Here is a 64,848-nt window from a genome sequence, read left to right on the forward strand (position 1 = left end):
TCTATCCAGCCCTACTCCCTCAAGAATCCTTGACCACCTGTAAGAGTTTGCTTCGATTAGGAGAGAAACACTAATTTTTGCTTATATGACTTGACTTATCTTTTTGATTTCAGATTCTAGATTTCCACCAAGAAGACATTTCCTCTGGTGCTGACGACAAGGGGAATATACCAACTGGTTAAGAGGCTGAAGGGTCTCTTTGATCCAAGAGATCTTCTTCACCATCTGACCAACCTCCCCTCAAATGCACGCGGGGAAAAAGTCCATTGGTACTGATATTGAGACTACTTGTTCACCTACATTTCTGATTATCGAGCAAATGATTATTAACGCCTGGTCCGTATAGGTAGTCTTCTTTCAAGGAACAACAAGTGTAACCCCTCAATCACCTCCTTGAGAGACCTCCATGCTTGATGACTTGGCCAAAAAGATAACTCACCTCGAGTTATCGCCCTTTCATCAGTCATTTTTTTTAGTATTCACTCGATAAATCTAGGATGATGAATTACTATTGGCTGATTTTAGCAAGTGATGGCTCCCTTGACTTTATCTAATTCCTAGGTTATCCCTTCGACAAAACTAGCTCCAGATGAAGGGCCTGGGTTACGATCCCAGGGATCAAACCCAGACGAGCTCGGCAGACAGCCTCGCTCCAAACCACCCGAGCTATGCACAGTCTTCATGACCAAAGCTACTTTGATAGTTTTCATGCAGCACCCAATATCACAATTAAGCGCTTAAGAGCTTGTTGTCTTCTGAATATCCCATGTATTCATTTAGATGATAATAAACAACTGGGACATCCAAACACGTGTGAGATTAATCATTTGGCATTCTTGACACTGCTAATTTACTTTATTGAATATAGCATCCCACTTATGGTTAGGCTACTGTAGACAGAATTCACAACTTGCATTTGCATCCTGAACTCACGCTCTTCCATGCATTGACTATCATCACAATTTCTTTACGTCAAAATCTGCAAAAAACGCAATAGCCCCAAGAAGTCAAATAATCACTCTCATGAGTACACCTACACTTATCATCACCAGGATACCATTTTTTTCAAAGCGTTTTGCAGCAACTTCTAACATCGCCATTTGAATTTTTGCCGTTCTCTATCACGCAATTTTTGGTAGGATCTTCTAAAATCATCATTCCATAGTTATTATGATGGTGTGGCGATGCGCGGTGACTCACCACCCTCATAACTTTACAGCGCCTATGGCGCGCAATGTGGCGACACCATAAACACATCGGCGTGAATAATACATATATTTCAATACTTTTTTTCTCATACACATTATCTCTCAAAGTATATAAAAGAGAAAAAAAGAGAAGAAAAATATAATACACAAATAAAATGGGTTGCTAGCCAACCTGGCCCACTAATTCGGCCCATGTAAGCTAGCCCAATCACCCTTCTACTCCGCATCCACATCCACACTCATGCAGCCCTAGCCTTCAATCTGCATGTGCATGTGTGCAGCCCTCCCAGAACCGCCGCTACCTCCGCACCCGCCTGCTCCTCCACCATCCCCGTGTCGTCACTTCGCCCTCCCCGTGCTGCCTGCTCTCACTGGATCTACACCGAGCATGGGCAATGGTCGGGGGCGACTTCTCGGGAGATCCAGGCAAGAGGCCATGGCGGATGCCAGACGGACAGGTACCTTTCTCCCTCTCCCTTTATTGCACCCGCCATAATGCACAAAGCCGTGATATCCCTGTGGTGAGATGCCATCTCCGCTACACCGATATATCGACGTTACGACGACGATATGCCGACACCTTAACAACTATGCACCATTCAAAAACCAAAGACTTTTCTATCGCGACAATTTTTGTCATGGCAATATGTGTTACTTTAAACCATGTATGCAAATCCTTCAGTCTACACTGTGTTTAAGGATTAGGCCTTTGACTGAGCTCACGCGGTGAGCAGCTTCATCCACCTTAGCTATATGGATTCAACTGGGAGGGTGGCTTGTTTTTGTCAGCCTAAGTTTTCTTTCTATTGGTTCATTCTCCGTTGCCTACTTCCTATTTAGCCTTAAGTTGCTAGAGCCATCTCTCCATATCAAACCTCCATAGTACATGTGCCATCACTCGTAGATTTCATCATTTCCTTATATTCCTCATTGACGCCACCACCTCAAATTGCCGCCTGCACAACCACTCCTCTCTAGCCATGTCTACCTTCCCGCCGCCTCACCTCAAGTCACCACCTACATTGTTGCGCCACCCAGACCATGCCTACCTCACCATCAGTCCGATGCCTATCTCCGCAATGCTAGCAAATATGTAATTAGAGGGCCAAATTACATATAGGATGTTGACTTTTTGGATGGTCGGTGGTATCATAAACTCTATATCATCCCACGCGATATGGAGAGGTAGCTCTAGCAACTTCGACCAAAGAGAAAGTAGACAACGAAGAATAAACCGATAGGAAGAAAACTTGATTTAGAACTGCTCGTTATGTGAGTATGATCAAATATTGATTCCTTAAACACGATGCAAATTGAGATATTAACATATAATATGTATAGTTCGCAGTGGAAGTTATTGTTAAAAGTAGTTGAAAGTGCACCAAGTATAATAATACATGGTCTAAAATGAAATTTACTCAAATTCCTTTTATATTTTGGAATTTTTTTCCAGGACCTTCTAACACATTATTCAATTAAAGCGCTGCCAATCTGCGGCAATTATTGTCAGGATCTTGTAAGTCCAACGTTACCAACCCACAAATGGTTGCTTTTCTTTTCTGGCAATTCTTACCGAGATATTCTGACTTTCTGGCAATTCTTACCGAGATATTCTGACCTATCAATAAATCATTCCCTTTTCTTACACAAGAAATTTCACTGGGATTTTCTAATATCAGTATATCATCATTTGAAAAAGCGTTGCCTTCTCGCCTTTGTGGTATATTTTTGTTGAGGCGCCTTCTAAAATGACCATTCAATAAATGTCAACTCGGGAACTAACATCTGTGAAACAATATTTTTCGCAGACATAAAGACCAAATAGGACCGACATCTCACATTGTTGCATACTTGTATGGCAAGATGGAACAGATATGAATATCCAAATGCTTGAAAAGGAAATACTAAACGCTCCCATCAGCGGCAGCGATTAAGAAAATGGTTTCCTAATTCCCACAAAGAGATGAAAATGGTATGTTCACTAGAGTTCTCGAGACAATCCAAAAAGAGAAGACACCACCGCTTAATCCTTTATTCACTACGTGAAAAATAGACAAACGAGATATGAAATTAATGACGGGTCGTAATATGACCGTCACTTATGATAATAATGACGGGTCGTAGTTGTAACTCATCACTTATTACTAGTCATAATTGACAGGTCATCATAGGCCAATCATAAATGATGAATCAAGTTGTGATCCATCACTTATTACCAGTCATCCTTGACGAGTCATAAGTGATGGGTTAAATTATGATCCATCACTAATGATCAATTCATCAGTGACAGGTCATCCTAGAGAGTCATTACTAACAGATCAAGTTACGATCCTTCACTAATGACAAATTTGTTGAAACAGAGCAGGTGAAGAAATTTTAATTAATCAATCATTAGATGTATTAATCAATCAGTTTTCTGTCATAACTTATTTTTTAATATAGTAAATATGAACATAGCATGATGTTATATTTTTATTTTCTCTTTTTTTTTTTACCTCAATAGCACTAGAAGATGAACTATTGTACATTTTTACTTAAGTTTGATGAAGGGGTGGCCTATGGACACAAATACGCATTCTGAAAATAGTGTAGAGATTTCAGAGGGCGAGAACTCAATCTTTCATGTCATTGTTTTCTTTGAAAAATTCACCGAACCTAATGAAGTAGTGGAGAAACGAATGTAACTTCTTCTATAGATGTTCGTAGAGTAAAAAAAATCTTAAAATCAGAGTCCGTATACAAAAAGTATACCTAGTTTACGGATGGCCACTCTAAGTCACCTATCAAATTATAATTCAACAAAAAAATCAGTTATAAGTGATATATCATACCTATGACTGTAATATCCTGATTTTCAGAATTTACAACTATTTAAAATTTTCTAAGATTATTGAATAGCTTCACTAGTAGTATAGGTTTAAAACCTATTTTCTTAATCAATCAATCAATATAGGTTATTATTTTCTGTGCATTGAGTTTTATTAGGAGCCACGTAAATGCATTAGAGTTCTTTTTCCTTTTCTTTCTCTTTGGTGTTTTGAATGAAAAAGATTTTGAAAAGATTTTTACAAAACTCAGTAGTGAATAAGTTAATGATCTTAATGGTTGGAATTCAAAAATTTAAATTCATCATTTATTCAATCCTTGATCATATCTGATTCTTCTCCAATTCAATTCAAATCTTATCCAAATCCTTGTTTAAATTCAATCTCTCCTCATTCTCAAATTCTACCCAAATCCAAATTCAAATTCCTTATCTACTCCTACTCTTGTTCAACCTCATCTTTTTCGTTTCTCTTAAATTCACTCCAAACTCAATTCAAATTCAAATTCTATTCAAATTTCTCTGCAAAAGTTTCTTTTTTAAACCCTAGATATACCTAAAGTGTCTTTGGACTCAATCTTGCTCAAGTTTAAACCCTTAGCCAAGTCTTCTAGATGGCCCAACAAAGGATCCACGAAATCTGTAAATTTTCGCGGGGTCCTGGACAGCCTCATCTTCGCATGATGTTTTAGAGTTCAAAACGGCCTCCAATGCAAATCTTAACAATACTAAAGTTGTAGGTGCCGTCGAGAGCTTTGATTTGAACCTATTGAAGTCCTCTTTTGGATAATGGAGCTAGGAGTTATGGCCCCCGAAATCAGTGCTGCGCAGAGAAGTCCGAGTTCAAACAGTTTATATTGTGGCCCATTTTTGGAAATCAAGATGGCGTTTTCAGAAGTTCCAATGACTAGAAATATTGTAGATCTTTTCTATTACTATAATTTAGAATCAAGAAACGTCCAATTTGGAGTCCAGACGATAGAGATATCATCGTCGGAATAAAGAGCTGCGAAAAAGGAAATCGTAACCGACTCGAACTCGAATCCGATTCATGTTCGGTTTGGACTCCACCTCAACCAGCCGGCCCTAGCCCTATAAATATGAGTTGCACGCTCTCTCCTACCTCTATTCCATGCCTCCAAGCCCTAGAAGTCGCTGCTGCCCTGTCCGTACATCGCCGGAGCGCCGCCGTTCGCCGGAGCCGTCACCGCCGCCGCCCGTGATGCGCTACGTCGTCTTCTCCGCGAATCCTCCTTCCTCGATCATCAAAGCAATGTGAGGACCCCTTCTTCTCCTCCCTTAATACTGTTTTACCATCATATTAAGTCTCTAGCAAAGCCCTAGCCCCGGCCAAAGCCCGATCTACGTCGCCACGGTCGTCGCCGTCGCGGACAGCCTCGAGACAGCAGCGCTGTAGCTAATTGGCATCGATGTTCCCGGCCAACTAGTGCACCGTTTGCCATGCCCTTTTGCCAGCACATGTCCCATGATGTTCCCCACGCCCTCACCAACCGGTTCGGCCATTAGAGCAGCCAAACCGTCGAAATCAAGGTCGACATATCCGTTGTCCGGTTTTTGGACGTGTTCTGCACGCGCACCGGATTTGCATTCGCGTCCCCCATCAAGATTTTATCAACACTGAGCAGCATTGGGTAAAAGGCAAGTGTCCTTGATCATCTTGAACCTATGCTTTTAAATGTTTTGTTTTACAAAATTGCATGAAGTGTCTGTCAACATGATGGATAGTCACCTATGTTAGGGTTTTCCCTAGATTTTCCCTTATCATCCCTTGGAACCTAGATGGTTTATGGTTAGGTATCTTTTATGGGTAGATTGCTTAGCCATGCTTTTGGGATATTGAGAAGTGTCATATACTTGATTAATAAACTTATGTAACAATGGTCGTTAATGTGTTAATGGTCTAGCAACATGGAACCTTAGGCCTTGAGCAAAGTGGTTTTGATGGTTATCATGGTTATGATGTTGGTTTAGTGCTTGCTCAAGTAACCTAAGTAAGGACCGGTTCGTGGAGCGACAACCTAAGATATATCGTACCAACCACAAGACCTGGTATGGGACAGGCCTAGCCTATTAATTAGTGGATTCTAGTTTTTGTGCGTACCAAACGGAAGAGTGGATGTATGGGGACGGCAAAGGCCAGAACCATTTGGTTAGTGGTATGAGATGTGTAGTGGAAGGGAAGGGTGAAAACTTTCTGGAGCTACAAGGCGCAAAAGGGGGCTTCTAGGTGGTGTGATGCCACTTTGACGGCGGTGAAACCTAGCGGGCATGCACATACTGGATGAAACTTTGTAACGGCTTTGAAGTGACTTTCCGAGCGACACACCACTGACGTGTGTTAAGTGTCTAGCTAACACGGCAACATAAAAATCATGACTTGTGGGGAAAGCTGGACAACCTCTGCAGAGTGTAAAAACTGTTATAACAGACGTGCTCACGGTTATAAGAATTGGATCCTCACATGATTAGTGGATTGCGGTTATGAGTTTGGTTGTGGTTGTGGTTATGGTTCTGGTACATGGAGTACTAGATGGTTGTGGTTATGGTTCTGGTATAGGGAGTACTAGATGGTTGTGGTTTTAGTTATAGTACAGGGAGTACTAGATGGTTATGGTATGCAAGGTGGGGAGTCTTGTATGCTGCGTGCTGGACTGTGTGGGTTACATTCACTTTTAATAATTGTTTAATGCTTTTGAGTCTAAATATCTTTTCATTACTCGTATTTACGTAAATATACCATGTGTTAGCTTATTCTTGATATAAGCCTGCATATCATTACTTTCCCACACTTGCTGAGCGCATCATGCGCTCACACTTGCTATTTTTCCTATACCATGCGACATGTGTGCTGCTGCTCAGTGAGTGAAGATGTTGAAGACTATCAAGACGAGGTTGTGACGTTCTAGGCGCGTGTCTCCCGGTCGGTTGCCTGCGGTGTTGTTGGGCACCAGTGCTTCTGTTCCGCAAGACAATATATGTCAATTGTTGTAAGAGTTTAACGTTTATTTAATAAAAGTATTGCTTTTGTTACTTCACCTGTGATGTCCTTATGTGTGTTGAACATCCTGGGCACACATAAGCCGTATCTGTTTTTGACCGTTAAAACCGGGTGTGACAATGACCCATCACTTAATGACCTTCGACAAAAAAATATTAAAAGGATAAAATATCCGGTTTTCTTCAGAACGCGCGTGAGGATGAGGTGATAAAGGACAACACACACGAGCGGAGGTCGCGAGTTCTATTCCTACGAAACACAAAGTATAAATATAGTGTTAAAAATAGCATGTGACATGTAACGAGTGGTGATAGCCCCTGCGTTAGGATGGCTCGGATAAAAAATTATTTTTTTGACTTTTTTACTTTCAAAAAACACAAAAAATATTCATCGAATATAAATGACGGGTCATAGTTATTATGATCCGTCACCAATAATCTTATTGGTCTTATCCGTCACTTATGACTAATTATCAGTGGCATGTTTAGGGTGACAGGTGTAAGACTCGTCACCATAATAATTATCATCCGTCACTTATGATCTTTTTTCAATGAGTGATTGTGTAAAATTATATGTACTGTTCAATAACATTTGAGTAATCAACCATTTCATTTAAACTTTTTTAAGAAAGGAGTTCACAACAGCCTATACAAATCCACCTACCAGAGCATGAACAACCTACATGCTTATGGTTAGGTACTTAAGGAAAGAGAGTATTAAGTATTTATATAAAAATTATAGTGTCCAATGTAAACAAATGCTACAGGTATTTAAACATAGTTAATTGTCTTATTAGCACTAATATAAGTAGTAGTACTTAAGTAAATAGCTTACCCTTCGTCTAAGCACATGTACTAGTACAGTTGAGAAAAAAAAAACTGATTTTTTCTATAAACACCTCCTCTGAGCATCACATTGTCCATGCTCTAAGGGCACCTAAAAACAGAAGGAAAAAGTCTACATAACTCTCTAAACTATCAACTGGTGTATACTTAAACTCCAAACTATAAAATCAGATATTATAGACCTTCAACTTTGCAAAATCGTTTACTTAACTCCATAGCCTGGCTTTTGAGGTAGTTTTTGCCTTGCTGGCGTCCACGCTACCAATCACTTTGCAAAGCACGTTGATGTGTTTGCCACATCGGACCACCCAGGGAAGAAGAAGAACAAGGTCAATCGAACGGCCGGCGGAGCTTGACTTCGTCCGGCGAATAAAGGACATATCGGATGTTGATTCGATAAGGAGCGAGAGGAGAGGAAGGGAAAGAGATTAAGCGAGCTAGATTGATTCAGGAGGCGACAAAAAGGGCCAACAACGGTAGCGGAGAGCGTCGAGGCGCCGCCATGGCCATGGTGGCTAGAAGCATCTCGAGCCAATTGGGCTGGGGTGGAGCTTCTAGGCGCTATTGCGGCGTGAGGGAAAGAGTCACTCGGGGCTAGGGCATTGCCTACAGCGTCGACGCTGACGAGCAGTGGCGGCCGATCGAGACGCAAGGCGCGAGAGCGACTCGAAGGTTTTCAGGCCAAATTGATGCTTCAGAGAACTAGTGTATGCTCTCTAGATGGTGAAGGAGAAAGGGATTAGGGAGACAGGGTATCGGGACAAGGAATTGGCAGTGGCAATAGCGGCCGCCCAAAATTGGGCGTTTCGGCCACAGGATGATTCTAGCTCAAGGGCAGCCCAAAATGGATCCATGGTAATCTTAGGAATCCAACGGTGGCTCTCGCTTGAGAATTGGTGCACTGTGGAGGGAGGGTTGAAGCTGCATGACTTGGAGAAGAAATCGGCAACCTTGGTGCTTTGAGCAAAGGAGAGACGAGGGAAGAACCAGTGCCCAGCTCCGACGGAATCTCACTGGAGAGCCCGTAGTTCGTCGCCTCAAGACGAACGAGCTCCGTCATGTTCCCGAGCTCCGTAGGCACGCAAGGTGGCTAAGGCGGGATAGCGTGGCGGGCATGGCACCAAAGAGGTTGCAGCCAGAGAGGTCAAGGTCGATGACCGCGGCGCGTTGTACATCACGTCAGTCCACGCGCAAGGGCTCACGCTCATGCTGGCGTTCCTAGACACCAGTATGCTGGTCGGGTATGCTAGCATCACCTTCGCCGCCAACGCGGTGTCCGCTTCGCCCACATCACCCTTGGTCACTTTGCACACTGACATGCTGTCCCTGTGCCTATACCCACTTGTGTGGCAAAATCAGTGTCAGCATGGATGCGAATGAGGCGAAAACCATCTCGGAAACCAGGCTACAGGGTTAAGTAATCAGTTTTGTACCGTACCTAGTTTTATAGTTTAGGATTTTAAGTATACAACATTGATAGTTTAGAGTTATGTAGATTTTTTCCAAAACAGAATATGGCGCCCAAACCCAAACTCGCCATCCACGCAAAAATCTCCACCATCACCATATGAATAACTGCCACCGTGTAGCAACTCAGCAACCATCCAGGGAAAGAGACCATTTCCTCCAACTGGCACAAATATAGGTTGGCTATCCCGTCCACTATCAAGAACGGCAATTGTACAGCTACACTATACATACATTGACATCCGTACGACGAAAGAGATTTAAAAACCACGAACGAAAATAGAAAGCAAGACATGCGAGATCTCGCAAAGCGGGCTGACCTGCGAACGCGCCGCCGGGATCCCGTCGGCCCCGCACTGTCGCCGTGGCTGGCGAAGGGCGGTAGCCAGAAGAGCGCGGAGAGCACCACGGCGGCGCTGAGCAGCAGCGCGGCCACGCATTACAGCCGCACAGGTCCACGGCAGTCGCTATGCCTCCCAGACCGATCCTGATATTTTGATGGCCTGAAGCGAAATTAAAAATAGAACTCATTATTAAATATAAATCGTCCAGATCTAATTTTTTCAGTTTGCTTTTGAACCCATATACACAAGATATATATACATATGAGGCATCTGGGTTTTGGGGCTCGGGGCGGCCGCCCCGCTAGCCCCCCCCCCCTCAGGGTCGGCCCTGATGCTTCCCTCCTCCTTCTCCGCCGCCTCTTCTGTTTCCTCTTCGTCCCTCCGCCGCGGCCCGGTGGCTGTGGTCCCCCGCCCTCCTGCTCCCCATGCCACACGCCCTCATGCATCGCCGCCCGCTGCCATTGTCGCCGACGGGGCTGAGCAGACTAGGGTTGGTGCCTCGAGGCCAGGCGCTGCTGCCGCCACCACGCATAGGTGTGGTGCTGATGAAGTGGTAGAGGGGGAGTGCTACTGCTACCGAGGACAAGTAGCGTAGTGATGGCCGCTTTGCCTTTTTATCCGAGCCCGTGAGCAAACGTGTCTTTGAAATTGCGTTTATTAGTGGCAAGCAACCACCATTTTTTTCTACAATTATAGGATGATGTACATGTATATCATACCTACATATGCGAGCATATTTCTATCATACATCTATAGTACCATTAAAAACACTGGTGCGTGTGTAAATCATAGAAGCCATGATTTGAATCTGGTGAGAGAAGTCGTATCCTCACACTTCCACTAACATCTAGAGTTGGTTCACAAGCATCCACCATTTAAATTGTTGCCATTTTGCATAGCCCAAGATTTGATAAGATTCTTGCAAAGTTTTGGGTGACCAAATTGGCTTTGCTGGGAAATTCTGCTCCTTTCTATATGAGACCATTCAGAAGCCAAAATTCCCATGATTATGCTATTGTTTGGTTTTGGATGATGGTTAGTTGTTCACGCTTAAATCGGTAGAAATATGTGAAACACTCAGAGGGATTTAGGTATAGATTTTGCACAAAAGTTTTAAAGATTCTTGAGGAAATTTACTATAATTTTTTAATACCTTTTTTTCTGTATTTTTCAATGGTCAGCTCCTAACAGGAGCACTAACGTAAGAGGAAAAACAGAAACTAGCACTTTTTAATGATGGAAGAGAGGATAATTATACATATGGTAAAAAAATGAGTTTTCCAATAAAAATGCACGGGGTTTTTTTGAAATGGGGTCCAATTTGAGGTCCAATCCGCTTTTGTATTTTTTTAAATAGGGTCCAATCCGTTCGTTCAATTGGGCCTCGAGCCCATTGGGTCCAAGTCAGGCCTGAAAATGAACTGTCTACCACGGCCCGGCCCGGCCCGGCCCATTGTGGCTCGGAATAAAACCCACGAGTCCGCGCCGCCGCCGCCCCCCCCCCCCCCCCCCCGCAGCGACGCTTCTTCCGCAGCAAGGCAACGCGCCTCCATTCCCTGCTAGGGTTCTAGCGCTTCGCTCCCCTCCCGCCGCCGGCTCCCCGATCCCCAACACCCACCATGACGGCCGAGACCCAGACGCAAGAGGAGCAGCTCCGCGCCCTGCTCGAGGAGCAGAAGATCGAGGAGGTGAGCGATGACTTAGCTGGACCTTTTCCAACCCGTGCCTCCTCCTCAGGCTCGACTCGGCGCGCGCCTCAGGGCCCCCGAGCGTGGACGGATTGCGCTGCGGGGGGTGTGAAGATGCGAATTTTGTGTGTGTCTGTGTGCTAGGCGTGGAGTTTCTTGCTAGATCTTGCGTGTTTTAGGCTGTGTCAGCTTGGTAGTGACTTAGTGAGTGAATAGTTTTAGGTTGGTGGCGCTGGATTGGGCCGACAGGTGGTTGGGATTTGTCTTCGTCGCTGTTGAGCTGCTAGAACGCAAGAAACTTGTGCGGTCCACAGCTTTAACGTGCGTTTCTTGCCTTGCGGATTATGCGATCGTTTGATCTTGTGATACTCGAGTCTGTGATTTACTTATTTTGATGTGCTATTGTCTCTCATATGCTTGAAATGTTGTAAGTCCTGATAGTTCTCGCACCCCCACTTCATAGAGAGCTGATATGTTTGTCATGTCGTAGTCTTGGTAGTTCTTGCCTCCCGTTATACAGAGCACCAAAAAGTAAGCAGTGAAAGAAAAAAAAGTAGATGTGTTAGAGCTTCCTACAGAACTTGCTTGATCCTGGGATGCCTCTAGTTCGTACTACAGATTGTAGCATCCGTATGAGTAACTTGATTCCTCAAACATCAATGCGATAATTTGCAAAAATCCTCATGGTGGTAACATGGACCGACAATAATTAATAGTGTTCTATTGACCATGTTGTGCTATTTGGTGAGGCATAAACTGAATTATGGTTTTTCACTATTGTGTATTGTTGTGCATATACTGAAATAGATCATACTTTTGTGTATGATGTTCTGAACTGGTGACATTCCTTTGTACGTAGCAAGATGAGCCAATCGTTGAGGACGACGATGACGAGGAAGACGATGATGATGAGGATGACAAGGATGAGGATGATGCTGAGGGTATGTGAAACTGTTATCATTCATATCTACTGTTACCTACTGGCATTATTGTGGAACTGGACACGTTTATAAAATGGATTCATGAGCACTATACACATGTTCCAACATCAAATATGCAAAGTACGTTGTTATTATGTTTTATTTTTATGAAAAATTTGACCCTGTCTACAAATAGAAATCTGATAAATAGTTGGAATTTGTGCTTTCATTGACGAATGATGTCAGCACTGTGTATTTGTCAAGTACAAAATTTTAAATTGTTGCATATTTTTATGTCGTTTCTGTGTATAAAATTGCATATTGGATCATTTTAGTGCTATCCATATTTTCATTGTCTTTCTTTTGCTTGATGCATATTCCTTAATTTATTGGACTTATTTGTTGAATTGCTAGTATTAGTTTCTAGGTGAAATAGTTTTCCTATGACATCTGGTGAGATGAAACATATTTTACCAAGGTTTCAAAAAGCGCTAGGCGCTAGGTGGGCGGTGAACCTCTGCCTAGTGCCTTGTCTGCTTAGGTGTCGCCTAGGCATGGTGTACTGTAGCATGTCAAATGTCAATTTCAGTTAGCCTGAAGCCCAAGAAGATGGTGCATCCAAGGCCAAAATAGCATGAATAAATAGGCCAAAATAGCAGATTGTAATATTAATTGAAGAGTAGCAGTTTCAAGTGTGTAACCTTGCATGTAGACTAATTATGTGTATAACTTATAACACATTAATACCATAATAAACAATTAAACAGCAGCTTACCTGGTCTGTTCTTCATCTCTTGAGCTGTCGAGCTTACCTGGTCTGTTTCAGTTCCATAGAGTTTCCACCAAGATGCTAAGAATAGGAAATGACAACACATAATTAATTTCAATCATTGCAGAAATATATGAGGGCAGAGAATTAATTTACAATGCATTTCAGAAATTAGAAGGGCAGAACATTAGTTTACCTGGGTTATAATCGAAGTTTTGACAAGTCCTCGCTAGCTTCTTTGCAAAGGAGCCTTCTTTATTCTGGAATTTCCTCAATTCAACATTTACAGCTTGATCTTGCTTCTCCTTATCATCATGATAAAAGGTCTCCACACAATTAATAAACCCTTCCGTTATTGTGCCATCATCAAAGATTGAAGTGTCAGCATAACTATAATATGGATTCAGCAAGTATGCACTTAAGTGCAATGGAGAATCAAGTCATCCTTTCATCTTCTTCTCAACAGCAGCCATGACATCTTTGTAGCGGGACTCCACATTTCCATAGGACTCCTTGATCTCTCTCATTGCCTTAATTATTTCTCCAGAAACAAAACCCATAGATGGCTTGACATCCCCATCAACCAAACGAAGAACTTTTACCAAAGGCTCAAAGACATTTGAGCAAACCTTCACATCTTTCCAAAAAGTCATATTCATCATCGTAGCTGTTGCCTCCTTTCCCTTTTTTTTATTTCACTTCTCTCAATTTGTCCCACCTACCATCAACCACTATCTTCCTTAGTTGATCCTTGTCCAGAATGCTTTGCAAAGTAAGATAAGAAGCAGCAAATCTAGTCACCCTTGGCCTTATGATTTCTTTCCCTGAAGAGAAGTGCCTCATGCATTCCAATGTCCGTGTGTGCTTTTGCTTGGTCAAGTACCTTCTTGAACCTTGGCAGGTTGCCATTTCCTTGGAGCATCAAGTTAATGGTGTGGGTTGCACAAGAGCTCCAAAAGACGTTTGGCCTCTTGTCAAACAAGAGTTTCTTTGCTCCCATGTTAGAAGTATTGTCTGTCACTACTTGCACTACATGTTCAGGACCTACTTCCTCAATTGCTTCATCCACTAGTTCAAAGATGACTTCACTTGTGTGTGATACATCTGACATCTCCTTTGATTTCATAAAACTTGATCCATCAGCACAATGTGTGCACAAGTTCATTATGCTTCTCTTCCTATCTGACCAAGCATTGGTCATAACGAAGCAGCCATTCTTTATCTTTTCAGCATCACGTTCCTGCAGCAAATTCTTCGTTCTTGCATGTTCCTCAGCAAAGCCTCTTGAAAATCATGTTTAGAAGGCGGTTCAAATCCAAGGCCAAACCTCCCAATTGCTTCACACATTAATCTGAACTCATCATTATCACAAGCATTGAATGGTATAGCTACAAAACAATACAAAAACGTGGTTATGAACTATGAAGGCAGCAAACACTGCTAGTTAGTGAATAATGAATGGCAGCGAGGATAAAAATAATTATCATGTGTATACACTCATGTAGCAACATATTGTTGCACCTCATGTGTTCGCTTTTTCCAAAGTTCATTGTTTATCTTTTGTTGCTTCAAGGCTTCAGCTTGGGTTAATTTATGATCAATAGGATGTGTCCACTTATCAATGGGGCCTAACTTGTGAGGCTCTGAGCTTGCAACACAAGTAACTTCATCTTCCTCTCCTCCAACCCGAGAAACATTCACACTATCTCTCGTCCCTAGCTCACGGGCAGTCTTTTCCCTCCTCTTCCGTGTTGCCTCAAGAGATTTCTTGCACTTGTCTTTAGCTTCCTGTGAGCTTTTCTTGCATTTCACCATGGCATTACCAACATGAGCCACATGTTGCTTGAGACGATAAATCCCTCCTCTGCTCACATGGTTACAAAACAAGCACTTCACTTTATCCTTGTTGGAAGCATCAACTAGAGTCCAATACTCCCATCCTACATCATCTGACTTCCTCTTAAGGACACTCTTCTTGCACTAGCACTGCTGCTGTCACATTCGTTCTGAGCGTTGACATCCTACAAATACAAAACAAGCAATAGTTCAATAATCAATATACCTACTGCATAAAAGCAATGAAGCAAAACTATACGCAAAACTATACAAGTCCAGACTACAAGTAGCCATAATGCCATATCATAATCAGAGCAATAATGCAATACAGTATGTGTGTGTCCAGATCCTAGCAATATATTACAGGCAGAAGTACACGATTCCCATAGGCGGAGCAATATAATACATGCAGAGCCATATAGTATAGGCAGGACACTGCAGATCGAGGCATTGGCCATTGCAATTTGCAAGCAATATATTACATGCAGATCAATATAGTATAGGGCAGCACACTGCTGATCGAGGCATGGAGCAGCATCCAAGTACCAATCCAGAGGCAGAGCAATATTGTATACTATATGAAAGAAGCATTCTGCAGTCCAGAGGTAGCACACATGAACAAATTAATTCTACTCTACAACTACAAGCATATCCAGAGGCAGAGCACATCTCAATCAAGCTTTTTGACAGAAGCAGTCAAGCAAAGCAGAGTAGGGGTGGAGGCACGGAGCCGAGAAGGGGAGGGACCGAGGAGGGAATGGGAAGAGGCGAGAAGGCAACGCACATCTCACCTCACCTAGTGCAGGAGGTTTGGCGCTGGCAAGAGGACGAGGAGTAGAGAGGAGGGGCGCAGGGGCTAGGTGGCGCCGGCGAGGTGAAGAGGAGGAACTCGGGCCTCAGGTCGTGGTTGCGCAGAGATCATGGCAGTGTGGTGAGAAGACAGGGAGGAGCTCTTCGATCCGGCAGCCCGAGGACGAGACGAGGGCGAAGGACCTCGAGCCGCCACCCCCTCTCTACCTTGCTAAAAAACCTAGCCCGAGCCTCCTTAGTCCTTTCCCTATCTCTATTGCCTGCCCATACCATCTCCCGCCATCCACTCCCGCTCTCTCCAGCGCGCCTCGCTCCGCCTCCACGCCGCTTTTCTCCGCTTCTGCACACCTAGGCGCACACGTTCCTCTGCTTAGGCGCTGTGGCTGCCTAGCACTTTAGCGCACTGCGGCGGATGCCGTTCAACGCTTTTTCCAACCTTGTATTTTACAGAACTGAATCTCTGCTACCAATCACTGCATGATGGTAGATGAGTGCACCATTAATAGTCACTGCAGTTGTCAATATAACATACTATCTTAGCAGATTGAAAAAATATGGTCTGGTGGTGCTCATTATGCATTGTTGGCCCAATCCCATAGTATATTTGGTCTAAGAAATGTTAATCTATCCCATTCTCTGCTGATACTTTTACAATGAAGCAAATGATTCTATTTTTGTTCGCAATCTCAATTGCCTAATTTTTCAATGACCAGGAGGTGATGCCAGTGGGAGATCTAAGCAGAGCCGGAGTGAGAAAAAGAGCAGGAAGGCCATGCTGAAGCTTGGCATGAAGACCATCACTGGTGTGAGCCGTGTAACTGTCAAGAAGAGCAAGAATGTAAGCTTCTGACTGAGCTTTCTACTCTGCGTTCTTGTTTAACTTCCTGTTGCTATATCCAACTCCTGTTCCATTTCCAGATCCTCTTTGTCATCTCCAAGCCGGATGTCTTCAAGAGCCCTGCGTCGGACACGTATGTGATCTTCGGGGAGGCCAAGATTGAGGACCTGAGCTCACAGCTGCAGACACAGGCTGCGGAGCAGTTCAAGGCGCCAGACGTTAGCAGCCTCACGTCAAAGGCCGAGGCTTCAACAGCTGCTCAGGATGACGACGAGGTTATCGACGAGACTGGCGTCGAGCCGAAGGACATCGAGCTGGTGATGACCCAGGCCTCTGTGTCAAGGGCCAAGGCGGTCAAGGCGTTGAAGGCCGCCGACGGGGACATCGTTACCGCTATCATGGAACTTACCAACTAGCCAATCGGGCGTCCTGCCTGTGAGGATACCTGATTTGGAACGTGTGCTGCTGAGCTAATGTCTTGTGAAACAGTGGCTCTTTTTCGTGCGTTGTTGTTCATGTGAAGCTGCATTCATTGTACGCATCTTGTAATCTGGAACCATGCACCTGGGGCTCATATGTTTGCTTGCGGATTATTGGCCGATGATAATGGTTGCATTTAACGCGATTTCCCCATATGTCTGTGCTTGGGACCGTAAAAGCTGAGAGGAACGATCTAGGGCCGTCTGATCCTGATCAGCCGTTCGTCGTTTTGCCGTGCCCTACACGGGGACCATTGTCACCGATGATGGCGAAGAGAAGGCGTGGTCGATTTGGGGAAATTTCTGGAACTCATCTATTTCTTTCTCCTCTCTGGTACATGTACTTGGACGCACCGTCGAAATCGACATATGCATTGGGCTCTAAGCCATGGGGCTTGCCTACAATACGGCACAGCCCAACAGAAGGTCGCCGTTGACTTTGAGCCATTCAGGCCTATAAACGCTTCACTCTATTATCTCTGTGACAAGTAGTTCCACACTGAGGCACAGAATGAGCTTCTGGCGTCTGATGACAAGTTTTGTTTCATAGTCATGGATGGCAACGGGACACTATGGCACACTAAGTGGCAACAGCAGCGAGGTTCTTTACAAGTTCAGCGTCGATTTTCCTAAGAAGCACGGGCGAGGAGAGTAGGCACAATTACCTGCGAAAAGCAGCTGAGCCTGCGACACGGTTCTTCATCAGTCCAGCCACCAACCAGCCGAACGTCGTCGGCCTTATTCTCGCTGTTTCTGCTAATTTCAAGACCGAGCTGGGCAAATCTGGGCTGTTTGATCCACGCCTGCAAGCCAAGGTGATCATGATGATTGATGTGTCTTATGGAGGGGAATGTGTCGTAATTAAGAGTTTTAGAATTATTATAAATTTTAATTTAACAACTGTAACGCCCCATGTTACTATAAACTCGGAGGCTACCAAATATCATCTGAAAACCCACTAAACCTAGAAACTATTATAAATTCTGACAGAGTTTCCATGTAATATGTACATCCTAGACAAACAGTTCATATATAGACAACCATGTGCATGTTAAACACCTGAATTTAACCATCACAACCACCGAATATCTCATTACGACGGAACTTGATTGGCACGAAATTGATAGTATGGAAAGATCTGCACCCATACCTTATCAACATCACTCTATCATAAGAGCCCAACGAGTTTCGTTAAAATCTAAATCAGTCTGAATTTTTTTTAGCGAACTCACTCTATCGGATACTCATACACAGTGATACACCGAACATGAATATAAAACTATGAAAACTAAAATTACCTCTAAAAATCAGAGTCTTCCTATGATACTTACGCAAAGAAGTCCTACTAACCAAAAATAACTTAGCTAAAGATAATGACAAGGAAGTCAAAAGTATTGTTTTTGTTAAAAACAAGACGATTAAACATATTATTTTTTATTGCTATTTTGCCAGATATATATGGTTCATCATCTAGGTGGCTTCTAACATTTACCCACATAGAAGTGTCCCAAATACGTTTAGAATTTGGTCTCGTAGTCTTAATAAACAATAGAAAGCTCAAATATTATTGCAAAACGTTTTGTTGGTCGTTATGTATATACAGAAATGATATTATCTTTAATAAGAGAAAGTTAATTCTCATTTGCAGGTTATTCATATTTGTACACGTTGGTTTCGTACGTAGTCTATACTGTAGCAAAAAAAACATCAAGATATGGTGGTAGTGATGTGTGCGCACCTGGAACGGGTGGTCAGGAAGTTCTTAACCGATTTGGATGGGAGTTTAGGCTCCGAATGGAGGGCCCTTCACCATAGCCTTGGCGTTGGTCTTTAGTATGATTCATGTTTTTCATTTTTGACTTTTCTTTTTACAATTTTTTTTGGCTATGTACAACTGGTATGCAGAAGCTGAGAGTAGCTCTTTTTTGGTTGTATCATCTTGATACAAAGATGTTACATACTAAATCTTCTTTTATCGAAAACAAGAATACGTTCTTAATTGTAGTTGTCATTTGCTATCATGAATCAAGGTCTTGCACAATACTGTATGCAGTTTTGGTATCTCCATGAACCATGAAGTGCCAGTTTCATGCGGATTGTGGCATACATATGCTTCAAGGTGCTAGTCCACTTTTATCTAAAAAATACGTATGTTTCATGGTGCCGATATCACGACATCACGAGGCTTGTTTTCTGCAAAGCTTGATGATGTGTTGCGCTGTCCATTTAATTCGATGGAGTGGTAATTTTGTTGCGTACTAGAAATTTGGATCTCAAAGCTCTATTTTCAGAGTATTTTACTGAACCTTCTACTCCTACAGAGGTGACTATCTAAGGGTTTATTTGGTAAGATTTTAGATTTTTTTAAAATGTTTCGTTTCTATAGTTTCTCTTCAAAAATGTTTTGACAGTGAATCAGAATTACATATATTTTTAAGAGATAATTGTAGTTCTAAATAAGAAGAAAGTGATTTAAAAATAGGAGAAAATATTTTTTGGATGTTTCTTCCTGGTAGTGTAAAAAAGTGAAATATTTCTTTCATTTCGAATTTAAATCACTTGAAAAAAAAACACCGTTTGATAAAAATTCTACTTACTCTAACTAGAATCCAAAACATTTCTCTCATCCAAACTAGCTCTAAGCAACTCAAGGTCTGACCTCACCCCTCGCAGAGCTCATGCTGAGACGCGTGCGGCGGTTCAACGAGGCGCCCGCGGAGGCGAAGAGGCCCCACTACACGCGGGACATGGACCGCCAGGTGAGGTTCAGGTCCAACTTCGACCAGTTCCGGTCGCCGGCCGCGCGCCAACTGGCGTGACACCCTCTTCTCCTACTACTATTAAATCTGTGGTGTACACATTTTCTAAAAGTAATGCCGTCCCAAGCTTCGGAAATCGTATTGTTCTCGTTCACACTTACAGCTACCGAAACTGAGCAATGACTACAGATAATTATAAAATAATAGAAGGTAGTTAATTAGCAAATGAAACAACTAGTTCCTGCAAATCCACTTCACAGTTTTCTAGTACACGCACCATAGAGGGTAGGGGCGAAGCTTGAGGTAAAATGACCTTAGAGTCATTTCACTATGTATTTAACAACATACAAAATTTATATGATTAGTATGAGTAAGTTACTAATAAAAATTTGAGTGAATTGCATAAAACTATTGTGATATTTGTAACACAAAACTATAAGTATTGTGGCTAATAATACAAAATTACAAGTCTTGTGCACTAATTTAACACAAAACCTGATTTTAATTAGATTCACTCAAAAAATGGTATTATGTTTATCCAAAAATCCTAAATTTTTTTGTATGTGTTCCATAATACTTGTGAAACCCATTTTAATTATATTTATTCAAAAAGTCTATGTAGAATTTAAACTAAAATTCTCAAAAGTGCTACTTTTATAATTCCTAACAATTGTTAGGGCCTCAAATGAAATCCTAAAAATATGAGAAAATTCACTAATAATCTTATTATATTATGAAATAATTTTTAAAATTATTTTCAGCCATAGTTTATATAGTAAAAAAGTGAGTTCCTTTATAAGTATATAAATAGAGCATTACACAGTAACTCACTTTTTCAGCATATAACCTTCAGATAAAAATAATTTTAGAAATTATTCCATCATATAAGAATAATATTAGTGAAGTTTACCATATTTTTAGGATTTTATTTGAGCCCCTAACAATTGTTAGGATTTATAGTAGTCTTTTTAGATAATTTTAGTTTTAATTCTAGATAGGCTTTTTAGGTGAATCCTATTAAAATAGGTTGCACATGAATTATGAGATACGTATAAAAAAATTCTGGGATTTTTGAAAGAAAAACTATTTTTAGATGAATCTAATTAAAATCGGATTTTACATGAAATTAATGCACAATACTTTAGTTGTGTTACTAAACATAATCCTTATAGTTTATGTTACAAATAATATAATATTTATAGTTTTGTACGATTCACTTTAAAAAATTTCTTCGCTTTAATACCTATGTACCACTCAAACTATACGTAGCTTGACCCTAATAGAGTCAGTTTCCGCACGGACAACAGCACACATCATACGGAACGGAAGTGCCTACACAGATAAACCTGTCTGCATCTCGGCAGCAGGAACAAAACCCTAGGCTCCTGCAGAACAAACAATCCCATCAGTCGAACCAATTTGACTGCACACGGATGCAAAAGCCAAAATAACTTTAATATCTCTCATTAGATTCACACTCATTGGAACTTATCTCCATGGTTTAATTATCGCAGCATGATGAGACAAAACCAACACTAACTAAAAACAGAATAGCTATAGAACTGTTAAATTGCATAGGCTACATCTGACCTCAGTAGCATGTAAAACTTAGTGATTTAATCCCTTGACCAGGGCATGTACTTACCCTCTTATGACCTCAAAAAGCAATTAAGAGTTTAGTGAGTCAACGCCCCATCAAGGCAAATATTGATCTGCTTAGCGTATCAAATCAAACATAATATACATAAACATATCATCTTATTCGGGTTTCAAATATTGACCTTCTTAGCGTATCATGGGCACATGAGAGGCACATGGACTATATAAAGCACGAACATACGATCTTATTCTGGTTTCAAATACGAATCATACATTTAAGAAATAACCAATCGGATAATTTGTTATTAAACAACTTGAAGTGATCAAACTCGCATATTACATGTACCAAGCAAGGGATTCTGCATATGAGTTTGGATCTTTCAAGCTCATAAATTCAAATTTCTCACTGTATACTTCATCTATATAAATTGGTACTTCCTACAGTCTAAAATAGTTTTTTTTCAACTTCTCATGGGACTAAAACAAAAACTTTTGCTACTATTTTTCATTGTACTATTATATTTTTATTAAAATGACCAAAATTATGATATAAAAGAAATTTTATATGACCAATCTAGCCATGCCATTCAGATCATTTGTCCAGTATAAATTCTTAAATATCTATTAGTGGCTACAGTTTCATAAATTGGACTTCATGGTTGATGGCCGTTAGCAGTTACAGATGCAAGTTAGACATAGTAAGTGGCCGAAAGATAGGCTGTCAAAATATTCAAATAGACTGCCTAACACTAGCATGATATCATATAGAAAACTACAAAATGCACATATCATAGAAAATTACAAAATATTCAAGCTCTTTATCTATATTATGATGCTATTCTGGTCTAATATCATAGTGATGATTATTAGACCGACACATGTATTGATTGATGATCATGTTGTATAGATGAGGTATCAAATCAATAATGTGGAGATATAAAAAATCAATAATGTGGACAGATGTTAGGGAATATGATGTTGGATTGATCCATCTCGAGATACTACTAGATTATTATGTGATGTGCTATCAATTATAGTCTTGGATATTGTACATGCAGATCCCCAAAACATATAGTAGCACACTTAGAAGCTACCAAACGCTACTCTGTAACTGAGTAGTTATAAAGTTAGTTTTTATGTATCCTATAAAACATGTCGTGTGAGCAGTGAAAATAGAATTTGCCATTTCTAGATAACAGGAGAGCTAAGATATCTCTGGCCCCCTTGATGTGGTTGGATTAGAAAGTGCATGACCATGCTAATGTGATTAAAGAGTTAATCACGGATTGAGTAATTCACTATAAGATCAAGTGAATGGACAAGCTGTCGCAAGGATGATATGTATATTGCCTTGAGCATGACCGATGGCGTGATGCAAAGGGATCATCGGTACATGGTAGTTTATACATGAACCTAATGTGTCACATATTTAATGGGTTGGAATAACTTGTACGGATTTGATTTGTTAGTAGGTTTAACTGGATAGTTATCCATGAGGGATTAGAGTCACAATGAGCCATCAATTTGTAGGCTTATTAGTGGGCTATATATAAGGAGAGACGTGGGGTGTAGGAGACCAAGAGATCCACTCCAAACCCTAGCTGCCCCCTCCACCTAAGCCTCCCACAAACCCTAGCCATGCGGGAGGTGCTAGTACACCAACAGATGATGTTCCGTCCATAGATGTATGGATACTGTAGATGCATTGCTACTATTGCTACGATGCTGATCAGCTTAGGGAAGAGGAGACGAGGTTGCTTCCATGCAAGGAGGAGACCACGCAAAGAGTACATCGGCTTGTTGAGTTTGACTACTTCCTCTATATCGACGTGCACGATGTTGGACCGGTTTGCTCTAACTCTTATTCCATTGTACTGCACATCTAGTAGTAATGATTCATGACCTCCAACTTACATGGTTTCTTAGTTGAGCATGGTAGAAATTTTTGGTTTATGCTATCGTAGCCTACCTATTGCCCAACAATTAGCACTTGTTGGAAAGCCATTTTTAGGCCCAATCCAATAGATGCATAACTAGCCACAAATCCCAAGCACCTACTGCACAGTAACAGAGGTAATCCAATGGACAAAAATCATTCTAGTGTTTTCATCCAACGAACCAAATTGAAGAGGGCTGAGTAGCCATGGCCCCTATATATATTGTACCAAACCCTACTTTTTTCATCAGACTTGATTTGTTTTGTTTCAGTGTTGCTTCCAGCCAATTTGAACAGTGTCTCAAAACTCTTCACCTTCGGGTGAAGTTCTTCCATTGTTGCTTCTGTTCTTCTCATTGATTTGCTTGAGCAGTCTTTTGTGGTCAGGTCTATTGTGTTTGACATGGTTGATAACCATTAGAGTAGTGGTTTAGTGTTTGCAAGGTTGTTGACCATGCTCTTAGATCATAGTTAGCCTCCTATCGTCAAGGTCACTACTCACAACTACCAACCGATTCCTCCTATGACAGAAGATTAGGATCAAATCCATATGCACACATCTTAAGTCGAGGCGTGTGTGTATGAGTTCTCATAGAAAGCTATAGATGATTTTGAATCATGCAAGAGCAAAGATGTTTTCAAGATCCTACAATAAAAGTCTTCACCACGGTGTGGTGTAAATAAAGCTAAAACCTACATATAAGCAGATAATTCTAGAGCACAGATATTTGTGATTGCAGTGTTTGGATGATTACCACTTGCACCAAGCAAAAGATCTATCACACTACAAATATGAGCATCTTCCACCAAACATAAACCTAGCCATGGCATGGAGGGCCATATGAGAGGTCTCACATAAACATGGCTCACCACTAAGTCACACATGACCGCCAGTGTCTTGAGTAGTACGTTAAGGAAAAGTGTAACTCGACATCTCAAAACAAAATATTCTAAACATGACTCATCACCAAGTCACTCGAGACCATGAGCACTATTATATTTGAATAGTTTTTAGACTCAACAGAGTTTGTATATTTTACCCACAAGACATAAGCTTCCACCGTTGTGGCTCCTGCCGATGCATACAGATTGACTTTATGTAACTAGTTATCATGACAAAGTTGTTACATTGGTCAGCCTTATATTTTGATTCCCCCAATAATACTACCCCTCATTTCTTGTAAACTGAGCACCCCAGAGGCTAGCTCTCATTTACTGTGGTCTCACTAGTCCAGAGGGTACTAATCGTTGTGTTGGTCAAGCTTGGGTCCAAACACGGTGGCATGATAGAATCCTCTCTAGATGTTTATATCACCTGCACTTGCATTTGTTGCTCGATAAAACTAACCTAACCTGGTTAACAAGCTAGGGTTGCCCCACCACTTATACTTGGTAACATTGTTTCCTTATATCAAATGGGCAAGTACCAGTACTTGTATGCCATCAACATGCCTCTGCTTATATATTCTTCTATGATTCGACGATCTCTTCCAAACACACATACCTGAACATACCCCATTGATGTAATTGGCTCCTTCAACTCCATTCAAATCATAAAAAATAAGGAAGCGCTCTCCGCGAACCCCTGTCGTGGTATCAGCTACCCCTACTTGCTTAAAGCTGAAAAATGACAAGTTTTACAAGAACACAAGTTCACACTTTCAACAAGTTTTTCCATACCTAAGTGATAGTGTTACAACTTAAATAATCTTTCGATACATTGCAGGACTAAGAATTTCTACCACAGACAATTTCTACCCAAACAACATTATAATGTCTAACTTTAGGATAGGGTTGCAATGGCAAGGGTAACAAGTTCAAGGAGAGTTGTTATTATTGCAACTAGGTCATCACTATCATTCCTTAATAAGTAGTTCTTTTATAGAGTACATGCATGCATAATAGGATTTCATAACCAACACACAAATTAGTTGTGAACATTGGGTAGGTCTAAATCCTTGCTTGGCTTGCACCTTGTGATACTAGTGATCTTTTGGTTCCATTATTCATTGAGTTCACTCAGGTTCACACCAAATATACAATCGATAACATTAGAAAATGCAATAATCAAAATCAAGGAAATAACAAATCCAAGTTTTCTTGTAGAAAGTTAAACATTATTATTTTAGATTATTTGTTAGAAAAGAATTGTCTCAATCGGAATTTATATGAGTGATATATGCACAAATGAAGCTTAAGTCACTACTACAAAACTAGTCTTATATGTCGGCCCATTACTGCTGGTTCCTAATTGGCCGACAGTGATAGGACATCACTGCCGATTCATAAGCCATTCAAAAAAAAAAATCAGTCATCATAACTTGTGAACTAGCAGTGATAAGGGTCATCATTGTTAGCTCGTAGTATAAACTGACAGTGATAGTATCACTGCCGATTTATAATTTGAGCCGACAGTGATGACAAGTATCACTACCGGTTTCTAGTTCGAGCCGACAATGATGATAGGAATGGACTCAGAATTTTGTTTCAATTGAGTATTGACTCATGTACACCCGACTGCTATTTTCTCTCTGCACTCAAGTCTCTTATCCACTACACCTCCTTCCTCATCCACTCATCTCCCTGCACTTAGTCTCTCGATCTGGATCTCTCTACTGTCTCCACCGACGCACTCTCGAATGTGTCCGTGGCAGCCGACGTCGCCTCGAGCACATCGTCAGCCAACACTACGAGCTCCTCCAAGGCCTCAAGCACGAGGCTAGCCATGAGCGGTCCTTGGGTTCAGGCTCGGCCTCATCCGTGCGCAGCATCCCAGAGATGTTCGATGAGAGGGGGGTGAGCGGGTGTGTCCTGTGTGAGTTTGAGCTCCAGGAGCTCCGCAGCGCCACACGCGACTTCAGCCCGCTGCTTGTGGTCGGCGAGGGAGGCTTCGGGTGCATCTACAGGGGCGTGCTCCGGCTCCCTGGTGGCAGAGAGGAGGATGGAGGCTGCGAGGGAGACGTGGAGGATGCAAATGGAGATGGTGCTCTAGCAACTTGACACGTAGCGGCGGCTCCTGGACACGCTCTTCGGCCGCATCGTCGATGCCTTGGAGTGAAGTGGTGGCGCAAAGGTGTCTCCTTGCAAGGTTTCTTGCTTGTCTTTTTGTGTAATGGCTTTTGAGTTTAGGAGTTTCTTGGCGTCGTTCATATGTACTAGCTGTGGTGGATCTGTGATGTAGTTGAATTGGACAAAGCTTAGTGCTTAGCAATCTTGTATCTACGTTCGAGTTCATCTAGTTTTGATATGTGTGCTTGTGTCGTGCCACCAGGCCGCTCGGGGGGGAGGGGGGTGGGGGCAGGGTCGTGGTGCGGTGCGAGCAGGGTTCACCGGAGCTAGCACAAGGGCCGAGTGGGCGCCTCGAGTTATTTCTTTTTTTGTTTCTGAAAAAGGGCAACACTGCTAGTGGAAAACCCAACAGTGATAGTGCTCAGACTATCACTGCCGTTTGCCCACTGCCAGTTCCAAAACTGATAGTAATGGGGGTTTTGGAACCATCAGTGTAGCCATATTCTGTAATAGTGAGGTTTATTTGTTCTATTTTACTTCTAGTTTTTCTCCTACTAAAAAAACCTTAACCACTATAGAACATGCAATAAGTAGCGCCTCATCAGTGCTGGTTGTGCAAGAATTGAAACTGAAAAGATATCAGTGTTGGTTCTTAATCTCCTGTGCATAAATAATCTCATGTGCACTAAGAACCAGCACTAAAAACCAACTACCAGTGCCAGTTCGTGGTTGGAACCAGCACTGATGTATCAGTGCTGGTTCCAGCCACAAATCGGCACTGGTAGTTGGTTTTCAGTCCTGGTTCCAGAACCATCTAACAGTGAAGGTGACGGATCCGATTGTTTTCATTGATACAACCCTCAAGTCCGGCTCCGCTTGGCCTTATCTCTTCCCACGTTATGCCTTATCTCTTCCCCAGCATCCAACCTTATCTCTTCCCGTGCGCCTCCTTCCCACCCCCAGGCTCCAGCCTGCTCCCCACGCCCCTCCCCACCGGCCTCCTCCCTGCCTCCTCCCCACCGTCGGACACCAGCCTCCTCCCCACGGTGCTCCTCCTGGCTGTCAACTTGGTCCTCGCCGCCGTGGCGAGCGTGACCTACTTCTCGTTGCCGCCGGCCCCAGAGCCGCTAACACCGAAGCCACCCAGCAACCACGGCCCGTGCTGCTCGCTGTTGGACAGTCTCGTTGATCTGGAGGCCGTCGTTTGCCTCTACACTACCATCAAGGCCAACATCCTCAGCATCAACCTCAACTGCGCATAGATGTTGCTTGGTTTGTGGTAGCTGCAGATACATCTTGCTGCCTGTTTGAGCTCTTGTTTGAAAATTTCTCTTCATGCTTGGTTTGTTGGCTGCAGATACATCTTGCTACCTATTTGAGCTTCGGCGATTGAGGCACTCCGGCGCAACGGTTGAGTCCCTAGGACGGCACAAATCTAGCCTTTTTGTTTTGATTTTTGGGGTTTCATTTTGATTTTTAGCCTGCAATGTCTTGTGCTCGTGTATGTGGTCCTCGATGTGGTGGGTTTGAGATGGGCGGCAGTGGCGGCGGCGGAGCAACAATGGGAACGGCATCCGAGCCAGACAGCTTGGATGCCACTCCCACCGCCTCCAATTTTCTCTTTTTTTATTCGCTGGAAACGGCAACAGTGTCGGGTGTGCAACCGGCACTGATGCTAGCCAAGTATCAGTACTGAGTAAAGAGTGCCGGTTGAAAAAACCGGCAGTGAAGCCGTTTTTCAACCAGCACTGATATGCCTTTTTGCAGTAGTGCTTTGACAAAGTCGTTAAGTCTTCAGTGCACTATTGTGTAAACCTAGCATTAAGAATATTTTATTTGAAATTTTTTACCATTAAAAACTCATTGGAAAGTGTCCCTGACAGCAACGATGTACACCTAGCAAAAATAGGACCTATGATATGTGAACGGAAATATTTCATTAATTTCTTTTCTAAATATTTTGCTAAAGGAATTTTTCGTGTTCACAACATAGTTTTCGCGAAACGGGTTAACCATGTTTTGGGCCCACTTATCAATGCCGGAGAACATATGTCTTTAATTAGATTTCTTACTTAGGTGACTCCCGCATGTAAGTGATATAAGGGCTTGGATTAAGAAGGCTAAATCCGTTGCTAGGTCTGCTAATCGCCAACGTGTCCACCGAGTCAGCAGGAGAGGGAGGGAGGCAAGAATAGGATAGGGTTGCGTGCATGCTCCGTACGGTCGAGCTCTCCATGGAGCTCCTCGACATCGTACCGGCGGCTATCACTGGACGGCGGCTATCGCGATTCATCGAGGCCACATGTGCATCCCTTGTGGAGCAAGGGTGGCTTCGTCAAGCCAAAGATGCTAGGGTACCAGCTGCGGGGGTGACAAGGAAAGTAGGAACGATTCTGAAGCGGTACTCAGGAAAGTAGTAGCCGTGTAAGTCATTCAAGAACAGCAGAGAAGTCCAACGCAAAAGAATTTTGGCCGCAGCACAGATCCAGACGTCCCTCCGGTATAGCGTCGCGTCGGTCACTATCGCAGAGTGGCATTTCTGGTGCCACTCAGTGGGCTCCTCCAGCTAGCAGTTTTTAAGGAAGAGTGGTCCACGACCTGTGCCTTCTTGTCCTTTGTTGCTCAAGTCTATAACCTTTCCCAGAGAAGGAAAAGTGGTGGTCTTCGTCGAGTTCTTCACCACAAGACTCAGGTTCCCCTGTAGGAAGTTTCTTGGAGGTGTGTTAAAGAGGTACAAGCTCCAAATTCAACAATTAACCTCGAATACCTTCATGAACCTTGTGACCTTCGTGTGGGCATGGAAAGCCAAAGGGTTGATCCCTTCTCCTGGTGTTTTTGCCTTGCCACACTACTCACACTATCAACTGAAGAAGGTGAAGGTGAACGGCATGGAGCATGTGGTTTCCTTCGGTAGTGTCTCCTTCATAACGTATGGGGCTTTGGAGATTCCCGTTTAAGGCCTACCACAACCGATGGAGCACATACTGGACAGAGTGGTTGTTCTACCACAAAGTTTTGATGAGTTGTCCCCTGCAATTAGCTGCCGAAGAGATTATCTACCTCCAGAAGCTAGAAGTTGAGCTAACGATGACCACCCTTCCAAAGGTAGAGATTTTGGTGAAGATCTCTCGTCAGCTAGGGACACACGACCTGGTCGAGGAGTACTGCACCACCAGTATCTGGCCCCTCATCATCGAGTGGGCGTTTGATAATCTTTTCTCTCTTGAGGCCGAAGATGGCCTCTATCGCTCGATTCTCGATTGCGAGGGTGTGGCTAGTGGGTAGATATATACATTGTCCTTTGATACATCATCTCATTTATGCAATCTCATTTTACTTTATTCTTTTGTATTGGCCAGCGCCAAGGAGGTGGAAGCAGTGGCCTAGGCCTTGATCGGCTCCTGCTCGACGGTTGAATTGTGTGATGGACCTTCGCAGCATCAGATATGGGCCCCAATTGCCACCTCCGGAATCTGCAAAGTGAAGTGAAAGAAAATGAAGGTTCTTGGGACCGACGAGCCTTCCGCTTTAGCCTCTAGGGTTAAGCGTAGTGGGTCCAAACCCCTACCAACTCCTACCTCAAAAAGGCCCCAATGCGGCAAGCAGTTGAGAGCCACAGGGAAAGCCCAGGTCTAGAGGCCCTAGCCTCCAAAGAAGGAGCTACAGGGAGATGAAGAAATTCCTTATGCCTAGTAGCTTCCAAAGCCTCATGTTTGGATCCAATGACGAGGAGTTTGTCTTAGAGACACAACCCGATCATTCGAGCGGAAATGAGACCTCAAGTGTCCTGGCTGCTAAAGTTTTCCTTTTATATGTTCTGTTAGCTTCAAACTTGCTAACTTGTTTCGTAATTGTTGACTGAGGGTATCTCTCCTCGGGTGCCACCACAGACCGTCCTTAGTAATGGCAAAGGATTGTTCACCTACCCTGGCCCTTCAGCCCCTCTGCAGGGAGGTCATACCCTTGTTTTTGGGGAACTAGACCTCTATGACCTTCTTGGGTGCCTCGAGGCTCGAGTGGCCCTCTCCGCCCTTACGGGACACATTCCCTCTGCCAGTGTTGAGGCTTCAGCCACCTAGGCAGCACCGATACAGATATGTGTATCGGTATCGGACCGATATAGATACGCCATTTTCCTAGGAAACCCAATATGCGGATATGTTTTACTATTTTTTAAAATAGTAATATGTTACTCCTATGTTCTACTCCAAGTCTCTAACTTGTATCTAACTAGGCGTGGCCACTAGCTAATACCTAATAGATCGACGCACGGTGGCGGCATGTGTTTCACCATCATCCTCATGCCATTGGGGTTTGGCAACTCAGCGAGGGAGGCTACTTCGACAACCACCACAACCCTAAATGCCAACTCGCAGCCACTGCTCCCACAGTGCCGCCTGCCACCGCTGCCCGCACACTATCACCAGTCACCAACGGTCAAAAATCAGGGGGAGGGGAAGAAAGCAGGAAAGGGGGGGGGGTCAAGGAGGAGAGGAACTCACCGCTGGCAGGTGGTAGAGGGTGTCGCAACTAGCACTGCAGGTGTGGTGGCGACGAGTGAGAGGGAGGCCTGGGAAATGCGGTTGGGAGTGGGAGATGCGGCTAGGAGATGCAACATTTTTAGGCTATGCAACTGGACCAGACTGGGCTGGGTCGTATCCTAAATTTATCCCACAAGTATCCAAGGAGATTTGAATTTTCAATATTTATTTTTATTCGGATACTCGGTGGGTATGTATCCATCGCGTATCCAGCACGTGTCCGTATCGGATATGGTATCTGATATTGATATGTGGGGTTTTGGAAGTATCAATGTTTTGCCTACGGACCTTTCCCCATCCCTCCTTGAAAATATCATTGCGGGGCATGCAAAGGTATGCATGTTCAACATGTTTTGGCATATGACCAGATAATGCCCTCTTCGTAATGCTTTTGCTACATGTAGGATATCTTGTTGGCATGCAGTGCTCAGAAGGCGGTCAAAAATGCGAGCACCTAGCTTGAGGATCATTATCTAAAAGGTGACAACTTGAGGAGGAAGTGAGGAGCCAGAAGGCCACCCTTGAAAAGTCGATGAAGGCCCAAGCTGATGAGAAGGAGGCCCGAGGTCACGAGACCCGAGCTTGGGCGAAGGAGAAGAGAAACACTTTATCGAGGGTAATACCTAAGGAGCCTCCTTGGAGGTGGCTACCCTCCTACATGATATGGGGCTAGCTGATGGCCCTTGCCCCTCTGCTAACATCGATCTTTGGGGGGTACTTGGGTGGCTCAAAGTTGCGGCGTCCACCCTAATGTCGGGTACCCTAGCCTTCGGAGACTTCTACGTTGGAACTGTTGTGCGCACCCTCTTCAACACCCTGAGGGTCATCGAGTGTGCCCACTTCAGTGAAATGCCTAACAATAGCTTTGAGTTCCCTTCAGATGTGACACTGACAACCTTCGGCCGGAGGATCAAAAAGGCGGCCAGTGCTTTATTCACTAAGTACTGGTCCCATGGGGCAAAGCTGCTATTGCCATGGCCCGAAGGATGTACGAGGATGGTTGGGCACTGGGCACGACTGACACGTCTGGATCGTGTGGCGGTGGCAGAGGGACCTCCAGGGGTAGCGACGCAGGAGGAGCACAACTTTGAGTCTTCCCAGGCTTTGGACTCAACGTATTTTGTAGTTCTGAAGCTAGGCTTTGTTACCTTGTAAAAACGTTTGCTTCACGGTTTTGCGAGATTGTATAAACTTTGGTATTAGTAATGGAAGCTTTACTTGCGTGTGTCTACTTTTAATACCATTCATTTGCCTTTTAGAGGCTTGGTTTTGAAATAAAACATGCCTCAGGGCGAGGCCCACATCCTGCTTATAGATGAGAGAAGTCATTGGCTTAGGGCCCCAAGCCAAAAAAAAACAGCCCCATCATTGGACGTACTTCTGCTAGCCATTGAGCATGACAACATGTTTGTGCTTGGTGCGACATGGCAAAGGTTCTTGCGTCGGCACCCTGTTGGGGTTTTTGAGGATTACTACATGGAGCACAAGGCAATTCAAACTGCATGAAACATTGAAACCGAAGAATTATGGGCGAACTTCGACCACTCGGTCCTATTTGCATGGAGGGAATGAAGGCTCACCCAATGCCCAAGCATCGAAGACTTGCAGACACCAAAAGTGGAGTCTGTGGAGGAAGCAGAACCTTCTGATTATGGACCTTTTGTGGTGCCCTCTTCGTCTTCAGACTTGCATAGTTCAAGTAACTGGCTAGGTGAAGCTATATACCCAGAGGCTCCTTTAATCACTAGTTGTGGCTTACATTTCAGTTAGCATGAAGCTGTAGATACTTTCAAGACTTAGAGTGAGACTCCTTAGGTTCTACTAAAAGGCACCTTGATTTATTGTAACCTATAACTTGATTTGCCTATTGTTGTATGAATATCTTGTTGTTTGTCACTACGAGTTCTTGAACCTTGGCTTTGGGTGTCCATAGACCCTACTTTGTCTTTAGGATGGTGAGTCACAAGATTTCAGCTACCAAGGAGTCCTTAGACATCACCCTTGCTTCATAATACGCGAGTCCTTAGGCATCAGCCTTCGGGAATGCTTAAACATTACCCCATTCTTGGAGTGGTGAGCCCTTAGACTCCGGCCACGGGGGAGTCCTTAGATGTTGCCCCTTCTTCATCGTAGGTGAGTCCTTAGACATCAGTCTTGGGGAGCCCTTAGACTTCATACCGTCTTTGGGGTGGCGAGTCATTAGACTTCAGCCATGGGGGAGTCCTTAGATGTCACCCCTGCTTCATCATAGGTGAGTCCTTATACATCAGCCTTCGGGTGTCCATAGACTTCATCCCATTTTCAAAGTAGCAAGTCCTTAGACTTCAGCCATGAGGGAGTCCTTAGACGTTGCCCCTACTCCATCATAGGCTAGTCCTTAGACATACGCCTTCGGGAGTCCTCAGACATTATCCTGTCTTCGTGGTGGTGAGTCCTTAGATTTTGGCCATGGGTGAGTCCTTAGATGTCACCCTCTTTTGTCATATGCACAAAGTAATGCAACATGTAGGGGCATATATTTTCTTCATTCATAAGGATTACACAATGAGGCTACATCATTAAAAACATTGCTCCCCGAAGTGGGGTTCCTTTGCAAGGAAAAGAGTACAACTCCGAAGGAAACTAAGGAAATTAACAACCATTAGTAAGAGAAAGTAAGCAAAAACCATATCTACAAGTATTGGCTAATGAAGAGGTAGTTAGCTTTGGTAGACAGAGATTGCTGTCAAACCCAAAACTTGCGGAGTGCATCTGCATTCTATGTGTGAGGGAGTGCTTCACCTTCCATTGTGGCTACATGGTAGGATTCTAGTCTTCAGGACTCCATTACGAGGAAAGGGTCGTCCCATTTGGTCCAAAGTTTGCCAATCGTCTCATGGTTGAGCCTTCAACGAAGGATGAGGTCTCTGGGTCAGTATACCTTGGTCCTGATTTTCTTATCGACCCATCGCTTGGCTTCTTACTGGTACTTCGTGAGATTTGCTATTGCTAGCATACGGGTTTCTTCCACCAGGTCTTTCTAAAGGGACTCTTTGCCCGAGGTGGTAGAGAGTTTTCGCAGAGATTGGTTCTTCACTTCCTTTGGAGTAACAGCTTCGTCCCCGGACAACAAACAGAGAGACCATATGACCTTTGGTAGCTCTTTGACCCACTTACCCTTCAGCATCTCGATCAACCATCTGGCTAATGTGGTGGACACACTTCCATTAACCGACTCGAGTGCTCCATTGGATTGCGGTTGACCAGCAAACGTGAAATATAGCTTCACCCTGATACCTTCACATAATTTCTGAAACAACAAAGAGTTAAATTGTGTTCCACAGTCCAATGTGACTTTGTAGGGTACTCCAAATTTGCACACCACTAATTGCCAAAAGAAGCGTTGGATGTTCTTTGCTGTGATGCGGGCGAGAGGCATGGTTTTGATCCACTTGGAGAAATATCCCACTGCTACCACTGCATACTTGAGGTCCCCCGGGGCATGAGGGAATGGACCAATGATGTATGTTGACGATTGGTAAACAACGATCTAATGAACTTGTTAAAGAATAGGGGGATGCTTTGAGTATACAAATCACAAGGGGAACACACAAGGGTTTTTAAACAGGTTCGGGCCTCCCTGAGGATAATAACCCTACATCATGTTTGTCTTCTATTGATCTGAGCCTGTTACAAGGGGAGTGTAGCTAGCCTAGATGGACACAAACCTAGTCGGTGACTTCTTCCTCGACTTCTGTTGGCTTGTAATGTCTTATCATAGCTTGTCCTCTATAAGGCCCCGTGGCTCTCTATAGATATGGGGGTGTCATTCGTCTTCTAGACTCCTTCTTTCTATTTTTGGAGATAAACTTTTCCAATTATTTGACACCTTGGGTACCTACAGGTAGTTTCCTTTCATCTAAGGATCTCATTACTAGAGATAAAGATATGCTCTAAGAATCATGAGAAACCCTGGGATACCCGGATATATAACTATCTATTATTCATCGTCAAGCCTCCCATCAGTACATGAAATGAGGTTTCAACGGTTCAAATACATAGTTAGCAAAGATAAGCCTTTTGTTCTACTGTGCCATCGTGTAGGACTCAGGTCCTCGGTTAGGATGAAGCATCTAACCAAGTTCTATGATTTTTTACTCGGGATTCCGAACGCCTCCATGTCCCCAATAGAGTTCTCGAGAAATGTTCCATATAGGTAGATTCTTTGTAGGCCTAGCCCTTTGGAAGGAAAACAATTTATTACTGGTGAACTTTGAAAATTTAAATGACGCAGCGGAGATTTCGGGTAGTGGTGAGAATCTTTTCTTACCATAGTATCATGATTACAGTGGCAACACGAGGAGCCAAACTGCATGAGGTATGGCACCAACTGCCCCGCATGCGCTAGACATTAAATGTGGAATGACGATAAAGAGGGAGATCGTGTCCTCAAGTCATGTCATGTCGTCAGCTAAACCGCCGTTTCTGGGAGCCCCCGTTCTGCATAAAGGTAAAAGGAGACCCTCCTCGTCATCCATTCTTCTGTCATCAACTGCTTTTCATCACACTCATCATTCTCCTTGCACCCCTATTCCAACCCCCCCCCCCCAAAAAAAATCCTCCTCCCCCAATCTCTCTACCGCCATAGGCAAGAATAAGATTGAGAAAGAGAGCTCATCCGCCGATGAGATGGCGAGCGTGATCCTAGAACTGTAGGAATCCGAGATCACAAAGGAGGCTTTGAAGAAGGCCAAGAGAGAAGAGGTGATTCCTCCTCGGGTTATAATCCCTTGCACGCTGGCGGTAGGGTAGACGATCCCGAGCCTGGACACCCACAACTCAGTGGTCTTCCTTGACTTCTTTCGATGGAGGTTCGACTTCCCTCCATCCAGCTTCTTCCTTGAGGTGCTGGACTTCTATAGCCTTGAGCTCATCCATATGAACCCAAACCCCATAATTATGCTGAGTGTCTTCGTGCATCTATGCGAGGCTTTTCTCGGCTTTCGTCCATCCCTCGACCTCTTCATGTACTTATATGTCCTGAAGAGGCTCCAGAACAAGGTCGCCGGTAGCACTAGATTCCGGCTCTGAGAAGTGGTTTTATTGCTAATCTGGCTCGAAGGGACTTCCTTACCAGGGCCTGGCGCCGTTGTCAAGGGCCACCTGTAATATGAATAAAGGTTCCCGATCTTCCGAAAGGTTCTGGTAACTCTCGATTTGGTGGAAACGAGACACAAGTCGATCCGGCTTCCGAACAACACGATCCGAAACCCCGCAATCGCAGCACCACGTCTCCTCTGGTTATCAACCGGCGTTGCACGGTTGACCTCGCCAAGAAGGCTAAAATCCTTGCCTGCGAATCGAAGAACACAAGCAAGAACAAGGAAGAATGCAACCAAATTGCAGATGAATGATTAATCTCACGAGTTGTGGTCTCACAAACCGATGAAACGGCGAAACTGTTCTTGACAGAATAATCTAAGCAAAACCCAACCCTAATTAGGGCGGCGGCTACTGTATATAAAGGATTAGGGTCGGCCAAGGACCCCTGGACGCGTCCCTAATGGACTCCAACACGATACATGGCCCAACGGACCAAAAACGGTGACGCAGCACCGGGACAGATTCTGGACGCTGACTTGTTTCGACGTTTCCCGTTGACTCAGAAGGAATTTGGACCTCAAACTAACGCCATTGGTTTCCTTATGAAATTATCTTTCCAACCATATGTGAATTGTCAAAAACGGAGTCCGGATGCGTCCTGGGCGTCCGTTTTACTGCTCGCTGGTCCTGGAGGTCGAGGCTGATTCGGACTCGAGTTGGACTGGACCTCCTGCTGTTGTTGGACGTCCTAGCTGCTCCTCCACGCCTCCAAGCCTTCCTCTATGTGTCTCCTTGTCCTCTCCATGATTCCTAAGCAACATATAATTATTAGGTAGTAATCTATTCTCAAAATTATATAAAGAGTTGCTTAGGAACGAGCTCACCTCTAAATTTAATTGTCGTGCGCGAGCCCTTGTGATTGGACCTTGAAAGTTCAATGGAGGATCATTGTATGTATCCGAGGGAGTGATGTCCTCATCATCCTCCCCTTCTTGAATTGGAGTCGTCCTCGACTCAAGCTCATCATCAGCTCCCAAGTAAGGTTTCAAATCTGCAATGTTAAAAGAAGGACTAACCCCGAACTCTGGTGGCAACTCAAGTTTATATGCATTATCATTTATTTTCTCAATTATCTTATAAGGACCAGCAGCTCTTGGCATTAATTTAGACTTACGCAGCTCTGGAAACCTATCTTTTCTTAAATGTAACCACACTAAATCACCCGGTTCAAGTTTGACTTCTTTCCTACCTTCACTACCAGCAATTCTATACTTTTCATTCATCTTTTCGATATTTATTTTAGTTGTTTCATGCAACTTATGAATAAAATCAGCACGTGCACTAGCATCACTATGTGTTCTTTCAGTGGTAGGTAAAGGCAAAAGATCAATAGGAGCGCGAGGGGTAAAACCATACACTACCTGAAAAGAACTTACCTTGGTGGTAGAATGTGTTGCCCGATTATAAGCAAACTCCACGTGGGGCAAACATTCTTCCCACATCTTCAAATTTTTCTTCAAAATAGCTCTCAACATGGTACCCAAAGTGCGGTTCACTACCTCCGTTTGGCCATCAGTTTGTGGGTGGCAAGTAGTAGAAAACAATAGTTTTGTACCCAACTTATTCCATAGAGTGCGCCAAAAGTGACTCAAAAATTTAGCGTCGCGATCTGAAACAATAGTAGAAGGCATACCATGCAAGCGAACAATCTCTTTGAAAAAGAGGTCAGCAATATAAACGGCATCATCACTTTTATGACAAGGTATAAAATGTGCCATCTTAGAAAAATGATCCACAACAACAAAAATGCTATCCCTCCCCCTCTTAGTCCTAGGCAATCCCAAAACAAAGTCCATCGAAATATCTGCCCAAGGAATAGAAGGAACAGGAAGAGGCATATACAAACCATGTGGATTCAAGCGAGACTTAGCCTTTTGACATGTGGTACAGCGTGCCACGAACCGCTCAACATCTCTCCTCATCTTTGGCCAAAAGAAATGTGTGGCCAACATATCCTCCGTCTTCTTAGCACCAAAATATCCCATCAATCCTCCTCCATGTGCTTCCTGCAACAACAAAAGACGAACGGAACCAACTGGAATGCATAGACGGTTAGCTCTAAACACAAATCCATCATTGATCACAAACTTGTTCCACGTACGTCCCTCTTTACAGTTCAGCAATACATCTTTAAAATCAGGATCAAGCACATATTGTTCTTTTATTGAGTCAAGTCCAAAAATTCTATAATCAAGTTGGGACAACAAAGCATATCGTCTAGACAAAGCATCAGCAATTATATTATCCTTCCCTTTCTTGTGTTTGATAACATAAGGAAAAGATTCAATAAATTCAACCCACTTAGCATGTCTACGATTCAGATTATGTTGAGAACGAAGATACTTAAGCGATTCATGATCTGAATGTATAACAAATTCTTTAGGCCACAAATAATGACGCCACGTCTCTAAAGAACGTACAAGTGCATACAATTCCTTATCATACGTAGAGTAATTAAGAACAGGGCCATGCAATTTTTCGCTAAAGTATGCAACGGGCTTACCTTCTTGCATCAAAACACCTCCAATGCCAACTCCACTAGCATCACATTCTAGCTCAAAGGTCTTACCAAAATTTGGAAGTTGCAGCAATGGCGCGTGCGTAAGCTTGTCCTTCAAAGTGTCAAAGGACTCCTCTTGTGCCTTACCCCAATGGAACACCACACCTTTCTTTGTCAACTCGTGTAAGGGGGCAGCAATGGCGCTGAAATCCTTCACGAAACGACGATAAAAACCTGCAAGTCCAAGAAAACCTCTCACCTGTTTGATGGTTTGGGGCACTGGCCAACTCTTTATGGCTTCAATTTTCATCTCATCCACCTCAATTCCCTGTGGAGTAATAACATAGCCAAGAAAAGAGACTCGATCCGTGCAAAAGATGCACTTCTCAAGGTTACCAAATAAACGTGCATCACGTAAAGCATTAAAAACAGCACGTAAGTGATCCATATGTTCATCCAAAGACTTGCTATAAATCAATATATCATCAAAGTAAACCACCACAAATCGTCCAATAAAAGCTCTTAAAACCTCATTCATCAAACGCATGAAAGTGCTAGGTGCATTAGTTAAACCAAAAGGCATTACTAACCACTCATATAATCCGAATTTAGTTTTGAAAGCTGTTTTCCATTCATCTCCAAGTTTCATTCTAATTTGGTGGTAACCACTACGCAAGTCGATCTTTGTAAAAATTACAGAGCCACACAACTCATCAAGCATATCATCAAGTCTAGGAATAGGATGGCGATATCGAATAGTAATGTTATTGATGGCTCTACAATCAACACACATACGCCAAGTACCATCTTTCTTAGGAACCAAAATCACAGGAACAGCACAAGGACTAAGGCTCTCACGTACATACCCGCGGTCCAAAAGCTCTTGGACTTGCCGCTGAATTTCCTTAGTCTCCTCGGGATTGGCTCGATACGCAGCACGATTTGGCAATGTTGCTCCCGGGATCAAATCGATTTGATGCTCTATCCCTCTCATAGGTGGCAGTCCCGGGGGTATCTCAGCTGGGAAAACATCCTCATACTCCTGCAAAAGGTTAGTGGCAGCAGGAGGTATCGAACTAATAACATCATCAAGCGAATACAAAACTCGTTTGCAAACCAAGGTGTAGCAAATATCATTATTAGAAATTTCAGCAAGGTCACTTTTTAGTGCAAGCATAACACCACCCTTCAATTTTATGCCCTCTACCTTAGAACTAGGTGCAGACTTATCCTTTTTAGGTGGGTAAAGAGAATTAGTAACTTGCTGATTTTCAGATTTAGTATCACGCAAATTAGCAGCTCGTTCTTTATCAGCTTGTACAATTTCAGCAGGGGTCATAGGAACCAAAGTAATTTTCTTTCCTTTATGCATAAAAGTACATGTATTACTTCTACCATGGTGTATAGCATCATTATCAAATTCCCAAGGTCGACCCAATAAAAGTGAGCAAGCTTCCATAGGTACCACATCACAGTCAACATAATCAGCATAGGAACCAATGGAAAAAGAAACTCTGCAAGTTTGTGTTACCTTAGCTTTTCCAGCATCATTAAACCACGGAAGGTTATATGGATGGGGGTGTTGGCGTGTGGTCAAGCCAAGCTTCTTGACCAAATCTGAACTCACCAAATTATTACAACTACCTCCATCGATGATGACACGTGCTCGCCGATTTTGGATGACGAAGAAAATCTGGAACAAGTTATGGCGTTGCAGCTTCTCTGGTTGTTGTACCTTTGTGCTGAGCACCCGCTGCACAATGATGCTCCTATAGGTCGCTATGTCATCACTGCCCAAGATTTCGTTGCTCTCCTCAACAACTGGTTCTTCTTCTTCTTCTTCCTCAATGTCAGAGGCGCTGATGTACCCATCTTCCGTTGCAATGTATGCCCGCTGACTTGGGCAATCCTTCTGCACATGACCGAATCCATGGCAGCGACGGCACTGAATGCCAGAGGTGCGTCCCGTTGATGCAACAGAGGAAGCACTCCTGGAAGGTCCCTGCAAAACAGAATTTTTACCTGAGCCTGAAGGTCGTGTAGTGACCGGATTTGGTGCCATAGCTGCTTGTTGCTTGCTCGCTGGTGAGGGAGCCCTATAAGTGGATGGTTTGGACAGCCCAAAGGATGGTCCTGTGCGCGGCGTGTATGTGGTGCTGGCCTTGTACTTGCCCTGCTGCTCACGCCCCTGCAACTCCTTCTCTGCAAGCATAGCAAACTGAAACAACTGGTTGACATTGTTAAATTCTTTATAATCAATAATATCCTGGATTTCACGTCTCAAACCCGAATAAAATCGACAAATAGAATCTTCGTTTCCCTCTACTATGCCACAACGCATCAAGCCCTTTTGAAGCTCACCATAATAATCCTGCACAGATTTATCTCTCTGTTCTAAGCGCATCAATTTCTTACGCAGGTCTCTATGATAAGATGGGGGAACAAATCTATCACGCATAGCAACCTTAAGCTCTTCCCATGTACGAGGTGTGGCACCATCTGCAGCTAAACCAGTCCACCAAATAATAGCAAAATCTTTAAACTCACTAGTGGCTTGTCTAACTCTATGTTGTTCAGGTACTTGGTGGGCACTAAATTTTTGCTCTACTGTCATCTCCCAATCAAGATATCCCTCAGCATCATAATGTTCCGAAAAAGACGGTATAGTAAATTTAACCTTAGCATAAGGATCTTCAGGAGCTCGATTATACATACCTCGATGGTGGTGGTGATGTGGAACGCCACCCATACCTGTGGTGTTAATGCGAAGACGACGCCGTAATCTGTTTTGCAATGTCGCCGCTGGATCAACATTAACATCGTCATCATACAACTCATCACCGGTGTTGCTTCCATTCACATCTTCGTTGTGCACAGGACGGTTTTCCAACGCATTTACCCTGTCGGTGAGCTCAGATAACCGTTTGTCCACCCGCTCAACCGCGTTTGCGAGTTTCATCTCAATTATCGCTTCAGTGACAGCCTTGATGACTGTCTCCTTCATCTCCTTCTGAGCATTGTCTACAACAGCTTGTAGCTGCTCTTGGCTGACACACTCCTTGAAGTCCTTTGGCGTTTTATCTCCTTCAACTGACATTGTGGAAACAAACAGTGAAGGTTATCCCTAATAATCGTACTACAAAGGTGGAGTGGTGCCTCTCAATCAAGATCAGCAAAGGTAGACACCTTACCAAGCTCTTACCAGGGTTCTTACCAGCAAAGCAAAGGATACCTCGAAGGCGTGCGAGCGATTGCAGGGATGCAAACCAGTGCTGTCCAGAAGAATCTGTGGAGCTTAGAAGGCACACAAAGAGAACAAATATGTATATGTGGAACACAAATCAGAGACAGATAGTAATGCTGAATTATAGTCCCAAGTACTTGTTCTCGTTGCTGGCCTAAAGTGTTGCAAGTACCAAATATGTGTGATAAACAAGGTGGAGAAACAAGTATGATGGATAGCAAGAGCAACAGAAACAAAGAACTAAACAGCACACGCTAACACAGCTCACTTTGCCCTTCTCTATGTGCTCCTCTAGATATTGTTCCTCTTTTGCCCCTCTCTTTTTTCTATTTTTTTGGGCTGTCGTTGTTTTTTTGGGAAAATTCGACTTTTTCTTTTTATTTTTTTGATATTTTTTTATCACTTAGGAGCACACAAGAGGGAACCACAGAAAATTTGAGCTTAAACAAGTGAAAGACGTGGCCTGTAGAATTTTCTGAAGTTCAGCCGGAAAATGAGAAAAATATTTGGAAATTGAAAACTCAAACTTCGGAGGCGAATTCGGGAATTCTGATTTCGCCGAACCCGACGAAGCGGGGGACGAACGGATCCGAAACGCCGTTTCGATGCGAAAAACTATGTGACTTTTCTGAAAACGGAGTTCGTACGCGAAAGTTATGCCCGATTTAAGAAACGACTCCGAATTAGAGGACAAAACGGGAAGAAAGTGGGAAAAATATGCGACGGAGGCTAGGGTTTGATGGAAACGGTGGGGAAAAACACACGAACTGGACTCTAACACGACCTAACCAGCAACAAGACCTTGACCAGGACACAAACTCAACACGACGAACTCTGAAACTGAAATATGCAAAAGCTAAAGGCGCGGAAGGGTTGTAGGACAGGAAAAAAAATGATATGGCAGTGGACTATGGAACGAAGGCGAAAACACTCGAAACTAAGGGTAGATATGAACCTGACGGTATACCTGAAGCTCTGATACCACTTAATATGAACAAAGGTTCCTGATCTTCCGAAAGGTTCTGGTAACTCTCGATTTGGTGGAAACGAGACACAAGTCGATCCGGCTTCCGAACAACACGATCCGAAACCCCGCAATCGCAGCACCACGTCTCCTCTGGTTATCAACCGGCGTTGCACGGTTGACCTCGCCAAGAAGGCTAAAATCCTTGCATGCGAATCGAAGAACACAAGCAAGAACAAGGAAGAATGCAACCAAATTGCAGATGAATGATTAATCTCACGAGTTGTGGTCTCACAAACCGATGAAACGGCGAAACTGTTCTTGACAGAATAATCTAAGCAAAACCCAACCCTAATTAGGGCGGCGGCTACTGTATATAAAGGATTAGGGTCGGTCAAGGACCCCTGGACGCATCCCTAATGGACTCCAACACGATACATGGCCCAACGGACCAAAAACGGTGACGCAGCACCGGGACAGATTCTGGACGCTGACTTGTTTCGACGTTTCCTGTTGACTCAGAAGGAATTTGGACCTCAAACCAATGCCATTGGTTTCCTTATGAAATTATCTTTCCAACCATATGTGAATCGTCGAAAACGGAGTCCGGATGCGTCCTGGGCGTCCGTTTTACTGCTCGCTGGTCCTGGAGGTCGAGGCTGATTCGGACTCGAGTTGGACTGGACCTCCTGCTATTGTTGGACGTCCTAGCTGCTCCTCCACGCCTCCAAGCCTTCCTCTATGTGTCTCCTTGTCCTCTCCATGATTCCTAAGCAACATATAATCATTAGGTAGTAATCTATTCTCAAAATTATATAAAGAGTTGCTTAGGAACGAGCTCACCTCTAAATTTAATTGTCGTGCGCGAGCCCTTGTGATTGGACCTTGAAAGTTCAATGGAGGATCATTGTATGTATCCGAGGGAGTGATGTCCTCATCAACCTGGAAAGAAGAGTCAGTGATGACCACCCTTCGCCGGAATATTATCAAGGAGACCTTGCTCCTGAAGGAGAGGAATGTGATGGCGTGCGACGTTGCCAAGGACTTCATCAAGCGCTGCCTTAGTCCTCTAAAGTCAAGGATTACCAAGGCTTGGCTTTTTCCAGCTGGATTGGAGCTGGCCCGAAATGGTGAGATATGTACTTCCCGATGCCGAGTAGCCATATGTAAGAGGTCCGAGTGACTGTTGCTTTTTTTTCTCGCAGTGTACTCATCGGAGGTTGCTGACAAGAAGGCTAGGGTTATGTTTGAAGCCATCCCTTATTCCTACCACAAGGACGTCCCTGCTCCCATTGTAGAGTCGGATCCCAAAGCATAGGAAATAATCATGTCAGTAAGTACCATAAAAATCTTCTCAATTCTTATCTTTCTTTTCGAGTAGTCGCACTTGTAGTGATGGTTATTGCTTACTTGAAGTAACCATATGAACTAAATCCATGGAACTCCCCAGTCCATGTTTACACCACATTTTCCTTCAAGTAAAATTGTGACACATATAGTGAGATTCCCACACCCACTTGTGACAATACAACGAGCACATGAGAACATGGGATGTGGAAAAGCTTCGGTTTGTTGCAGGTGCATTCGCACCATCCATTAAAAATTTGTCCTAGGTTCACCTCATGAGTAACAATTCTAGTATCGCTCTCCACCCTTCTTTTTGATCTCAGGGTTATCTTGAAACAATGCTTATTGATGCCCATGCTACAAACCATGTGTTCCACTGCCTTCTCGTTCTTCTTTTGCATGTGTGCCATCATTCGGCTGGTATACGGTGTATGCATTGTTGTATAGTGAATAACAACAGCAGTATGCCTCTTTTGGTAATACCCGATAATGCCATACAACATGCCCTCAACGATTGCAACAAGATGGAGTCCATGTAGCCCTCTAATGATCCAATTGTAAACCTCTGCTATGTTGGTAGTCATGACGCCATACCTACAAAAATACATCAAAACAAATATTCATCAATTTTTGAACATACTAGTTTGTACTACACATCAAATAACTTATGAACAACACGTACCAAGCACCTCCGGTGTCGTAGAGCAGGGACCACATCTCCTCTGGCTCTGCCTCAATCCGGTGTGAAAAACATTTGATGTTTCTTGCTGACCTTCTTCTCACATTATGAGGGTCAATGCCTGGTCCAAGAGGCGGCAACTCCTTCGGTACAATTTCATCATTAGTAGGCGGATTTTTATTCCTCTCCTGGATGTGCATCCTTGTGCACTTATCCAATTCCTTTCACGAAACATCAAACTTACGATTTTAGTTCTGACTACACAACATCTTAAACATGGCCATCAATGCTTTGTTCTTGAATTGCTTATAGAAATTTACTCCCATGTGACACATACACCACTTGTTCTGCAGGTCAGGCCATGGGAACAACTCACATGAATTCTATCGTAGTGTCTTCATAGCTGATAAGATCCAAGCATGCCGATCATGTATAATGCAAATATTAGGTTGATCATGGACAATCTCAGCCTTAAGATGACTAAAAAACCAGAGCCAGCTCAACCTGCTATCACCCTCCATAAACACAAATGCTAAAGAAAGTATCTAGTTATTCGCATCGACACTAATTGCAGTGAGAATCTGGTATTTGTACTTTTTAGTCAAGAATGTGTCATCCACACAAAGCAAAGGACGACAATGCTGGAAAGACTGAATACACTGACCCAAACAAAAGAAGGCACGTCGGAGAATCCTGAGCTGGTTTTCATCAATTTCGGTCTCCTTGAAAGCGGTGTATGTGCCAGGGTTCATTTTCTTCAGAATTCCAAGGACATGAGGAAGGTTGCAATAAGATGCCTCATAAGTACCCTAGCACTTCTCCAAGACTTTCTGCTTTGCACGCCAAGCCTTTTGATAAGTAATCTCATATTTGAATTGTCGTAATATTGCTCGTTGGATGAATAAGCATTCCATGTTCCGCTTCTAAATAATCTCAATGAACAATTCATTTGCAACTAGTGCGGTTGTGAGGTTACGGAGCTTACGACCTACGTTTTCTAGCTTACAATTGTGTTCAACCACTCTAGATGCTACCCAATGGGTCGAATGCTTCGACTTGTATTCATGAACATAAAAGCTGCATCCAGGAGTTCTACACTTCACACTGTACTTTTCTGGGGTCAACATAACAACCCATACCTCCCTATGTGATGTCATTGCCTACCGTGCCACTGCATCCTTTATTTCAGGCCGATTAGGGAAGACCTGATTTAGGTGAACCATACTTGATCCATAATCCTAAGGAAAATCATGGTTTTCCATAACTTGCATCTTCACTTTCTCATGCAAGTTCCATTAATCTGGGGTGTTACTTTCAGAGGGCTCATCATCATCATCATCATCATCATCCTCCATATTTGTATATTGCAATAAAGATTCTTCCTTGTGTACCACGTTACGGTCCATGTTCTCATGATCAACAACAATTTCTTTAATTTTCTCTCCTACATCAGCCTGATCCTCAACCTTTGCCACCTGCCTATACACAATAACCTCTGCCTCAGTCATATATTATTGCTCAACTTCTTCCCTCCACATTGTATGGCCCCGCCTATCCTCTTCTTCTGCAGGTGTCGCTGCACTGTTATTGTCACACACTTCTCTTGAACAAGCCTGCACTAGTATATTAAACTCAGCCCCACGGCACATGCACCACTCTAACCATTTAAACTAGTCCTTTTGGTACACCAGTTTGAACTCCCAACAAACTAAATTTAACGTACGAATCCACATGCAATACACCATAACAGAAAAAATATCAGGATCCAACTAAAAATATTGAGTGAACCATATTATCATCTCCTTCATCCTTGTACGCTCAGGGTTTGAGTGCTGAATGGATTGTTACAGATTTGACTATTTCCATAGAAAACTCTAAGATTTATAGTGTTTGACATAGTTACGATCTAAAATAAATATATCGAATAAATTACCAAGTTAATTCATGTGACTAACTTCAAATGTAGCAAACAATAACTATATTTCTCTAAATTATTTAATCTAACATTCAATATCAAATTTTGTGAACCCTACATGTACCTAATATAATTCTTCATAATCTAAAATGTAAATAATTCCTTTTACATCTCTAATAAAACTTACATAAATCTATAACAACAGATAATTATTTTTTCACATCCTCGAGACTCGAAAATCTGTTTTTCATGGGGCCAGGACACGAATAGTTATTATTTTTTAATTTTCGTAATTCAAATATTATTTTTTAAATTTACGTATAACGTAATAATATTAAAAAAATTCTACGCGGTCACGGCAGCTTCGGTCGCGGGTTAGGCACGCGCGCGGCGCCCGGGCGACGCGTGGCGACTTCCGCCAGAACCGCCATCCGAGCCTCCGCGAGACGGTTCACTGGATCCTTCTTCTTTCAGAGACGTTGCGGGCGCGGCACGGCGCAGCCGCGCTCGGGGCAGAAAATATCTCGGGGCCTCAACGTCCCGCCGCGCCCAGGTTGCTGTGTGTTGATTTGTTGCGCTCTAGAGGCGCGCCAGGTGTTGGCACGCTCGTCGGGTCCATGGAGTGGACACTTGGCTCGGGTCGGACCAGTACTAGGAGTTGTGAATATAATATAATATGTAGTAGTAGATCACTAAAAGGGTGTGCGACCTGTCTCGTCGTACTTGCGTGACTGCTACGCTCACTCCGGAAGTCCACCCAGGATAAACACATTCTAGGGTTGGTTTGTTCTTATGACTGCTGTATGGCTAGCCGGCATAATTTTTCATGGAGAAACAACCGCAAGTTAGATATATTATTATTATATAGCTCAAAACATTCATAATCTATCAATAAGAGAAGAGTATACATATTGTCTTTTACGAGTATTGCAAGAGTATATATAGCGGCTTCTTCAAACAAAACAACCGGGTACAATTTTAATGTGATCTTTAGTGTCATTTATAAACTTTGAAAGCATCATGTTGGTCACAATAAGGGTAATTTTTCTTTGATCGCCCAAAGTACCACTGTCGAGGTTGACTTTGAGCTTATTGTTGCTAGTTCTCATGCATAGTTTTCTCGTTAAATACTACCGCGTTTTTGAGTCACCAATTGCGCAATTGGTTTGTATAGCAACATTTTGAACCCAACATCTAATGTTGAAAAATCCACAATGCATCCACCTAGTATATACAATTAGTGACACTTGACATGTAAATGTGAATATTATCGATAACTATATATGCATTGAATATTAGACTAGGCTGACTAGCTATCTATTGTTTAAGTACTACTTAAACACTTTTATTTATGTAAGAGAAATCTCTACTATCCAAAAAACATGTAGTACTTGTTTCATGTGGTCTGCCTCTCTACGTCCTGCTCATGTCCTGATAGAGTCAAGCGGGTCCTCCCCAATCCCGATCCCACGCCCCTCTCCAAAATGCACCCCAGCTCCTAGCCCTAGCAACCGGTATCTCTCTTGTCGCCTCCTGTCGTCGCCATCTCCTCACCCTCCTACGCATCATGCACGACTCGGTTGCACCGGATCCGCACCACCTCCCGCCGTCAATGTCACCAGAACGCTCGTCGCTGCCTCCCTCTTCCTTGGCTCTGGCACAACAAGGCACATGCGGCAGTTCCCAGCGATCGAGATGCGGTTGTGGTAGCAGAAGCGTGGGATGTCAACGCCGATGACCTCGCAGGCTTGGAGCATGGTGAAGCCCTTGGAGATCCGCACTGCCACTACGTTCCCATCCACGAAGACCTCGAGCGCGTCCTCTGAGTTGCTCAGAAGCTCCATGCGTGCACCCCCCATAGGCTCCTACGGCCATGGTAGCTCCGGGTCGCTAGCGCCACTGCCGCGCTGGCCTCCGGGTGCCCACGACAGCGGTTAGGGAGATCCAACAGTAGGATGTGGCCACCGCGGGGCAGCGAGACGACATGCGCAAGTTGGAGTGGTGGAGTGCCCGCGCGAAAAACTCCATGGCGGCGGCGAGGCGATGGGATTGCACGGAGACGGTAGAGGGAGAGAGAGAGTGTGTCCTTGCCTCTTGGCCTCGGGCGTGTGGTGAGAGAGATGGGGTTGTCTCTAGAGAGAGAGAGACGTGTCCTCTTCTACACGTACACGAGGTTTTGAGCATTTGTTTCAATGACGAGTGGGGTCTGATCTGTCGGACCGGGTTGTAGTGAGACAATAGTTTTGAGGTGGTGGAAAGGGTGCGTGTGCATTTCAGTCAGGTGAGGTGTTGGGTGGATACCTTGGTGGACATGATGCACAAAGGATGGATAGGAAATGGTTGTAGTGGTGGGATAGCCTAGCAGGACTGCAAGAGGCTGAGAGGGAAGAGTTGTATGCATGGTCTACGGGTGTATTAGTGACCTGGGAGCATGCACCGCCTCACCCCCAATCCGACTGTCTCACTGACCACTACCAACGCATGCTCACTCGAGCTCCTGATCCAACTAAGGTTTGATCAGGCCGGCCCATAATGAACTGGAGCAGAAAAATGAAAAAAAAAATGGAAAAAATCTAAACTATAAGAGCACGAGTAGGAACAATCCTATACACACCTCAAAAAAATATCCACGTAATAACAAAGACTCTCAGATCTGTCAACATTTAACAAATCCAAAAACCAATATTCGTTTGATGGTGTTTCATTGGCTGGTTTTAGAATAGCTAACAATATTATCGTGTGTAAATTTTCAGCTCTTGTTGCAACGCAAGGGTATTGAACTAGTGTTATTATAATACATTTGTACACCTAAGTAAATCGGCTTTACTAAAGCTCATCCGGGTAATTCTGCCTCCCTTCTCACTTGATTTTTTTTTTTTTTGCATTGGATATGTGCCAATATTTATGCTAGGTGGTTAGGCTTTTTCAAAATTCGGGTGTTAGTCAGAAAAAACACCCAATTTTTTTAATACTACCAAAAAATGCAAAATCCATATGAAATACAACTAATTTATATTGGAGTTATAATTAGTTATATAGGAGTTAGAATAATTTTTTTGTGTAATTTTCAAGTAACGAGGATGTAAATCAAAATCAGGTTACTACTATCATCACATGCAAGTCCAAGCAGTAGATCCTAGATTTAGTAACGAGAAGATTTGGATGAGACGCACCTCTAAAACACTCTAGTAAGAGGTAGACGTTCTCTAAATAAAACCTTTAATTTGGTACAGACAAGTTTGTACGAAAGCGCTCCAAAACAATGTCACTTTCTATTCAAATTACAATGATATAGTCACGAACTAAAAAAAGTGAATTTTTTTAAGAGATTGTCTAATTATTCGTCAATATATTTTAGGGGGCAAAATCTGTCAAATTTCCATCCATCATATCTTGAATCAACAGACAAGATTGATCCGTATTTTGTACAAGAAACCTAACCCTAATCCACTCCCTCACTCTCATTCCATGTTGGCCCCCAACCTCCGCCTCCACCTCCACCCATGCGCCACCTCCCTATGGCCTCTAACCGTACCTTTCGGCCATCGCCTGTCCTATCTCCACCTCCCCTCTCCCTTTGCCGCACTTCTTCTTCAATGTCACTGGCCACAGATCCACGCTCCATTGCCTCCACCGCCACCCCACCTAGCTTCGGCGACACCATCGTTGCTAGAGCCGCCTCCCTTGGGAACCGCTCTCTCGTTAACCACTATGAATCTCAACACCCCCGCTCGCCAACCCTACCCAGCCGTCCGTCCACTGCCACTGCGGCAGGCAACGCCCTCGTCGCCTCGCTGTCCCGCCCACCGCCCGCCACCACCATTGAGCCGGGAGCCTCCCCGAGCCTCTCTCAAAGCCAGCAGCCCTCAAAGCTCTAACCCCATAGCCCCAAACCCTAACTTGAACCTTAACCCTAACCTCACCGCTACAAAGAAGAAGATGTTGCTAGAGTTCGCACAAAGAAGGCGGCTGGAGCACGAATCTCCTTGTGGATTATAAGGTCAAAAATTGTGTCATGAGATAAGTAGCATTTCTCTTTTATTAATTACCGCATTAACCGAATTATTCGGTCTAGATCCTTAGGAGAATATTTATGCCACATTTGTTTCAGCTAGAGATTACGAAAAATAGTTTGTAGATTGTGGATTACTACATCCTAAATTGTAAAAGTTTATGGTTGTCTGGCAATCTGAATTCTGAGGTGGATGAATTGCTGCTTTTGGATGTCAATAGTCTGTAATGCCCTTAGCTGTTTTGGATGACATGATTATTCTTTTGTAACATGTTTATTTTGAAATACAAGAATATATAAATAAAATTTAAAGATACATTATTCATGCAAGATACTATAGGAGAAAGGGCCCTAAATTGCTCCTGCTCATCACCATATTTGTTGAGCTATTGGCTTTCTGGAACCGGTTGAACGTCAGAGGAACACAATCACTGACATATGGACCACTCGTACCTGGACCCACATGTCAGCGACAACTATCCTCTGACATTACGTCAAACGAGTCATGTCCCTTTCCCACTGCCTAGAGCTATGTCATTGCTCTCCTCTGCTCTGTCCCTCACTTCCCTCCCCAGCCAAGCATTGTACAGGGAGAACAGACCACCGAGCAGCGGAAGAAAATTCTATAGGACCCGGTCCTACGAAAGATCTTCTCTCCTGTGATGACACGTGTCCACTCCCTCTTTCTACTCTTCAGTCTAGCCATTGGATCACAGGATGGATAGTATGAATAGGATCTCACGAGAGTCTTTCTAGACATGTTCCTATAGAATTTGCTTCGCAAAGCAGCACCCTGTTGAGCTCCCTGCTGCTCCATCCCTCATCTGACCAAGCCAGTTGCTTGGTGAACTCTATCCTGCCATAGTTACGCTCGCACCCGCCCTCGCCACTCTCTCCCTCCTCGTCGTTTTCCTCCTTGCAGCAGAGCTCCACGACACAGCACACCGAGCCGCACAATAGCACATCGCTAGCCAGAAATCCAACAAGCCATGTCAGATCCGACCAGCCCAGGCTGCGAGGAGATGAGAGGGAGGTCTCATGACACTTCTCCGACCGGATCCTGGTGCATTCTACACGAATCGAGCTTGGCAAAGGTTGTCTTCCTCGACTCCGACGGGCGAGCTCAATTTGCGCCTATTTCTTCCTCCACTCAGGCGTCATGCTTTGTCATCCCCACCCATAGTTGCTGGCCGTGGTGCATGGTACACCTTGCCCGCTGTGCCAGGGGGTGCCAGGCCAGGAGCTACTGCCGAGCCGGTGCGGGGCACCGCGACGGGATGAGCCGCGCCGCCGAGACAGACGCTGCGGCGCCAGGACGGGTCACCGCGCTGGGAATGGCCACCGCGCTAGACCGATTTCTGTTCGGGTGTGTGACTCGGATTCGAATCTCCGGACTTCACGGGTGTGAAGTCACGAAGAAACGAAGAAATAATAAAATATGAGATGATAAATAGTAATGTAACTGCGAGCACTGTATCAAAAACACTGCACAAAGGTTTTGTAGTAATTTCACGAATTTACCATTTCGATTTAGTGTGAAATCTAGATCATTCATCTGTAATTCAATGACTCACAAAAATTTAAAATCTTTTAACTAATATTAAAGTCAAGGGAACTCAGTCCACGTGACTTGGGTAGAGGAGTGTGGTAGAGCGGGTAATTAACTTGGAAGTTTGATAGGCATTTTGGTCTTTTGGACTTACAATCTGTTACAAGTTGATGAGGGATGAATTTCTAGTTGTTATAATTTAATAATCTAAATTTCTACAATATGTAAGAAGAGATATCTGTTTATTTCAACTAAAAAATTATAAAAACCATCCTCTACTATCTCTAGCTGCTGCGAAACCCACTCGATGCTCCAGGTCTTGATCAGACAGCGCTCCCACACACCGCGTCGCCCCTCGGTGTACGCACCCGTGGACGTGGAGCCTTCCGAAAGTTACGTGCGCGTTCGCAAGAGTTCGTAACCATCTCCTCCACCTCCCCGTCCCGTCCCGTCCCTTCCCTTCCCATATAACTCTCCGCCACCCACGCTCACAAGGCCAAGCAGCAGCGCAACGCACGGGCGGAACTCCAAGCGAGAGAGCAGAAGAGGAGAGGCGAGGCGATAGCCTGCAGATTCGCTCGCTCGGTCGCCAGCCCTCACGGTGCTCTCGCCCACACAGGTACGTCACACCTCTTGCCGATCTCAACGTTGTTCGATCGGGCGATTACTTAGATTAGAAATCGAGCTGCTTGATTTTGATTAGATCAGATCATCGAAAAATACGGGTTCTTGGCACCGCAGATGGCACCGTACAAACAGGATTTTGGATCAATTAGAGCCTTTCGTTCGAAATGGAGAGAGAGAGATCATTTAGGGTCAACTTGTTTCGCTAGTATCTTTTTTTTTGCCGAAGCGATGCGGAAAAAAAAAAGCGCGCTTACGTACACCAGAGGTTCGATTTGACGGATCGTGCCGTGATGTAGCGCGATCTTTACTTGATGATGCGATCGAAAGTTTGTGGGCCGATGTTCTTGTTTCTCTGCACCTGGGTAGTGTTCGCTACCTGATATTTTGGAGATGCATGGGGTTGTTTAAACTTGATCTATTATTTTTATTCCCAAATACGCTAAGGATTTTAGTGCTCTTGTTAATTTCGCTAGATCTACTTTACATGGTGGTTCCTATGAAACGAAAAACCGTGGAGTACGTGACGTAGACGTTTCTGGTTCGTTAGGTTATATGTTAAGATGAGGTCTGCATTTACGCTGTTGGAATGAATAAATGTGTCCTTTCTGAAATCTGCTCTGGTTTCGCTTAGAGTTGTTCATGTGCTGATCTAAACATATGTCCTTTCTGAAATCTGCTCTGGTTTCGCTTAGAGTTGTTCATGTGCTGATCTAAACATATGTAGCATGTTTTCAAATTCGTAGATAAGTGTGTAAAAAACTTTCGTACATGTAAAAGCGCTTCTGGTTTCACATTATGTTCTAATCTGCAACTTCAGCTAAGATTTACTCCAATGCTCGGCTCTGCTTGTAGAAAATTATGATTGTTTCTCCTATTGATATAAGATTTCCCTGTTTTTAATTTCCTTTTTTAGAGAGGGAACCCTCATAAGACATCAAACAAATGTTTCAGTGTATAGCAGTATTCTTAAAATAGTCATAGATCTATTGTTTTACATTTTGTTATTATGGTTGGTGTTTTTTCATTGTTGCTTGCATTGGCTGGATTGACCAGTGCACACTTCTTGATTGACTTTTACCTTGCATGCTCTGTGCTTAATTTTGCGTAGGACTCCTCCAACTTTTGCCGCATTTTATACAGGAGTTATTTTTATTCAGCAATGCATGCTGCAGGAGCTGAATCCTTTATCGGGTAGTTATGTTCAGTCAATTTTAGCTTGTTTATTGGCATCTGCATATATTGTGTATTTATAGTGCCTCCTTAATTTGATTTCCTGTCAAAAATATAAGTGCATCTGGAAGTTATGTAGGATGAATACGGTGTGTCAGCACAGGATGTAATATATTTATATAACTTCTTCAGTAGAACATATAGCTTAACTTGTGCCATTTTTTCTCCAATAAATCCACATTGGTATGGTAATGGTTTATGCTTTGACTGTTGAAGATACTGAGGTCCTAAATCTTTGTACTGCTGTTATGATTAGTTGAGCCGACAATACCATCACAGTGTGCAGCATTATGTTCGTAGACGAGGTTTTGCTTTACTTGATATTTAATTCTGTAGGAAGTCATTCCGTATGGTAGAGTTTTCACCTGTTGAAGTTGTTGGCGTTTTTTTTCCTGACCTTCAACTTTCTGTCTTGTAGGTGAAGGCTGCTCTGTAAACACTAGTCAAGATGGGCGAGGGACATGGAACTGACAAGAACATTGAGATATGGAAGGTCAAGAAGTTAATCAAGGCTCTCGATGCTGCCAGGGGCAATGGTACTAGCATGATTTCTCTCATCATGCCCCCTCGTGATCAGATTTCTCGAGTCACAAAGATGTTGGGTGATGAATATGGAACTGCCTCTAACATCAAGAGCAGAGTCAACCGTCAGTCTGTGTTGGCTGCCATAACCTCGGCTCAGCAGAGGTTGAAGCTTTACAATCGAGTTCCTTCCAATGGATTGGTGCTTTACACTGGGACCGTTGTCACCGATGATGGCAAGGAAAAGAAGGTGACCTTTGACTTTGAGCCATTCAGGCCTATAAATGCTTCATTGTATCTCTGTGACAACAAGTTTCACACTGAGGCACTGAATGAGCTTCTGGCGTCTGATGACAAGTTTGGTTTCATAATCATGGATGGCAATGGGACACTCTATGGCACACTAAGTGGCAACAGTAGGGAGGTTCTTTACAGGTTCAGCGTTGATCTCCCGAAGAAGCATGGCCGAGGAGGGCAGTCTGCAGTTCGTTTTGCCCGCTTGCGCATGGAAAGGCGGCACAATTACCTTCGTAAAGCAGCTGAGCTTGCGACGCAGTTCTTCATCAATCCTGCCACCAACCAGCCAAACATCGTCGGGCTCATTCTCGCTGGTTCTGCTGATTTCAAGACCGAACTGGGCAAATCTGAGATGTTTGATCCACGCCTGCAAGCCAACATACTCAAGATGATTGATGTGTCTTACGGAGGGGATAGTGGCTTCAACCAAGCCATCGAGATGTCTGCCGAGGTGCTATCTGATGTCAAGTTTGTTCAAGAAAAGAAGCTGATTGGAAAGTACTTTGAGGAGATAAGCAAAGACACTGGGAAGTATGTCCTTGGTGTGCAGGACACCATGACAGCCCTCGAAATGGGTGCGGTAGAAACACTGATTGTGTGGGAAAACCTTGATGTCAAGCGATATGAGCTGAAGAACAGCGCCACAGGAGAAACTGTGGTAAAGTACCTGAACGGGGATCAGGAGGCAGATCAGACCAACTTCATAGATGATGCAACATCTGGACAACTTGATGTCATTGACAAGATGCTGCTGTTGGAGTGGTTTGCTGAGAATTACCAGCAGTATGGTTGCACACTGGAGTTTATCACAAACAAGTCACAGGAAGGATCGCAGTTCTGCCGGGGCTTTGGTGGCATTGGTGGAATCCTCCGTTACCCAGCGGATGTTGCTGCCTATATGGATGGCGATGTGTTGGACGAGGAGGAATATGAAGACTTTGAATAGCAATCAACTGAAACTCCACTGAATGTGGTCCGGAAGGAGCCTGAGCTGGCCCGGATCGCGCCAGGACGAGACCCTGAAACATCCAAAAGATCGGCGCAAGAACGCCAAGGTTTGTACTTCTGACTGTTGCATAGAAACATGTGTTGATATATGATTCTTTTTCTGCTTGATGTCGGACATTTTAACTGATATTTACATCTTTTGCTCCCAGGAGGCGGGGTGGTTGGTGAGAAGAGAATCTGAGCAACTACAATCTAAAAATCTTGTGTGAAGCATGGTGACGTGAATGCTCTGGAGACGGTGGCCTCTTGCTATACATATCCAAGCCTGGAACTCGGTTGTGCTACTAAGCAGCCATGGATGTCTTCTGATGCTCCATCAGGAGAGCTTTATTAGTGTTTACCATCTTATTAGTAACGAGTCCGTATCAGTTTGGTCAATAAAGTCTCTTCATCGAACTGAATCTGTATGCGCTAGTTCGTCCGAGTCTCTTTATTTGGGGGGGGGGGGGGGTGCTGCTACTGCACCACCACCAGCAGCAGCTGTATTTTGTTTCCTGAACTGAAGTGGTATGCTACGTTTGAATTTGCATGTATGCTTGATATCTATTAAGTGAACCAATCTTAGTTTTTAGAGGATTATGTCCGTGTCAGTGTCCTATTTATGAATCTGGTCTTGCACAATGCTATTTGCAGTTCGCTTATCTTGGTATTACCTAATGCTAGTTCCTTGTGGACTTGTGGAATACCCTTGTCTGGTTCTCTTTTGTGGTGTCGTCTCATGCTATTTCTTCTTCGCTATCAAGATGCCAACCTTATTTTCTGCGAAGCTGGAAGCTGCTTGATTCAGTAGCGTCGGCTTCAGTTTCATGCAGTCCTGACTCCTGATGTGCCCAGACGCTGGGCTATCGGAGGATCGACGACGAGAGTTTTGCAGCTTGTGCTTGGTGCCACTGAGGGCATGAACAATTATAATTTCTCTAGTGCAGCTTGTGCTTGGTGCCTAAGTTGTGCGGCTTAAGGAATGAAGAGTGTTAAGCACTTACATAAAAATTAATTTCCAATACTAACCGGTTAATTATTTTATTAGTAGTAATATAAACAATGGTATTTAAGTAAGCACACTTGTGTTACTACAATCGAGAAAAAAACCTAGTTTTTTTAAGCACATTTTTTACGCCCCCTATTATACATGTAGTGATGAAATGGTACTGATAAATCATGTCCGTCCTGGAATCATTTTCGTTTTTTTGATCGTTTTCGTATTTGAGGAAAAAAATAGAAACGGGATGGAAACGGTTAAAGACATTTTCAGTCTATTTTCGTTTTTCCTAAGAAAATTTGGGATATCCTATTTTTCATTCCTGTCTTTATCCCGTTTTTCTGAGCATCCCAGCCCAGTGTCTCATCCCTACTAGTCCGGTTGAGAGGCTCATTACTTCCATCAGGCTGAATTGCTCTGTTGTTGCCGGCGTGAGGATAGTCTTGTGCTCTTGGCAAAAAGGTAGCAGGGAGGAGAAAATGTTCCACTATAGTTTCTTTTATTTTTCTATTCTTTTTGTTAAGTTTTTTCTCAGAAGTTATTTACTTTTTCTGTTAAGTATTGATAAAAAATGAGGTTATGTGAACCGAAAAATTATATGACATTTTTTATTTTCATGCGATTTACTGATTAGATTGGTTCGTTAAACTTATTAGTTTGCTATTGTCTGAAGATCATGTTAAACTTATGGAAAAAGTGCAAAACCCCTCCTAAAAGTCACTTGGATTTTGATTTTCCCCCCAAAAGTTATTTTATTGCAAAAAACCCCGAAGTTTGGTTTTGTTAAAAAACACCCCAAAAATACAAAAAAAATTTAAAAAATCACAAAAAATTCTAAAAAAACTAGAGACAATTCTAAAACCTTTTGTGATTTTTTTTTCAAAAACAATAACCTTTCTATCATATTTCATGGAGAGTAAGTTTGAAAAAAAAGAAAAACGTGCAACTCATTTATTAATTCGAGTTAAATGCATAGTTAATTATTTACTAATCCAAAAATTATGAAACAATTTTTTTTAGTCTTCTTACATGATCCTCTATCTTGTAAAAATACATGAAATCTTGAAATAGTTATTGTAACGTGCAGGATTGAATAAATGTGTTGCAGATAGATTAATTCATAACTAATCCATAACACCCTCAAAATTAGTGAAACCACTTTTATTAGTTTACTTGAACAATTATTTGTGTAGGAAAAATAATGGTAGATGTGACAAAGTTAAAATAACATGAGTTAATAAATGAGCTGTATATTTTTCTTTTTTTTCCAAACTTCCTCTCCATGAATATGATGCAAAAGATATTATTTTTGATAACAAATTTTACAGAAGATCTTAGAATTATCTATATTTTTTTAGAATTTTTTTGTGATTTTTTTAAATTTTTGATGGGGTTTTCAACAAAGTCAAATTTTTGAGGGTTTTTTAAAAAACCAACTTTCGGAGAAAAGTCAAAATCCAAGTGACTTTTAGGGTTTTTTTATTTTTTCCTATTGATTAAAAAAAAAGCACGTGATGGTGGAGTACGCTAATGCGGTGCGCAAGCTGGCGGTGTGGGTGCTAGAGCTGTTGCTGGAGTCCCTTGGGCCGGCCCTTGATCACCTGAGAGAGATGGGCTCCGTGGAGGGTCTCTCAATGGCGAACAACTACTACCCATCATGTCCGCCACAGAATTTTTTATTATTATTATTTTAGTTAAAATTTAAATAAATAGATCCCCGGTGAAGATATTTGCAAAACTAGGCGCCTGCAGCTCTCTGAGAGGGCGGTGTAGCCCTCTGAGAGGGCGGTTATGGGTCCTAACCGCCCCCTCAGAGAGCGGGTGGGGCCTTCCCGCCCGGCCCAGAGGCTTACCACCCCCTGAGGGGGTGGGTAGAGCTCTTTACCGCCCTCTCAGGGGGCGGTAAGGAGCTCCTCCCCGCCTGCCGCGCCGCATCGCTCGCCCGCGCCCTGCTGCTATAAAAAGGCCAAAAAAATGGCAAAAACCATAAAAATTGGAAAAAAAGGAAAAGTTGAGAAGAGAGAGGAGAAGAGAGGAGAGGAGAGGAGAGGGGAGGAAGAAAGGTCGGCGAAGCCCTGCTGCATTTAAGCCGCGGATTTGAAGAAAAATTTTGGTAAATCTTTTTTTCCTTTTTATTGTTGTTAATTAGTGCAGTAGTAGTATATGACATAGGTTTTAGACATTTATGACCTAGGGTTTAGAAAATTTTCAAATTTATTTAGAAAATGGTACGATAGCAGTTCAATATAGAATATTATTTTTAGTATATTATTTTCAGTATGTTATCTGTAGTATATTATTTTTAGTATATTATTTTTAGTATGTTATTTGTAGTATATTATTTTTAGTATATTATTTGTACCTGCGGACGTAGGAGGCAACAATAGATGATAATTTGCGAACCTAGGGTAGCATTTAAAAATTATTTTATCCGATAATCAGAAATATAGTTTGTTGTCTTAACATGTGTTATGTTTGCGGGTGTTTCCAGGGATGGCAGATAAATTAATTTTTCAGATATATTATGGTAAGGGTGAAATTAGGTACGGTCCCAACGGTGTAGATCTGTCTGAATTTCGTCATGTCATGAAGGGGCTTAGTAAAGCTAATGAGAGGACTATTGTGGGTGTGTGCAAATGGCTCATGCGGTTTTTCCAACTGGATCCGCAGCAATATGAGCTGAAGTTGAAAGTTGTCCTGAGTCGTACTAGTCATGGATATTTTGGTGATCTTGTTCCCATCGAAGCCACATAAACTTGGAGGCAGTATGTAGATATATGCTGTGAACGTGGCCTGCCGCTTATTTTGTTAGCTGAGGCGTACCTGAAAGATCAAAATGAGGTGAACTCTGCAGAAGCAGTAGCAGGACCAAGTGAGGCAGTGGAAGATGAGTCAGAGGCGGCTAATGTAGGGTCTAGGGAGGAGGTTGGTGATGTTCCAGAGCTGCAGCCGATGGGTGTAGCTGATGAAGGGGAGCACATCCCTAGCATCATTGAAGATATGGATTTGGAGGATGAAGAGTTGGAGGAAGGCCTTGCCGATGGGGATTCTTCTGATGAGGAGGGTAATGCTCTAGTTCCTGCAGAGTGGTGGGATCAAGAATTTTCGAAGTTGGTGGTTAGCGAGGTTGACCAGACACCGTGGCAGTACCATGAGAATGAGGTGTCACAGGGTGCTATGTACCCTACAAAAGAGGCAGTTATTGATGTAGTAAAATTCTGGTCGTTGTCTCTTCGTAGGCAATTCAAGGTTGTTAAATCAAGTAAAAGAGATTATGATGTGAAGTGCTTGGTGCCTCAGTGCCCTTGGCGGGTGCACGTATTCAGAGGGAAATGGGCAGACTACTGGCAATACTCAATAGTTAAGGAACATAATTGTCACATTGAGGAAATAGAGTTCGCCCACCGGAACCTGTCTTCTGCTTTCATTGCAAATGTTATATACGGAGAGATTGTGGACAACCTAAGGTATGAGCCACGATCAATAATCCGTGCTATTGAGCAAAGGTTTCAGTACACAATAAACTATACGAAGGCATGGATGGCGAAACAAAAGGCTATTGATATGAGGTTCGGTACATATGAAGATTCGTATCACAATCTACCTCGTCAATTAGCCACAATTTGTGCAAGAAATCCAGTCAGCTACTATGATATCAAGCATTACCCCTCTACTGTACTATGATATCAAGCATTACCCTTCTACTGATGTGGAGTACAGCGGAAAAAGAGTGTTGCAGCGTGCTTTCTTTGCATTCCCTGCAACTATCAAAGCATTTAGATATTGCCGACCCATCATATGCCTAGATGGAACATTCCTGACTGGGAAGTACAAAGGGCAGATTTTGTCTGCAATAGGGGTCGACGGTAACAACCAAGTCCTGCCACTAGGGTTTGCGTTCGTGGAGAGTGAGAACGAGGACAGCTGGTATTGGTTCCTAGAGCAGGTTAAGCATGCAATTGTTCTTGACCGACCAGATGTGTGTCTCATTCATGATAGACATGCAGGATTGTTGCAGGTTTTGCTGGATATACAACATGGTAGCGTGCGACGGGGTATACCAGTACAGTGGCCAGATCTCAAAAGTAGGTGGTGCATGCGCCATATGGGTGCGAACTTCTACAGACAGTTTAAAAACAAAGAGTTAATGAAGCTCTTCAAGAAGTTATGCAGTCAAAACCAGCAACGTAAGTTCAATGCATTATGGGCAAGACTTGATGAACTGACTCTTTAACAAACTGCGGAGGCTGCACCTAACGGTGAGGAACCAATAGCTCTCGGTCCTCTCCCAACCGATACTCCGCAGATTGTAAGGAGATCGGGCTCATCTATTAGGAGCTTTTCACAGTGGATACGCAATGAGCCGAATGAAAAATGGGCTCTGTTATACGACAGTGGTGGTGCCAGGTATGGAGTAATGACTACAAACCTTGCAGAGGTTTATAACTGGGTCATGCGAGGAATGAGGTCGCTACCACTAGTTGGAATTGTAGAAGGCATTTTGCATGGGACCTGCAAGTACTTCATTGATCGGTATGCAGCTGCTAAGGTTGTAATGGAGGACAATCGTATGCTTTACGGGCGGATGCTATGTGAGTATATGGAGAAGGCAAATAGGAAGGCCCACATGCATCGCACAAATCAAGAGGGCACTGCAGAGCACAGGTTCAGTGTCCTGTGTCGGGATAAGGGTCGGAGGGGGGTAGACGTGAGCGGCATGTTCAAGAGTGTGTCCTAAGGAGTGGGACATGCATATGTAGTTGTCAGAAGCCACAATTACTCCACAAACCTTGTACACACGTCATAGCGGCGTGCGCGGAGCACCATATTCTTCCCAGGCAATATGTGTCACAATATTTCATGAAAGATCAAATACTGAACACCTGGAACCAGGAGCTGTATGGTTATGGCATTGTTGACACTTTTACAAGTAACCCAGGGCCTGCAAGAATATATGTGCCTGATTTGGGAAAGATGAAGAATGCACCGGGCCGAAGACAAACTCGTCGGATTCGCAACGATATGGATGAATCCGAGGCTGGGATTAAGCGATGTAGTCAGTGCAATGAAGTAGGTCACACTTATAAATATTGTCCCAAAAATGCAGGCGGTGATGCACCTGTTGTCTAGGTGAGCTTCATGTGTGTTGAGCTAGTTTTGTACCATTTTAATATTTGTTAATTTCGCATATAGTTAATTTGCATTCAAAGTATATTGTTATTGTATTTATTTATCAATGTATTAATGTACATGTCTTTCAAATGCAGAGATGGCTCACCCTTCGACCCCCAAGCTTTTGGACCCTGCCGTGGACAAGAAGCATCGCAGCTTCTTATCCGCCGAGCACCAGACGGAGCTAGGAGTGTTTCGCCCACGAGGCCCTGGAGAGCTGCTAACGATAGATGAGCGATGGAGCCACATGTACTTAGAAAATTTGATACGAAATTGTCATATCACTGCTGTTGTTGCATATTATTGATATACTGCAATACTTATAGGTTGGCAGCGGCCGGACTTCTACAGCTTTGCCGGTTGGTCGAGGCCCGATCGACGGAGAACCCCGAGGTTGCGGCCCGTCGTTTCTACTTCGATCGATCGCTGATAGCAGCACTGGTCGACCGTTGGAGGCCGGAGACACATACATTCCACCTCCCGTGTGGAGAGATGACCCCGACCCTGTAGGACGTCTCCTACCTCTTAGGCCTTCCTTGCGCGGGAGCTGCAGTTGGGGTCATCGATATGCAGGCTGACTGGATAAACGACATGCATCAATGATTTGGGCCAGTGGAGCGAAAGGCGGACGCACCCCCCTACGTGACTGAGTTCTTATCCGATGCACGAGGGCCAACGAAGAAGTGGATCCTACAGTTCCAGGTATGGTAACATACAACCTATCGAATACTAACAAAGTATGTCGTAATGATCCTTTCTGACACCAGTCATATGTGCAGCCGGCGTACATACACCCACACGCCACCGCATACGCGGTCTCGAGACATTTGGAGGCCTTCCTGCTTTGGTTGTTTGGGTGGGTGATGTTCACTAGTGGCTAAGGCCACCTGGTTACGAGGACGCTTGTGCCGTACGCCCGGTCGATAGCGGACGCTGATGCGGAGGGCGTACCGCGGTTCAGCTGGGCATCCGCTGTTCTTGCTGCGACATATCAGGCACTCTGCGACGCATGCACGAAGAAGGAGGCACTAGCCACTTTCGCTGGGTGTCCACTTCTTCTTCAGCTATGGTCGTACGAGCATTTCGCCATAGGCAGGTCGGTGGTGGACCGCTAGCCGTACCCAGAGGAATGGTACGGCGAGACGGACGAGAACACGCCTACAATGGCCTCGATGTGGTGTCATCGACGGGTACGTATTTTACATTAACAGTTTCCTTCGTATTGTGTTAGTCTCTGAATATTTATATTGATGTTTGTCACTCAGCCACACTGGGCGCACGAGCAGCCTCGCAGCGTGTACGAGCATTTTCGTACCCAGTTTGACAGGCTACGTCCTAACGATGTGGTCTGGGAGCCATACAGCGTTCCGTCCGTGCAGGCACGTGCAGGGTTGGGTTTGTCACCCTTGTGCACCCGCGACGAGGAGTACTGGCTCACCAGGGTGCCCCTTGTCTTCGACATCTACATCGAAGAGTACTCACCACACCGCGTCATGCGGCAGTTTGGCCATCACCAGGCATTCCCGCTCGTCCCCATCCGTACCGTCCCCGTGCAAGTCCACAGGTACATATGCAAAATTATAGTTTGAGCAACCTTCGTTTCAGTGTGACTTAAATTTACCGTGGTTTCAATGCAGGTACACGCGGAAAGGCCAGCCAGCTGGCAACCTCTGGGCGGAGCGCTTGGCCCCTTACGTGGCAACATGGGCCCAAGCGCTACAGGACGTCGTTGAGGAGGCGCGTCCCCACAGCGAGCGGAACTTCAGGGAGTACCTACAATGGTATGTACCACGTACGCGGACCCGTGTCACCTACACCCCTGAGGATGTCCGACCCCACATCGCGTTGACAACGGAAACATACCCGGTGCATTGGGACGAGGACGCCGCTTTAGCAGTAAGTAACTTTTTAAAGTCCGTACTCCATATTGAATGAACATAACCGTATACTTTAATTGTTCACTTTTGTTCGTATCCGCAGACAGATATCATTTATGACGTAAATAGGGATGCAGCTGCTGCCATGGACTGCGTTCGGCAAGGGTACCACCTAAGTGCGTCGGATGTTGCGAGCTTCATTAGACGGGTTTTCGACAAGACGACGCGCGCCTTGAAGCTCACCTCCTGCCGATCTACCACAGATGTAGCAGGGCCGCCTCCCAGGACGAGTGGTGTACACGCCGAGTCATCTCGGCCGTCAGACATGCACCGACGTTCTTCAGTGTCGGCACCCACACGACCCCTTCTACCACGTCATGGAGGGTCAGAGCAACATGGTATGAATTATACTTTTGAATAATGTTGAACAATATCCTTTACTTATTATTATTAAACATTCATTAGGTCTGTCTGCACAAGTCTCGACGCAGCCTCGTAGATCGAGCCCTGTGCGTCCACAGTCAGGTACTCCGGGGACCCTTATTCCTAGTTTCTAATACTTTCAGCAAAATAAGTTAATATTGTGCTCAGGTTACTTTGGTGATGAGGCCGGTCCATCTTCGGCGGCCCACGCCCTACCCCGCCCGCAACGTACAACGGCACGTCAGCGTGGCTTTCTTCTGCTGCACCGTCGTACCACGCAAGTACAATTATACATTTTTTACTACTATTTTCAATACCATATTGTTTGTATCTAACGTGATTATTTGTTCATAGGCCCCTCCAGCCAGTACACATGGACGCCTGCCGAGCCTTCACAGTCCTCCTACCCTAGTCAGGAGGATGAGGCTGGCCTCGACACCGCATACGACATCGTCCGTGACTTCTTCGGG

The 64,848-nt window shown here is 43.8% G+C and overlaps 3 protein-coding genes across 3 annotated transcripts; all 3 read left to right on the plus strand.

The window, feature by feature from the left end:
* Positions 1–11,215: 11,215 nt before the first annotated feature.
* Positions 11,216–17,193, plus strand: LOC133928785 (nascent polypeptide-associated complex subunit alpha-like protein 1). The gene is made up of 4 exons (XM_062375271.1): positions 11,216–11,395; positions 12,255–12,336; positions 16,444–16,568; positions 16,649–17,193. Exons 1-4 carry the CDS (start codon positions 11,327–11,329, stop codon positions 16,982–16,984), a joined length of 612 nt encoding a protein of 203 aa, XP_062231255.1. The 5' UTR covers positions 11,216–11,326; the 3' UTR covers positions 16,985–17,193.
* A 10,056-nt stretch (positions 17,194–27,249) lies between these two features.
* LOC133928059 (pEARLI1-like lipid transfer protein 2) lies at positions 27,250–27,612 on the plus strand. Its single transcript, XM_062374344.1, has one exon. It carries the CDS (start codon positions 27,250–27,252, stop codon positions 27,610–27,612), a length of 363 nt encoding a protein of 120 aa, XP_062230328.1.
* A 25,091-nt stretch (positions 27,613–52,703) lies between these two features.
* On the plus strand, positions 52,704–56,506 carry LOC133928784 (eukaryotic peptide chain release factor subunit 1-2-like). Its single transcript, XM_062375270.1, has 3 exons — positions 52,704–52,862; positions 54,519–55,974; positions 56,077–56,506. The coding sequence occupies exon 2, from the start codon at positions 54,549–54,551 to the stop codon at positions 55,863–55,865; it is 1,317 nt and encodes a 438-aa protein (XP_062231254.1). The 5' UTR covers positions 52,704–52,862; positions 54,519–54,548; the 3' UTR covers positions 55,866–55,974; positions 56,077–56,506.
* The last annotated feature ends 8,342 nt before the right edge of the window (positions 56,507–64,848 follow it).

Source organism: Phragmites australis, chromosome 9, assembly GCF_958298935.1.
Source record: "Phragmites australis chromosome 9, lpPhrAust1.1, whole genome shotgun sequence".
Taxonomy (NCBI): Eukaryota; Viridiplantae; Streptophyta; class Magnoliopsida; order Poales; family Poaceae; genus Phragmites; species Phragmites australis.

Coding starts and splice junctions, on each gene's coding strand:
- LOC133928784 (XM_062375270.1), top strand. CDS start 54,549: ATGGGCGAGGGACATGGAACTGACAAGAACATTGAGATATGGAAGGTC.
- LOC133928785 (XM_062375271.1), top strand. CDS start 11,327: ATGACGGCCGAGACCCAGACGCAAGAGGAGCAGCTCCGCGCCCTGCTC. Junction 12,337..16,443: donor GGATGAGGATGATGCTGAGG/GTATGTGAAACT, acceptor TTCAATGACCAG/GAGGTGATGCCAGTGGGAGA. Junction 16,569..16,648: donor CTGTCAAGAAGAGCAAGAAT/GTAAGCTTCTGA, acceptor TTCCATTTCCAG/ATCCTCTTTGTCATCTCCAA.
- LOC133928059 (XM_062374344.1), top strand. CDS start 27,250: ATGCCTTATCTCTTCCCCAGCATCCAACCTTATCTCTTCCCGTGCGCC.